This window comes from Piliocolobus tephrosceles, chromosome 15, assembly GCF_002776525.5.
Source record: "Piliocolobus tephrosceles isolate RC106 chromosome 15, ASM277652v3, whole genome shotgun sequence".
Classification (NCBI taxonomy): domain Eukaryota; kingdom Metazoa; phylum Chordata; class Mammalia; order Primates; family Cercopithecidae; genus Piliocolobus; species Piliocolobus tephrosceles.
Window position 1 is genome coordinate 28,660,649 of NC_045448.1, and position 72,089 is coordinate 28,732,737.

The following is a 72,089-nucleotide window of genomic DNA, read 5'->3' on the forward strand; positions in this document are numbered from 1 at the left end:
AATCCATGGCATAGAATCAGCTAAACCCCAGCTCCAGCCTCACACCCCTTATGGAGCCTTCCTGATTACAGCCTCCAACTCCCGTCCCCGTGTCTGCACCACACATTGGTGACTTGGCATATACTGTCTCATGCCATTATGGGTCTTTGAAGATTATGTCCTCAGCTAAACCCACAGCCCCCGGAGGGCCAGGGGTGGTTTTGGCTTGTGCTTCTCCTTGGGTTTTTCTCTCAGCATTTAGAGAAATGTTGCATATTGTACAACAGACCTTCATTAAAGTCATATTGGTTTTTTTTTTTTTTTTTTTTTGAGGCGGAGTCTCGCTCTGTCACCCGGGCTGGAGTGCAGTGGCCGGAGCTCAGCTCACTGCAAGCTCCGCCTCCCGGATTTACGCCATTCTCCTGCCTCAGCCCCCCCAGTAGCTGGGACTACAGGCGCCCGCCACCTTGCCCGGCTAGTTTTTGTATTTTTAGTGGAGACGAGGTTTCACCATGTTAGCCAGGATGGTCTCGATCTCCTGACCTCGTGATCCGCCCATCTCGGCCTCCCAAAGTGCTGGGATTACAGGCTTGAGCCACCGCGCCCGGCCCCAAAAGTCATATTGGGTTTTAAATAACCAACAGGGTGTACAGGTCAGAAGTTACCCTGCCCAGGGCCAGGTGCAGTGACTCATGCCTGTTATCCCAGCATTTTGGGAGGCCAAGGAGGGTGGAACACCTGAGGTCAGGAGTTCATGACCAGCCTGGCCAACATAGTAAAATCCCATCTCTACTAAAAATACAAAAAATTAGCCAGGCATGGTGGCACATGCCTGTAATCCCACCTCAGGAGGCTGAGGTGGGAGAATCACTTGAATACAGGAGGTGGAGGTTGCAGTGAGCTGAGATCGTGCCACTGCACTCCAACTTGGTAACAGAGAAAGACCCTGTCTCAAAAGAAAAAAAAAAAAAAAAGCAGCAGCAGCAGCAGCTCCCCTGCCTATGTTTTTATATCATTTGCATCTGTGCCAGATAACCAGGACATATCCTGTGACAGAGTTGGAAACTGCAGAGGCTTTGTACCCTTGTCACAGTCACAGGCATCTTCCCTGGATTCAAGGCCAGCAATGCTGCTTCTTGGATGTAATGTTTAATCTCATCTATAAAATAAGACTAGCAATCCCTACCTCTGAGTGTGGTTGCCAGGACTGAATAATGTTATATGTGTTTATGTATTTTACATCCTATAAAATGCTACATCAATATAAGGTCATGTAAATTCTCCAAGGCCCTGAGCTGTATTTGTCCATTTTCACACTACTATAAAGAACTGCCCAAGACTAGGTAATTTATAAAGAAAAGAGGCTTAATTGACTCACAGTTCCACATGACTGGGAAGGCCTCAGGAAACTTACAATCATGGAGGAAGGTGAAAGGAAAGCAAGACACGTCTTACATGGTGGCAGGAAAGAGAGAGAACAAAGAGGGAAGTGCCGTTTTTAAACCATCAGAGCTCAAAAGAACTCACTCACTATCATGAGAACAGCATGGAGAAAACCGCCCCCCATGATCCAATCATTTCCCACCAGATCCCTCCTTCAACAAGTGGGGATTTCAATTCAAGATGAGATTTGGGTGGGGACACAGAACCAAACCATATCATGAGCCAAGTTCAAGTTCTGACTCCAAATTGCATGGCTTTGGACTAGCCATTTAATCCCTAGTCTCTTCTACCGCATATGGATCATATCCCTTTAAAATTGTGCTCAAACTTTACATGCCCATTCCCACCCCTCCCCTACTTTCAGGCTCTGGGGATTAATTTATTTCTCAGCCTTCACAGCCTGGCTTAAAGCCCTGATGCCCACTCAAGTCAGAATTGATTCTCTCTCCTTCTGGGCCATCATTTTAAATGATCTCTACCTCTCCTCCAAATAGCTTCATCCTGATTATATAGCCATCTTCCAGGGTCAGCAAACTTTCTCTATAAAGGTCCAGATAACAAATATTTTGGCTTTGTGGGTCACATGGCCTCTGTTGCAACTACTCAATTCCACTGTTGTTGTGTGAAGGCAGCTGTAGACAATATGTAAATGAATAGACATGACTGTGTTCTAAAAAAACCTTTTTATTTTCAAAAACAGGGGGCAGACACGGTGGCTCATATCTGTCATCCCAGCATTTTGAGAAGCCAAGGTGGGAGGATCTCTTGAGATTAGAAGTTCAAGACCAGCCTGGGCAACATAGTGAGCCCTCATCTCTACATAAAAATTAAAAATTAGCTGGGTGCAGTGGCACACACCTGTAGTCCTAGCTACTCAAGAGGCTGAGGTGGGAGGATCACTTGAGCCCAGGAGGTCAAGGCTGCAGTGACCCATGATTGCACCATTCCAGCCAGAGCAACAGAGCAAGACTCTGTCTCAAAAATAAACAAATAAATAAAAATAATTAGCTGGGCGTGGTGGCATGTGCCTGTAGAACCAGTTTCTCAGGAGGCTGAGGCAGGAGGATCACTTGAGCCCAGGAGTTGAAGGTTGCAGTGAGCTATGATCACACCACTGCACTTTAGCTTAGGAAAAAGAACAAGACACAGTCTCAAAACAAAAAACAAAAAAATGAGTACTGGCCCTCAGGCAGTAGTCTGCCCACCCCTGCTCTAGACCGTCACTTCCCTAAAGTAATAACAGGACATTTATGTATTTTTTATTGGAGACATAGTCTCCCTCTGTTGCCCAGGCTGGAGTGCAGTGGCATTATCTCAGCTCACTAAATCTCTGCCTCCTAAGTTCAAGTGATTCTCCTGCCTCAGCCTCCTAGGTAGCTGGGACTACAGGCGCATGCCACCATGCCGAGCTAATTTTTTTTTTGTATTGTTAGTAGAGACAGGGTTTCACCATATTGGCCAGGCTGGTCTCGAACTCCTGACCTCAAGTGATCTGCCTGCCTTGGCCTCCCAAAGTGCTGTGATTAAAGGCATGAGTCACTGCATCTGGCCCTACCAGGATCTCGCCCAGGCTGGAGTGCAGTAGCACGATCTTGGCTCACTGCAACCTCTGCCTTCCAGGTTCAAGCAATTCTCCTGCCTCAGCCTCCCAAGTAGCTGGGATTACAGGCATGTGTCACCACACTTGGCTAATTTTTGTAGTTTTAGTAAAGACAGCGTTTCACCATGTTGACCAGGCTGGTCTTGAACTCCTGACCTCAGGAGTTCAAGGTCTGCCCGCCTCAGCCTCCCAAAGTGCTAGGATTACAGTCATGAACCACCGTGCCTGGCCTTTAACAGCATCTTACTCATCTCTGTATTCTCACTCATAGTAGGCCAAGCACAGAGTTTAACCCCAAGAGGTCTCAAAAAATAAATAAATAGCAGTAATAAAAATAGTGCCTTTTACTGAAGCCTTATAAGGTACAAAATACAGACAGTCCCCAACTTATGATGGTTAGACATACAATTTTTTGACTTAACATTAAGTTTATCAAAGAGCTTCTTATGATTTATAGTGGGATTACAGTTTGTACTGAAAACTTAATGCTTTTGCATCAGGATGAAGTACAGTTGAACCACCATAAGTCGGGGACCATCTGCTGTGTTACCAGCATCAAATGCATTTTCAACTTAGGATATCTTCCACTTCTGATGGATTTAGTGGGACACAGTCCCATCGTAAGTCAAGGAGCATCTGTACTTGGAACTCAGTAAGTTTAGGCTTTTTTTTTTTTTTTAGACAGAGTCTCTCTCTGTCGCCCAGGCTGGAGTGCAGTGGTGTAATCTTGGCTCACTGCAACCTCCACCTCCCTGGTTCAAGCCATTCTCCTGCCTCAGCCTCCTGAAGAGCTAGGACTACAGACATGCGCCTCCACGCCCCGCTAATTTTTGTATTTTTAGTAGAGATGGGGTTTTGCCATGTTGGCCAGGCTGGTCTTGAACTCCTGACCTCAGGTGATCCGCCCGCCTCAGCCTCCCAAAGTGCTGGGATTACAGGCATGAGCCACTGTGCCCAGCCAAGGTTGGTATTTATTATTCCATTGTACATATGAGGAAAATGAGATTAGGTAATTTGTCCAAGTCTGCACAGCTGGTAAGTAGCAGAGCAGGAGATCACACCCAGGTCTATGCAAAGCATAGCTGCCATGTCACACTACATGCATTTGCAAAGGCTCATTGGATTAACTATGAGGGATGAGATTGAGCCAGGGATCTTCTAGTCTCCCAGCAATCAGCAAAAGAATCATCAAGTCGGAGCCTGGCTTCCAGTGCAGTCACAGGCTGTCCCACTGGGCTGAGGAAGCACAATTTGGCATGCTCTTCTGTCTTCTCATCACTTGCCCAGAGCTAGTCCCCGCACCTGCTCTGATACACACAGCTCAGCAGCAGGCATGGTGACCTCTGAGTATAAGCACAGCCTGTCTTGGGGGGGGGGGGCTGAGCCATTGTGTGCCCAACAGCCCATTCTTTCTCAGAAGCCCAGAGAGTGAGAACAGCTGTGAGCGACCTCCAGGCTGCTGGAGTGGAGCCAGCATTCCACACTCAAGAGCCAAAAGGAATTTATGGGAAGAGGGAGAGCGGGAGGTGGGGTCAGGGGCCAGATCTGAGTTCAGTTACCCAACTTCCTGCTGCCCAGTGCTATCTCAAATCATGGTAGGATCCCAAGCCTTAAAGGGACAAAGATAGAAGCTAGGAAAGCAGTTTTAGGGAGCAAGACTGAGGGTATGTACCATGCCTTCAAAGTAAATCATCTCCTCCCCTCAACCCTAAAGACACATACACACACACACACACACACACACACACACACGTTCCAGGCATGGGGAATAATGTGGACTCCAGTTTTAAAAGCGTGCAGTATAAAACGAGGCTTGGAAGTACATAGTGGATTTTGATCACTACCTGCCTAGGGGCCACTAGAACATTTCGGCTCAAGCAACTGAGATGGTGATTTGGGATAAGTTCCTGAAGTGGTAGCCAAGAAACCAGTTAGCAGGCTGTTGTCACAGATGAGCCATTCGGAAGACCTGAGGCATGGTGACAGTAGTGGAGACAAAGTTCCACTTGATCTTTGTCAGTACTGCCCACAAATTCCATTCCACCTGTTCCTTCCACTGTCTCTAGTCTCTCATTCATTGAACCAGTCTCAGCTGAGCCAAACTGTATGCTAAACATGGGCACACCTGTTTCACTCTCTGCCCCTGTTTTTCCCTTTCCTTTCCTCCCTTCTTTATGCCACAGTCTCTCTTTTCACCAGCACCTTGCTTCCCCTGACATTCTCCTTTATGCTACTTTTCCAACATGAACTCAGGGACTGGGCCCGGAGCTCCCATATTCTCCCCTGAGGGAAAGGGATTGGGGGTCAGAGGTCAGGCAGAGTCTCTGAAACCTAGACGGCATGTCATTTATGAAGAACTTGCACAGTGGGCCCTTGGAGCTCAAAATGAGCAGAGGTGTGGCCTGGCAGACCAAACAAGTGTACCCAACTCTCCCCATCTAGTTTAAAACAGACACACCACACCACCGTATCACTCAATATCCTAGAAAAAGACAAAAATATGCCATCTCCTGCAACGTAACCATTAGTGATCCTATGAGGGAATTTCTAAACTAAACTGGTATAGTAGTTGGGGTCCAACCAGGAAAACAGAAACCACTCTAACTCTTTACAACAGGGAGGATGTAGTGCAGGGAACTGGTTACACAGGTCACAGAAGGCTGAGAAATCAACTAAGGGAAGAAGTGGCAGCCTAGAGTATCTGAAAGCAACAACCATCCCCAAGGGCTAGAGGGACAAAAGATGGCAGGCAGTGTTATCTGAGCCCAGGGACCAGATCACCTGCCAAATGCTGGAATAGTAGCAGGCCTCTCCAGCAATATCTGTAGACTCAGAGAAGGATAGTCACTGCCAGAAATGCCACCAAAGCCGAGAGGGACATGGAGGTATACCCTGGCTTCTCCCCTCCTCCCACCCTCCAACTTCCCCCCAGCACTTCCCATTGGTCAAACCCAGCCAGAAACCACTGATGCAGCACTTACAGGGGTTAGCCTCCCTAAGTCCAGACAAGAGATGGGCAAGAAATGAATCTGGGAGCAAATGGGCTCCAATGGCCTGGCTTTGCATTTTCTCTTACCAGGTACCTCTGCCAGGCCTCCAGAAGCCCACCTTTCTTTGCCTTTGATCCACAAGATTAGGGTCTGGAAGTCAAGAAGTCATTTTCATCCTGCTGGGCAGATATCACTGTGGGTGCCATCCTCCTACCCCCTTGGATGTTGGCTTCTGGATGTTCAGACATGTTTCCATCACACCATTTGTTCCTGCTTCCTTCTTTCCTTCCTGTATTTCTCACCCACTCACATGATCACCTGATCACACAGATCATTCTCTACGTGTCAGGCGCTGGACACACAGTGTCCAGTTGAAGAATGAGACTTCTCTGTGTGTCGTGTTGGAGAATGAAAAATACTCCCTGCCCTCGAGGAGTTCGCAGTCTAGTGACAATTTCACATTTGCAGCACAGGTCCATATGTGCCCCCCAAGAAGTAGGTCGTGGGTGGGTGGCAGCACCCAGGAAGGTGGTGGGCAGTTCTGCCTGGGTGGTGGGCAAGAAAGGAATGGGCAGTTCTGCCTGGGTGGTGGGCAAGAAAGGCCGCACAGAGGAATCTATGTTTCAGCTGAATCTTGAGGAACAGTTCATAGGTAAGTGAGCAGAAGTAGGGTGTTCCTGTTAGAAGGAACAGTAAATGCAAAGACATGAAGCAAGAAAGAGAAGAATTATAATCAGGGGAGCAGAGTGTGAAGGTGTGGAGAGAGATGGGGTGACAGCAGAGAGATAAGCAGAGCTGGGTGTTTGAGGGCCATACAAGAATATTTTTCCTGGGAGCTACCAAAGTATTTTAAGCAAGAGGGGAAGTAGTTTAGACTGTTAAAGCTGCTCTACCAAAATGCCCCAAACCAGGTGGCTTATAAACAACATACATTTATTTCCTACAGCTCCAGAGGCTGGAAAGTCCAAGATCAAGGTATTGGCAAATGTGGTGTCCGGTGAGGGCCACTTCCTGGCAGACTGCACCTTTTCACCATGTCCTCGCATGGCAGAAGGAGCAAACAAGCTCCCTTGGGCCTCTTTCATAAGGGTGCCAAGCCCATTCCTGAGGACAGAGCCCTCATGATCTAAGACTGTCCTAAACGCCTCACCTTCTACCACCATCACCTTGGGAGTTAGGGTTTCAACATGTGAATTTTGGAGGGACACAAACATTCAGACCATAGCAGGAAGCTTATCAGAAGTGAGTTTCAAAGATCACTCTGCGCAACACTTTGGGAGGCCAAGGCGGGTGGATCACGTGAGGTCGGGAGTTCGAGACCAGCCTGGGCAACATGGTGAAACACCGTCTCTACCAAAAATACAAAAATTAGCCAGGCGTGGTGGCGGGCGCCTGTAATCCCAGCTACTTGGAAGGCTGAGGTAGTAGAATCACTTGAACCTGGGAGGTAGAGGTTGCAGTGAGCCGAGATCGTGCCACCGCACTCCAGCCTATCTAGAGGGAGGGTCGGTCTCTAAATAAATAAATAAAATAAACAAAAGAAAGATCACTCTGGCTACAGTATGGAGGAGGGACCGGAGGTGGGACCCGAGGTTGCAAGATGGGGGAGAAAGCTGGTGTCCAGGCAGGAGTCCACACGACAGAGGTGCAATCAGCATTCCTTAGAGGAATTTGCAAGGACCTTATTACAGTCAAGGCTTGCTTATGTACCAAAAAGAAAAAGAAAAAAAAAAAAAAAAAAGAGGGAAGGGAGGGAGAAGGAAAGAGAGAAGGAAAGAGGGAGAGAGAAAAAGAAAGGAAACCTGCTTGGAGAAAGTTAAGCTTTTTTTCCAATAAATCAGTTGTCAGGGGCTCAGGTTGCTAAGCTACAGGGAAAGTGGAACAGCCTGTGCTCGCTAAAAGAAGCTTTGGGGGAGGTGAATGTAATCAGTCAAGTTGTTCCCTCCTCCAGGCCCAGAGCCCCAGACCTCGCCCTGTGCAGGGTGGGGGCAGAGAGCTGTTCCACCTCCAGGCAGGGCCCACAGGGTTCAAACCATGCAGCACCACAGCAGGAAGAGAAGTTTTAGGGCCCTGACTGTGGCAAGCTGAGACAGAAATTAGAACTCAAGGCAGAAATCACAAGGCAGCCTCCACATCCCCAGACTCATGGGTGAGCTGGGTGTGTGCCTGGTCTATTATTCACTGTGGCCACATGCCAGGCTGCCACGCATCCCTCTCCCAGAGCAATTAGCGCACCACTGTTCCGCCGCTATTGGGGGTCACAAGTTCCAGTCATTCTTTTAACATGTGTTTAGGCCATGGATTTTTCTGGAGTTCTATTATTCTGGATTTGCCCTGGGTAACCAAAGTGGCGTTTTGGGCTAGGCACAATGGCTCATGCCTGTAATCCAAACACTTTGGGAGACAGACGTGGGAGGATTGTTTGAACCCAGGAGTTTGAGACCAGCCTGGGCAAATAAATGAGACCCTGTCTGTACAAAAATTAAAAAACAACTATCTGGGCATTGCACTGTGGTGCGTGCCTGTGGTCCTAGCTACATGGTAGGCTGAGGTGGGAGGACTGCTTGCGCCCAGGAGGTCAAGGCTGCAGTGAGCCATGTTTGTACCACTATACTCCAGCCTAGGTGACACAGCAAGACCCTGTTTCAAAAATAGAAAAATATATAAAATAAAAATAACAAAGTGGCTTTTAAAAATCACCAAATGGCTTGACTACCAGCACCTATAGCTTCTTAAATAAATTCGGATAATGGGGATGGGGAGAGTTGCATTGCATCAAGAAGCCCAGAAGTCAGGGTTTAATTTACTCTCCAAGGTCTGGAATGGACAGTTTGACCCTGGAATTCAAATATGAAGCCCCACGGCCTGATGCTTCCAATACATGTGGGAGCAGGGACCTGCGTGTGACAAGGAGCCTCCAGGTGCACATTCCTTCAACCCTGTTTCCCTACCCTAGGCCTAGCTCACACAAGCTCTGTGTATTTGCTTTATAATAGTTGCTTGGAGACAGGGTAATCTTAAAGGTAACCACACCCAGCCTCCCACCTTCTATCTGACATGCAGATGTCCCTTCAATCTCTGTCAGGTCTCTTTAGGCCAAGTGCTCCTGGAGGTAAAAGTAGCAGGTAAAAGTTTGGGGAGCTGGGAGCCAGGCATGGTGGCTTATGTCTGTAATCCCAGCAATGGGAGGCTAAGGCAGGAGGATTGCTTGAGTCCTGGAGTTCGAGGCTACAGTGAGTTGTGATTGCTCCATGGCACTCCAGCCTGGGCAACAGAGCAAGACCCTGTCTAAAAATAAATAAATAAAGTTTGGGGAGCTGAAGACAGTACAAGTTGCCTCCCAGCATCAGACTCTGAGAAGTGAGGATAGTACAATAATGGGGCACTGAGAAACAAAGAAATCAGAGAAACAAAAGACAGGAAACTGGGATTCTATCCGTCAACACGTGGGATGGGGATTGTTGAGGGATGACGAAGTCAAGACCTGATCGAGATGGTGCAGCTGCTGTGGGAAACAGTATGGCGACTCCTCAAACAATTAAAGACAGAATTCACCTATGATCTCACAATTCCACTTTGGAGTACATACTCAAAATAATTGAAAACAGGATCCCAAAGAGATATTTGTACACCAACATTCATAGCAGCATTCTTCACAATAGCTAAAATGTGGGAACAACCTGAGGGTTCATCAATAGATGGATGAACAAACATGGTCTATACAGACAATGGAATATTCTTCATATTCTTCAGCCTTAAAAAGGAAGGAAACTCTGACACCCTCTATGACATGGATGATGAGCCTTGAGGACATTATGCTAAGTGAAATAAGCCAGTCACAAAAGGACAAATGCTATATGATTAGACTCACAGGAGGTACTTAGAGCAGCCAAAATCATAGAAAGTAGAATAGTGGTGGCCAGGGGTTGGGGAGAGGGGGAAATGGGGAGTTATTGCTTAATGGGCACAGAGTTTCAGTTGTACAAGATGATAAGAGTTCTGGATGAATGGTGGTGATAGTTGCATGACATTATGGATGTATTTAATACCACTAAACTGTGCACTTTAAAATGGTTAAGATGGTAAATTTTATGTTATGTGTATCTTGCCACAATTTAAAAAACAGAAAAAAAAATCTGATTGAGGAAAGTTTGACAAGAGAGATAAACTGAGTCACAAGAGCTGCAGCTCAAAAACAGCAATTAGTAAATCACAGCCAGATATAAAAAGAGAACCCTCCTGGGGAAAATGACCAATGCAGGGAGGATCTAGAAGAGGAAACTGATCACTGTCAACATTCCCTGCTGAGCTGCCACTCAGAGCAAAGACCACGCAAAGCACAGGGGCAGCACAAGGCCAGCTCTTCCTTAAACCTTGCGGGTCTCTCTACCCCCAATCAGACTCCTGGTCTTAGGGGTTTATCTGTAAGTCTCTTACTGAACATAACTTTCCCACTTAGTATCTATGGGATATAGTGCAACTTATTTAGCTTTCCTGTGCATTGCTTTCCTTTTTTCCTTTTTTAGAGATGCGGGCTTCACTATGTTGCCTAGGCTGCTCTTAAACTCCTGGGCTCAAACAATTCTCCTACCTCAGGCTCCCAAAGTGACGGTATTACAGGCATAAGCCACCATGCCCAGCCTATGCATGGGTTCCTTATCTGTAAAGTGGGAATAATCTCTATTTAACGGTTGTTTTGTGTGTGTGGGGGGGGGTTCCCTCCTCCTCTTCCTCCTCCTTCTCTTCCTTCTTCTTCTTTTTCTTCTTCTTCTTCTTTTTAAAAACAGGGTCTCACTCTGTCACCTGGAGTACAGTGGCACCATCATAGCTCACTGAAACCTTGAACTCCTGAGCTCAAACAATCCTCCTGCCTTTGCCTCCCATAATGCTGGGATTGGTATGAGCTGCCACTCCCAGCCAACTATTATAATTTTTTATCATCATCACCATCATCTGTTTATTTAATGCTCAAAGTGTGAAATAATAGCTTCAAACAAAATGTAAGAGATGGGAACTCTCACCCTATTCTATAACTAAGGAGAACGAGAATGAAGGGCTCAAACACTTGTGTAAGACACACAGCAATTCAGTGTTGGAGCCAAGAGTCAGACTTGGATGTGCTGGACCTAAAGCTCAGTTTCTTTCCACTGTGTCAAGTCCATCTCTCTTGGTACCTTGTGTCCTTGAAAACGATGGATGCGGGAAGCAGCCACAGGCAGGTGGGAAGAGCACAAACAGTGGAGTCGGAGCACCTGGATTCTAGGTCCTACTTGCTAACTGCATGACCTGGGACATATGCCTTCTGCTCCCTGGACCTCAGTTTTTCTGTGTAAGATGGATAATAATACCCACATCTGAGGGTTGTTGTGTCCTCACAACAGTAAAGCTATCGCAGAGCATATTCTGTGTCTTGTCGTGGACAATCTACTAGGTGGTTCTAAATCTGCTTCCTGGCTGGGCACGGTGGCTCATACCTGTAATCCCAGCACTTTGGGAGGCTGAGACAGGAGGATCACTTGAGCCCAGGAGTTCGAGATCAGCCTGGGCAACATAGTGAGAACCCGGTTCTACAAAAATAAAATAAAGAAAAATTAACTGGGCATGCTGGTGCACACTTGTAGTCCCAGCTACTTGGGAGGCTGAGATAGGAGGATCACTTGAGCCCAGTAGTTTGAGACTACAGTGAGCTATGACCATGCCACTGTACTCCAGGCTGGGCAACAAAGCAAGAACGTGTATCAAAAAAAAAAAAAAAAAAAAAAAAAAAATTGGGCTGAGCGCGGTGGCTCACGCCTGTAATCCTAGCACTTTGGGAGCCCAAGGCAGGCGGATTGCCTGAGCTCAGGAGTTTGAGACCAGCCTGGGTAACACGATAAAACTCCATCTCTACTATAATACAAAAAAGTAGCCAGGCATGGTGATGTGCACCTGTAATCCCAGCTACTAAGCTGAGAGATCACACCATTGCACTCCAGCCTGGGCAACAGAGCAAGACTCCATCTCAAAAAGAAAAAAAAAAAAGAAAAGAAAAAAGAAAAAAAAAAATCTATCAATCAATCATCTCCTTCCCACTACATGTGGAGCCCTTTCTTCTGGCTTCATCTTTACTTCCTGCCCAGGGAAATCATTTCTACCTGAATTTCTGAAATACTATTTCACCCTTTGCTCATTCTATGTGCTCCTATTTTCTTTCCTTAAAAGTTTCCATCCATTTCTGTGGCTCCAGTCCCTGCTTACAGTTAATACCTAGATCTACATCTGTACCTGGGCCTCTAACTGAAGAATTAAAACACTGTCTCATTCCAATGACCATCCCCAAGTAAAATGATGGTTTGAGTAGAGCTGGCCTACAGTCTTCAGCTTCTCCATGTTGTGCCCCCAGCCTGCTGCAGTCTTCCTCCTCCCAGCCCCTGGCACCTGAGATCTTGGGGTTTTCTCCCCTTCTAACCAAATTGATCTTTGGACAGAATTTGAAATTCCTTCCCACTCAGGTAAAAGTAACAGACAACCACCAATATCTCCCAAGAGTAGTTATCTTTTGATGAAGGCCAGGACCTTGAGCTCAAGCACTGAAACCACACTGCAGAGTTTTACTTTGGTGCCTCTCCAAGGGGAGGATGCTTGTTTCAATGCCTAGGGTCTTCCCTGGAGAAGCCTTGCCATGCAGGCCACTGGAACCCTCCTCTGCGTCAGCCAGACCCCAGTGGTGGATCTGGAATGCTACCTTGCTTTTGGGGGCAGTATTGTAGTCATCCTTGTCACACGTATGACATCTCTTATCTTTGTATCTCAAAGAGCTTTGAAAATGTTAATTCGAGACACTGTCTAAAAAAGCAGACTTGCAGGTGGCAACCTCCAACTACAACTGTAGTTTCTTTTATACTCACAAGCCTCCATTAAGAAAAAAATTCAAAATTTCCAAAGTCCATGTCACGTGAAATCCCAGCGCTTTGGGAGACTGAGGCGGGTGGATCACCTGCAGTCAGAAGTTCGAGACCAGCCTGGCCAACATGGTGAAACTTTGTCTCTACTAAAAATACAAAAATTAGCTGGGCGTAGTGGTGCATGCCTGTAGTCCCAGCTATACAGGAGGCTGAGGCAGAAGAATCACTTGAACCCAGGAGGCAGAGGTTGCAGTGAGCCAAGACCATGCCATTGCACTCCAGCCTCAGTGACAGAGCAAGATTCCATCTCTAAATTAATTAATTAATTAATTAAAGCCCATGTCAGCCCTTGTTCTAGCAAAGAGGTATTACGCCCCAGTGATTTGACTACAGTTTTAGTTACACTCCAGGTGATTTCTAAAACTCATTTCATTGTTATTATTCCATTTGTATTAGGCACCTACATCAGCATATGGGCTCAAGCCCCAGCTCCCAATTCCAGCTGTGTGATTCTGAGTAGGACTTATGAACTTTCTGTTTCAATTTCCACATCTATAAAATGAGATAATACTACCTAACTCTTGGAATTGTTGTGAGCCTTAAATGAGATATTATCTACGAAGTACCTACCGCTATGCCTGGTACTTAGAGACACTGGGTAAAAATTAGTTCCCTTCTCTTTTCCTCCCCCACATTCCCACCCTTTGCTACATAGCACTGTAGAGAAACAAACAGAAAGATACATTCACTGCTCTTCAGTTCTGTGTGTTCCAAAAGGAGATACATCTAATCATTAAAAATCACAAATGCAAATTCCTTTTGTCTAAAACTTTTCAAGGGTTCAATTTCACCCTTTTCTATTCTTTACTAGGAGAGAGAAGAAAGCGAAAAGATGAACTGAAGAGAAGCTGTGGAGAGCTGTGTGTGATGTGATGATCATTGTGTTAGACACATTAAAAATAAACAGAGTGCTTTGAATACAGAGTTTATTTACAATCTACAAAGTGGAATTATTAACCAGGCCTAAGCTGTAATGGGTAAGAAACAACCAGGGCCAGGCACAGTGGCTCGCACCTGCAATCCCAGCACTTTGGGAGGCTGAGGAAAAGCAAGCAGATCATCTGAGCTCAGAAGTTCGAGACCAGCTGGGCAACATGGCGAAACTGTGTCTCTACAAAAAAGACAAAAACTAGCTAGCCATGATGGTGTGCACCCGTAGTCCCAGCTACTTGAGAGGCTGAGGCGGGAGGATCGCCTGAGCCCAGGAGGTCGAGGCTGCAGTGAGCCGAGATCGCACCACTGCACTCCAGCCTGAGTGAAAGAGCAAGACCCTGTCTCAAAAAACAAACAAAAAGAATCAGCAAAGTTTCCCTGTTTAAGGAGGCACTGTGACAATTAAGAATTCAGAGTACCACAGAAATCTCATTCAGCTCATCAGAGCCTTCTTAAACCTGCTCTGGACAACCCTATTCTCCTAGAGCCAGGTAGGTGAGACAGGTCAGTAACTATAAATCACCAGCAGCCTTTCGAGCTCACATCAGAACCAGGAGAGCCAGAGCAGTGGTTAACTCCGTGAACAAATGTGAAACTATATTCAGAAGGTGAAGCAGGATGTCAGGAGCCCAGGTCAGGAGACAGAGTTGTAAATAGTGGATGAGGCCTGGGATGGGGTGCTGGCTGAATGGAGCAGTGTCAGCTGATCCAAAAGTGCCAGGCTGGGCCAGGCATGCAGCAGGAGCCAAGTGCTAACCCTGGAAAGGGAGGGGAACAGACGGGAGAGGAGCAGCAACCAGGAAAGAGCCAAAGCTGAAAACAAGTAGAACAAGAACAGGTCAAGGTCAGAACCTCCACTATTAAATCCAAGCGTGAATGACAGCAAGAACAGAGTCCGGAAGCCAGGCTGAGTGCTGGAACAGCTCCTCCAGACCTGACATGCTGTGAGGGCAGGGGTCCCAGCCGCCTTGCTAAGTGCCGTGTGCTCAAAGAGCCCAGAGCGGTGTTTGGCAGGAGACAACAAGGCCTACATAAATACTAGTTGTCCGTGCCGTTATCGAAATTGGCAGAAGCCAGTGAACGAACAACATGAGGGGAGCAGGGATGGACTAAATTGCGTGCACAACCTCTGAAAATGGGCCCTTCTCAGTGAGTGCCGTGACCTGTCTTAAAGTGCTGGGATCGATGCAACGGTCTTCATCTCATGCACCTCAGACCTTCCCTCTCTCCTTCCTGACAGCCTATATTAGTTTCCTGTGGTTGCTGTAACAAATGACCACAAACTTATGTTGTCTCTAGCTTAAAACAACAGAAATGGGCTGGGCGCCATGGCTCATGCCTGTTATCCCAGCATTTTGGGAGGCCGAGACAGATGGATCACTTGAGGTCAGGAGTTTGAGACCAGCCTGGCCAACATGGTGAAACCCTGTCTCTACTAAAAATACTAAAATTAGCCAAGTGTGGTGGCATACACCAGTAATCTCAGCTACTTGGGTCGCTGAGGCATGAGAATTGCTTGAACCCCGGAGGCAGAGGTGGCAGTGAGCTGAGTCACGCCACTGCACTCCAGCCTCAGGAACAGAGAGAAACCCTGTGTTAAAAAAAAAAAAAAAAATTAACTGTCTTGTGCTTCTTTACTTTAGGTTCCATGAGATGTTACATTTTCAGCAAAAATGTTAATGATGTAATGTGTTTCCTTTCTGTTTTATATCAGGTAATTCCTAGAGATGTAAGGCCTTGGTCAAGAAAACAGCTGTCTAGGGGCTAGGATTTCAGGCCCCACTTGGGCCTCTGAAGAGGCTAGCTTGGAGAAGAGGTTTTTTTTTTCTCAGCATCAACCCTTCCATCAGCTCCCAGTTTGCACAGGGTTCGCCTCTGTCATCTGGTCACTGGAAATCATGGAAGAGTTGGAAGTACTGTTGGAGCATTCCATCTCCTTCTGGCTTTCTAAATAACTTTTGCATCTTTTTAGTCCTAATCCTTCCCTTTAAAACTAGCTAATAGAAGCTCTGTACTGTGCTAAGTAATTTACAAGCATCTTATTTAACACTCCCTATGAAGTGGTTACCATCATTTTTGTACTTTGTAGAGAAAGAAACAGGCTTAGATATGAAATGGTAGAGCCAGGACTTGAACCCAGGTTCTCTCACTCCAAAAACCACTCTACTGATGTACTTACTATGGATCTTTGGATGGCATTTTTCTCAAAACTGGGCTGTCGGAAGCATGATGGGCGTGGCCAAGGGAGGATGACACAAGCTAGTGTGCTGCGATGGAGAGCCACTGGTTCTGCTCCCAGAAAGTCAAGGATTATGGAGTGTGATGGTTGCTGCCTAGGGTGGAGAGTGGGCATGTATATTGATTAGTACCTACAATACTAAGAAATTCCCTTCTTTTTAGAAGTGAACAGTCTCAAATTGGCAAAATACAGAAGGACAAAGGTGTAAAAGGACTGAGCAGAATCTGAAGTTTTCCTGTGAGCATGGAGGAGGGGCAGGGAGAATGAAGAAGAAAATACAACTGAGAAAATAAGTTTAGTTTTTGGTAAGGTGAGACGTCTTTGACATTCATGAAGGTGTTATGTAACACAACTGTTCCTTCCTAGCAGGAAGAACATTTGCCTGGCGATGGTCTGTCAGACTAAACTGCCTTCCCTATAGAGAAGGCAGGAAACTAACATTTGAGCATGTAGATTTTCAGACTATTTCCCTTGGATTATTTCACTTCATCCTCAGAAGAAGATGTTCCTCTCTTCATTTTACAGATAGGGCAGTGGGGCTCAGAGGGCTGGAGTAGTTTGCCCAACATCACTCAACTAGTAATGGCAAAGCTGAGATTTGAGTTTGTCTTCTAACTCCAATCTCAGGGCTCTAATTTAGATTGCAGTTCCTCATTTATTGTAAAACCCTGGCAATGCTCAATTGCCTGTTTCAGTGTGAGGAAGAGTGTGCCTGTTTCACAGCAAGGTGAAATCAGGAAACGTGCAAGGTCACTAGCCTCCCCAACCCTGCCTGCCTTCTTGTCTCTCAACTCCAGCTTTGTCCACCTCTGACTAGAAAACTCCTTCTCCAACTTTAAAATCCACCTCAAGTGCCTCCTCTCTTTGAAACTTTAGATCCACTACCTTCTGGCTCCAGGTAGAATAGCTATTCTTTTACATGTTCTTTCAGACCCATATGCATATGTGCATTAGTAATAAAACACTTTTAATATGCCTGTCTCCCCAACTAGGATGTGAACTGCTCAAAGACAGGGACTATGTCCTATTCCTTGTGGTCCAGCCAGGCCCAGCTAGGGAGGTTAGGCAAGAGTTGTAGGGTCTAAGGCTGTCAGTGCAGTCTACCTTGGCTCTGAACTTCACCAGTGCAATCAGGTAAACCTTGGTCTCTTCCTTCTCCTAGCCAGATGTCCAACTGACTCACACCTTTTCCTAGAGGCCATAAACATGTCCCTGCTCAGATGCTAGTGCTGAGTTCCACTCTGCTACATGGCTTTGCTGGTGTCCCCTTGTCTATCTCCATGTGGTCTCCATATGTCCCCTATATCCCTGGTCTACCCGGCTGTGTCCCTAACCATACAGATTGGACTTGGCTTGACTTTGCCACTGCTCTGGTGACATCTCTCCTCTCCTCATCACACTCCTGTCCCTGCCACATCACTCCAGGGAAAAGCAGACTGGAATCCTCTCCCAACCACTGGTGCAGTAGGCCCTAAGACAGGCATGATAATGACCCTTAAAGACATCATGCCCTAATCCCTGGAACCTATAAATGTACCTAACAAGAAAAAGAGGCCTTTGCAGATGTGATTCAATTAAGGATACTAAGGCCAGGTATGGAGGCTGAGGCAGGTGGATCGCTTGAGCTCAAGCGTTTGAGACCAGCCTGGGCAATGTGGCAAAACCCTGTCTCTACAAAAAAAGAAAAATAAAAAAATGTGCTGGGTGTGGTGGTGTACACCTTTAGTCCCAGCTACTCAGGAGGCTGAGGTGAGATGGACTGTGTGAGCTTGGGAAGTCGAGGCTGCAGTGAACTGTGTTCTCGCCACTGCACTCCAGCCTGGGTGACACAGTGAGACCCTGTCTCCAAAAAATTAATTAATTGATTAAGGATTCTGAGATGGAGAGATTATCCTGGATTATCCAGGTGGGCCCTAAATGAAATCACAAGTGTCTTATAAGTTAGAGAATGAAGAGCATTTTACACACAGAGAGAGAGAGAGAGAAAGGGGTGGGGAGAGAGAGAGAGAGAGAAAGGGGTGGGGAGAGAGAGAGAGAGAGAGCCACGTGAAGCTACAGGCAAAGACTGGATGCAGCCATGAGCCAAGGAATGCCAGTAGCCACCAGGAACCACAAAAGGCAAGGAGGAGTCTCTCCCCCAGAGACTCTGTGGGGGGTGTAGCCCTGCTACCACCTTGCTTTTGACCCAGTGATACTGATTTTGAACCTCTGGCCTGCAGAACTGTGGGAAAATAAATCTCTGTAGTTTTGAGCCACCCAGTTTGTGCTAATTTGTTACACCAGCCAGAGGAAACTAATACAGGCCCCAAAGGGATTGACCTCGCTCTCCTAGTTTTTTTTTTTTTTTTTAACCCCGCTAGTTTTACAACTGGCTCAACTGCCTCACTCCTCTGGCTTCTTACAGTTCCTTTCTCTAAGGACCTGGACCAGTGACCAGTTATTGAGCACCTACTACATGCCAGGTACTGAGGCTTCACATGGGCTACATCACTAATCCATGCACTAACCCTGTGGGATGGGTATTGAGGCCAAAAGAAGTCAGGTGACTTGCCCATGATCACACAGCTAGAAAATGCCAGAGCTGGGATCTAAAAGCAAGTCTAACTCCAAAGCCTATGGCTGTGATCCTGCTGCCTCACTACTCAAGTAGGGGCCATCTCTAGTTGACTGGCTGCCAGTTCTCATGTGTTTTTCTCCCAAAGCCTATTGGCATCTCATACAAATAATAAGTGCTATTTTATGCCAGGCATTGTGCTCAGGACTTTACATACATTATTTTATTTTTCTCGTCAGTGCAACTCCATGAGGTAAGAGCTATTACCATCCCTTTTTACTGACAAGGAAATTGCTGCTAAGTGGTAGACCAGGCACCAGGCCCTGGGTTTCTGGGGTCCTGGACCAGTATCATTTCCTCTGATCTGCTCAGCCTCTCATTTGCACCAGTGTCCTGGGCTGTAATTTGACTTGGACTTGGTTCAGACTTCTGAAAGGCCTCTGTGTTGTCCAAAGTTTGGAGGACTTCCATCAAGTTTATGCGTGGAGCTTGCTTGTTAGTTTCTAGAGGGTTCAAAACACCCACAGCACTGCATAAATATTCCACTGCCCAGACGTTCACAAACACCCTACCCACATCTTTAAAAGTCTCTCTATCTAGTCCTATCTGTAGTCTCCTCCTCTCCTCATTAGAAGCCTTGAGATCGTTACATTGCAAAATTCACGTATTAAAACAAATTTGCAAAATATAAATTATTGTAATGCAGTATGACAATGACAATATAAAAATTGGGAAAGAAGAAAAATGTTAAGGATTTCATCAAAATATGTGTCCTAAGTAAAGTCTTTTATAAAAATGCATTTCAATGGAGGTGGATAGAGGGAAGAATGCCAGGGAAGACAGAAAGAATGAGGCAGAAAGCAAGATTCTCTATATTTATAAACCCTGAATACCTAAATGGGTTTATTTAGAATCAGTGGTCATTTGCATGCCTTCATATGAAATGTTGAAAAACTTAATTGAAACAGCAATTCATACAGCACAGCCAACAGACAACAAGCTGCCTTTGGAAGTGAATGAGGACTCCCTGAATTTCCTGGATCATCTTGGTTCTTTTTAGACTTTGCAAAGGAACAAGAACCCAACAAAAGGGAAAAAGAACTCTCCATGATTGTCGACAGCTGTATAACAATGAAAAGCAACCAGGACCTGGCCAGGGGCGATGGCTCACACCTGTATTCCCAAGGCTTTGGGAGGCCAAGGTGGGTGGATTGTTTGAGCTCCAGAGTTCAAGAAAAGACTGGACCACATGGTGAAACCCTATCTCTACCAAAAATAAACATTAGCCAGGCGTCTCAGCTACTAAGGAGGCTGAGGTGGGAGGGTCTCTTGAGCCTAAGAGTTGGAGGTTGTAGTGAGCCGAGATTGCACCATTGCACTCCAACCTGGGAGACAGAGTGAGACCCTATCTCAAAAAAAAGAAAAGAGAACACAGGACCAGTAACAGAGAAATCTGGTTATCAGTCCTACTTCTTCTCTTATATGCTGTGTGATCTTGGACAAGGCACTTCCCATCTCTGAGCTTCAGTTTTTTCCATCTGTAGGTAACCTCTATGGTACCTTCAAATTCTACAAGAATATTTGTAACTAAAATAGCATCATAGCTATGCTTCTCATTTTTGCTTTTGCTTTTCTTCTCACAGTCACATAATCAACTAAGAGAGTGAGGCAAGGAGTTGTGGTTGCTGCTGAACACACACATTTATCCAGAGGGCAAATGTAGACTTTGGTTTAAATTCTTCTGATGAAACTGTGTCTCACACCCAAATCCCAAGTTCAATGGACTGTTCTTGAGATGCCAGCCGTGGCGGCCTTGCTAGGGAGGAGGTCCATGATGGCCTCTGTCTGAGTCTGTTTCATTGCAACACTCCCAGAAAGGCAGCCCTGTCATTAAGCTCACAAAGTAAACACTGTCCTCAGCAAAAGCCGGAGTTAGCAGTCACCTAAAGGCAATTGTGCTCCTTTAAGGGCAGAGCTTTCAGCATTCATTGCTCCACCAGTGCTGGCCTTAAAGCTTGAAATCAAACGCAGGGCTACCGAGGCGCTGGCCTTTCATCCAAAACCACCAAAGCCTGTGGGCAGGATTCAGAATTATGTTTCACCAGCCGGTCCAGGCCACAGTTTGTCTGGGGAGAGAAACAGACACAGGGAACAAGGAGATGGAGGTGGGAAGGTAGTAAGAAAAGGAACTTTCTGCTGTTATTGCACAGAGCTAAGGGTGGTATTAACATAATCAGAATATTTCACCCAGAAGTTCAGAATGTAGATGTATTAATAAGCATTTCTTGCCCTAAACATTTATCGTAGGCATGTTAAGTTTTTACCACGTCATTTTTGTTCTTTCTTTCTTTTCTTTTTTTTTTTTTTTTTTTTGAGACAGGGTCTTGCTCTGTCACCCGGGCTGGAGTGCAATGGCACAATCGCAGCTCACTGCAAACTTCGCCTCCCAGGTTCAAGCGATTCTCCTGCCTCAGCCTCCTGAGTAGCTGGGATTACAGGCATGCACCACCACACTTGGCTAATTTTTGTTTTGTTTTGTTCTTTTTTAGTAGAGACAGGGGTTTCACCATGTTGGCCAGTCTGGTCTCAAACTCCTGACCTCAGATGATCCGCCTCCTCAGGCTCCCAAAGTGCTGGGATTACAGGCATGAGCCACTGGGCCCTGCCTGTTTTTGTTAATTAATATGCTTCTTCCTCATTATATTAAAGCTGCATCTTGTGTGCATGTCATGAACCCCCACCCAGCCGACAAATTCTTCAAAGGCAGGGAAAGTTCCCATTGTTTAGTTTCCAAGCCCAACGAAGTGATTGGTGCTGAACTGAGTTGAGACAGGCAGACTGCCTTCACCAGGGAGTCAAGAGCAGCACCTTGGTGCATGCCCAAAGCCCTTCTCCAGGGGTATCCAGTCTGTCCCGTTCTTTTTGTGGCCCACAAAGCAGTACCTCCTCCCCCAGGTCTCAGAAGACTGAGGAGGGTGTTACTAGGTTTCTACGTGGCCTAGACTAGTTGATACCCCACCTGGGACTTGCTGAATAAGGATAATAATAATAGCTAACATTTATTGAGCACTTACTATGTGCAGGCTCTGCTAAATACTTTACCTTGCAATGCAATCCTCATGCCAGCCCTCTGAGATAGCACTTTTATCATCCCCACTTTACAAATGTAAAAACTGAGACTCAAAATACACAGCTAGGAGATGGTAGACCTGAGATTCTGGTCAGGGCTGACTGACTTGAATCCTGTGTTTGAACTCCTAGCATACGCTGCTTCCCAAACTAGTTTGTAAATTCTTTCGAGAGCAGAGATTCTATCTTTTTCTTTTCTGTACTCACGCAGCCTAGAGGAATCCTGAGCAACAGTGGACCCTTAGCATCTACCTGTTTCCTGACTGACTGATGAGCGATCCCTGCCCATGGCAGTCAGAGATAAGAGTGACACGAGGTTAGAGAGGGATCTGGCAAAGAAAGTTTGGAGAGCTGCTTATAGCCAGGTCGATTTAGGGTGAGGGAGTGTAGGCACAGAGGCCACTCTCAGCAGTACTCAGAAGCTTCCAGAGCATCCTGAGCAGGAAGGTGTCCTTCCCTTCTCAAGGAGGACTCTCTAAGGAATAAGGAGGCATCCAGACATAGCAAGGGCACAGGAGTGGCTATGGAGCCAAACCTCATTCAATGTCTCTCTGTCTTGGTGATCACTAAGAAGCCAGTGTTGCTCTTTGCAACAAGCTGCTCATCTGTTGTCCTGATTGACCTCCAGTTTAGAAAAATGCACAGTCCAACTGTTCCTACACTTCGACTGCCCTGCACGGCTTTTTCCCTCTTCCTATATTGAACGTGTGAAGGGTTGCAGCCCTTTGTTTTCTAATGGCTTATGTTTTGATGTTTTACCTGTAAATCAATTATTTGGAACTGATAACACATTTCCCATAGGAAATCATGTTACTTAAAGAGGTTAGGATCTCAGGTTATGTCCTAGTAGTCTTATTTTACCAATTGTTTATTCATTTATTTTTAAAATTTTCTTATTGTTAGAGATAGAGTCTCGCTATATTGCCTCCTACCTCAGTCTTCTGAAGTGCTGGCATTACAGAAGTGAGCCACTGTGCCCAGCCTTTACCCATTATTAATAGCAGTGAGCCTGATGTACATATCACCTCCAAATAATCATGTTCATAACAGGAAAAAATATATTAGGTTGGTGCAAAGGTAATTGCGATTTTTGCCATTACGAAACCGTAATTACTTTTGCACCAACCTAATACATTCCTAATTCTAACTCAACACCCCAGGACAGGGTTTCCCCTACCTGAGGAAATAGAGATTCCTGGGGATGAAGTTAGCAGCACTCTGCTACCTCATAACTTTCTAACTGGGTTTGGAGGAGACATCAGAACTTGAGGATATAAGATCATGCCAGCCTTAGCAAGGAAGTCATGTGTGCAGAAACAACAGGTTTGCAACACAATCATTGCAGCAATGATCCAGATACACACTGATATCTGTTGATTCAGGATGACACATATAAGGGTATGAGTCACACTCCTGACCTCCTCAAGACATCTTAAAAGTTCAAAGGGAGGCCGAGGCGGGCGGATCACGAGGTCAGGAGATTGAGACCATGCTCGCCAACACGGCGGAACCCCGTATCTACTAAAAATACAAAAAATTAGCTGGGCGTGGTGGCGGGCGCCTGTAGTCCCATCTACTCAGGAGGCTGAGGCAGAAGAATGGCGTGAACCCGGGAGGTGGAGCTTGCAGTGAGCCGAGATCACACCACGGCACTCTAGCCTGGGCGACAGAGTGAGACGCCCTCTCAAAAATAAATAAATAAATAAATAAATAAATAAATAAATAAATAAATAAATAAATGTCAAAGGGATTTCCACCATACTCAGCTTGTTAGATCTCTGAACTGGAAAGATCAATACTCCTCCAGCCCAACTCCATCCCAAGACTCCTTCCTATGCCTACTACTCTGTGCTGAGAGACAGGGAGTTGCAGAAGGAACTCCTTCAAGAAGCTTCTTATTCATTTAAAAAAAAAATCATTATGATAGCTACTTCTTTTTTTTTAGTACTAACTTGAGGCCAAAGGCTTTGTATGTTTTAATTGATTAAATTCTCACAAAAACCCTATGTTTAGATTTAGCTTCACTTAGAATATAAGGAAACTGAGGTTGAGCATGACTAAGTAACTTGCCTTACCTCACACAGCTAATACACAGAAAAATCAGGATTCAAAACCCAGTCTGTTGGGTGGGCACAGTGGCTCATACCTGTAATCCCAGCACTTTGCGGGGGCCGAGGCAAGCAGATCACTTGAGGTCAGGAGTTCAAGACCAGCATGGCCAACATGGTGAAACCCCATCTCCACTAAAACATGCAAAAATTAGCCAGGTGGGGTGGTGTGTGACTGTAGTCCCAGCTACTTGAGAGGCTGAGGTGGGAGAACTGCTTGAACCCAGGAGGCAGAGGCTGCAGTGAGCTGAGATGGTGCTACTGCACTCCAGCCTAGGGAACAGAGCAAAACTCCATCTCAAAAAAAAAACCCAAAAAAACAACAAACAAACAAACAAAAAACCCAGTCTGTGACATCACACTGTACCCCATAAATATGTATAATTATTATGTGTCAACTAAAAACAAAATTTTAAAAATAAAAATTAAAAATAAGTAACATTTTAAAAAACCCAGTCTGTTTGCAACTCCAGAGTCCAGGCTATTAACTGCTATGGTATACTTGTTTTTCCAGAGGTATGGAGGAAACATTAAAAGATTACAAAACATACTCACTGTTAAGTATGTCAAACTTACGTATTTTTATTTAAATAATAGTCTTGAAATTGATACAGTATATACTGGATCATCAGGCAGTGCAACTATAACTAAGTCCTGTCACACAATTTAAAGGCTCCCTTTTCTGTTGATTTCTAGCCAAGAGGAGGCCAAATACCATGATGGCTCACTGAAAGAATGAGGGTTTTAGGCCGGCACAGTGGCTCATGCCTATAATCTCAGTGCTTTGGGAGGCCAAAGCAGGAGGAGCACCTGAGGTCAGGAGTTCAAGACCAGCCTGGCCAACATGGTGAAACTCCATCTTTACTAAAAATATAAAAATTAGCTAGGCGTGTTGGCAAGCACCTGTAATCCCAGCTACTCGGGAGGCTAAGGCAGGAGAATTGCTTGAAACAACCGGGAGGCGGAGGTTGCAGTAAGCCGAGATCATACCATTGCATTCCAGCCTAGGTGACAGGAATGAAACTCCATCTCAAAAAAAAAAAAAAAAAGAATGAGGGTTTTACAGTAAGCTGAACAGAGGCAAGTCATGGGAACTTCCCCATGAAGGCATGTCGCACACAGCAGTACAGGCATGCTGAGCACAGAAAGACCTTCCCTTAGGTGCCGTCCTCACACTGGGAGCAGAAATATTACACAGATCTCATTATCCTGTAACCAGCATTGCATGCCATGTTGACTCATCATTTTGAGAATGAGTTACTTGGTTGTTAAAATGCCTCAGTCTCTAGTGAGAATTGTTAAAAAGTAAAATTTTTTCCCGGGTCTCTCCTTAGCTATTTTTCTTTCTTTGTCTTTTCTCTCTCTCTCTTTTTTTTTTTTTTTTTTTTGGTTAGTAGAGACAGGGTTTCACCACGTTGGCCACACTGGTCTCGAACTCTCGGCCTCAAGCCATGCGCCGCCTCAGCCTCCCAAAGTGCTGGGACTACAGCGTTTTTCTTTCTTGATGATGCAATACTTAGTCATAAATATCTTCTGAAATAGTCTCATTGTCCTAATTAAAAGAAGAAACTTTTAAGAAACCAGAAGATAGAAGCCGCTAGACCAATCCTCCCATATGAATAGAACATCAAAGTCGTTTATGAAAAAGGAAGAATCACAAAGTTTCAGTTTGTTACAACATTAGAAAGAGTAGGAGAGAAAGAAGCATAGAAAATGCAGTACAAATAGGAAGCACAAAATAAGGTTATAGAAATGAATCCAAATTTCAGTAATCGTAATAAATGTAAGTGGATCAAACTGGCCTTTCAAAGTACAAAAAGAGTTAGAGTTTTAAATATTAGAAATCCAGATATATACTTTTTATAAGAGGCTTGCTAAACTGTAAGGATCCAGGATGACAGAAAGTATAAGTATGTAAAAAACAGAGGCTGAGCACAGTGGCTCACATCTGTAATCCCAGTGCTTTGTGGTGCTGGGAGTTGAAGACTAGTCCTGGCAACATAGTAAGACCCATCTCTAAATAACAAAAAATACAAAAATTAGCCAGGCGTGGTGGTATGTGTCTATGGTCCCAGCTACTGGGGAGGCTGAGATGGTAGACTTGCCTGAGCCCAGAAGTTTGAGGCTTCAATGAACTGTGATTGCACCACTGCACTCCAGCCTGGGTGACAGAGCAAGACCCTGTCTCAAAAAAGTAATAATAATAATAATACATTTTTTAAAATTAGCTGGTCACAGTGGCATGCACCTGTAGTCCCAGCTCCTTGGGAGTCTGAGGCAAAAGGAGTGCCTAAGCCCAAGGAGTTCAAGGCTTCTGTGAGCCAAATGCCACTGTACTCCAGCCTGGGTAACAGAGCAAGACTCTGTCTCTAAAAGAAATTAAAAATAAAAGTAAAAATAAAATATATCTGGCAAATATACACGCCTTCAAAAAAGCTGAGGTAGTTGTTATTAATATGAGACAAATGAGTTTAAGACAAAAAGCATTTATTTATTTATTTATTTTTTGTTTTGAGATGGAGTCTCACTCTGTCGCCCAGGCTGGAGTGCAGTGGCACGATCTCGGCTCACTGCAAGCTCCGCCTCCCAGGTTCAAGCTATTCTCCTGCCTCAGCCTCCCAAGTAGCTGGGACTACAGGTGCCTGCCACCACACCCGGTTAATTTTTATTTTTATTTTTAGTAGAGACGTGGTTTCACAGTGCTAGCCAGGATGGTCTCAATCTCCTGACCTCATGATCTGCCCGTCTCAGCCTCCCAAAGTGCTGGGATTACAGGCGTGAGCCAGCATGTTTGGCTGACAAAAAGCATTTTTAGGGATGAAATGAGTCACTAAATTTGATGAAAATTTCATTGGAGAGCTATAACAACTCTAAAATTATATGTCCTTAATAACATATACTCAAAGTATGTAATCTAAAAATTGATAAAACTTTGTTTAAAATTGAAAACATACATGGTGATGAGGATAAAAAATTGAGGAAGGAAAGATAAAATAAACATATGTTGAGGGCTTACTATTTGCCAAGACTGTGCCAAATGCTAGGGAAACAAGGATGTGGAGACATAGTTTCTCCCTCCATAATGGAAATAATGTATAATGTGATAAAGGTTCTAACAGTGGGATATACACTTTTTGTTTTTGTTTTTTTTTTTTTGAGAGACAGAGTCTTGTTCTGTCACCAGGCTGGAGTGCAGTGGCACAATCTCGGCATCTCGGCTCACTGCAACCTTTTCCTCCCTGCTTCAGCCTCCCGAGTTGCTGGGATTACAGGCACGTGCCACCGCGCCCGGCTAATTTTTTGTATTTCTTAGTAGAGACGGGGTTTCACCATGTTGGTCAAGGTGGTCTTGATCTCCTGACCTCGTGATCCACCCGCCTCGGCCTCCCAAAGTGCCGGGATTACAGGAGTGAGCCACCACGCCGGGCCCAAGGGATATACACTCTTATAATGAATGATGGAAGACAGGATGAAGTTACCATCTGAATCAGAAGAGGAGGAGGTAAAGGAAAACTCACATAGAAATATTTTGAAATGGTCTTAAAGGATGAGTAGGAATTCACCAGATAGACAAGGGGCAGAGGGGAGAGGACCAGGGAAAAGAGCATGTCAAACAGAGGAAACAACACACACCACCAGCCAGAGAGGTAAGAAAGCATAGCATGTACAGTGGTCTAAAGCATTGGATAAGTACATCGAGGAAGAAAAAACATTTTTACTGGTAATGATTTCACATGCATGAAGCCTTAGTTTCAGCAATATTTACACACACCAGAAAGAAGAACTGGACAAGGTTCCTCTTCAGCATAAAAGTCACTAGAAAAATATTACTAATCACATGGGAGATGGGGGAGTTTAGAAAGCTACCAGTTTAATTTTCCTTGGCAAATCCTGCAGTGCAGATTTGCTAAGTTCCAGTGTAATGCACTCTGGTGATGTCATTTTGGCCTCGGATGATTGCACATCCCAAACAACCATGTGACTAATACCCTTTGGCTGTCACCAAAAGGTCTAAACAATATGAGCAGCAGTGCTCAGCCTCAGCGTGTTAGCAAGCTGCCTTAGTTCCTCACTTTCAAATTACAATCTGACTTGTTATATGTAACAAACAGGAGGTCAGAAAGGAGAAAGAAAAACAAGTGTGGAAACTATCCCATAGTTGTGCTATGACCTAACACACCCATTTGATTTCAGTTGGCAAGGGAAGCAGAAGATCCAGTTTGACACAAGAAATCAAGAACGGTTGCACAATAGGCTGAGTTGGGAACATCCTTTATATATTGTCAGTCTCTACCATGGCTGGTAATTCACTCAATTGTGAACAAAACATCTTACAGAGTAGCTAAAAAGTTTTAGAAAATAATGTATACTTTTTTTTTCTTTTTTTCCCCTTTCATACCTAGTCCGGCAGAATAATCTGCACTTTAGAAGGGACTGCTTTTCTTTCTTTCTTTTAGACAAAACTGTGCCCCTTGATTTTGGATCCCATTTGTGCTGATACTTTTAATTAAGCAATTTTCTCATGTGCAGTGGGAATTGATACCTATCTAACCAATTTTTATTTTGTTGATGAAAACTGAAAGCAGAAGCTAGAAGAATGGGGGGATTGTCCTCTTTTCTATATATTTTTTTCTTTTTGATATCCTTTACTTCAAGTTAAGCCTGGTTTTTGCTTTAATCACAGCAGAAAGCATTTTCCAATTCAGGGAAAGGAGAGAACAGGCCATAAACCCTGTCCCCCGTTTGCTCTCCAACTACCCATTTCTGTCCTTTGCCCTGCCATGTCTTTTCCCCTCTTGTTTGCTTCTCCTTTCTTTGTTGATTTCTCAGTCCTTTTCTGGCCTCACTCAAAATGGCAGAAATTATGCAACCTAGTACTTTTTTTACAGAAGCTCCTTTAGTGTCAAGGATTCATCAAGTGCCTGCCATGTGCCGGCAACTGTTCTAGATGTTCTAGAAGAATACTACCATGAATGAAACAGATAGAAACCCCGGCTGTCATTGGGCTTTGTCTGAGGGCCATTGGGGAAGGCCTCTCAAAGGAAGTGATAGCTGAGCTGGGATCTGAGTCATGAAGAGGAGTGAGCCCAGGGGACAACAGTTGCAAGAGTGTTCCAACGGGAGAGACCAGCCCAGCAAAAAGAAGCATCAGCCTGGTTCATTCCAGGGACAGGAAGGAATGGGGCATGGTGCCTTTAAGGGAAAAGCGTCAGTTTGGATGAGGAGGGATGTAGGGTCGGGAATACAAAATAAAGAGTAATTATGGCTGGACACAATAGCTCACACCTGTAATCCCAGGACTTTGGGAGGCCAAGGTGGGCGGATCACTTGAGGTCAGGAGTTCAAGACCAGCCTGGCCAACATGGCAAAACCCCGTCTCTACCAAAAATATAAAAATTAGCTAGCCCTTGTGGTACATGCCTGTAATCCCAGTTACTTGGGAGTCTGAGGCAGGAGGCAGAGTTTTCAGTAAACCGAGATCTTGCCACTGCACTCCAGCCTGGGCAAAAGAGTGAAACTGTGTCGCAAAAAAAAAAAAAAAAAAGAGAGAGAGAGAAAGAAATTAGCTTAGGGTGAAAGATGTTTTGCCCACATCAAAGGTGGGAGTCCTCTAGATCCACCAGATGGAGGAAGGTTTGAGAGAACAAAGATGATGGTTGGGTTCCAGGGTCTAAGTAGAAGCAGGAGAAGGAATCCTCTTTCTTTTCTTTTCTTTTCTTTTCATTTTTTTTTTTTTTTTTTTTGAGATGGAGTCTTGCTCTGTCGCCCAGGCTGGAGTGCAGTGCAATGGCTCAATCTCAGCTCACTGCAAGCTCCACTTCCTGGGTTCACTCCATTCTCCTGCCTCAGCCTCCTGAGTAGCTGGGACTACAGGCGCCCGCCACCACACCCGGCTAATTTTTTGTATTTTTAATAGAGATGGGGGTTTCACGTGTTAGCCAGGATGGTCTCGATCCCCTGACCTCTTGATCCGCCCGCTTCGACCTCCCAAAGTGCTGGCAGGTGTGAGCCACCGCGCTCGGCCGGAATCCTCCCTTTCTTTAGAGGTGTAAAGAGTGGGAACGGGGCACCAATAACTCGGAGAGGCAAGGCCATGTTCATGGAAGACTGGGGGGACAAATTGACTGATGGCAACACGCAGAGACACACACTTATGCAGTCACATGTGCACGAAGCGACAGTAGGCACCTTTTCAAAGTATGCCAGGTTGAGTGAAAAGACATAAATGTATCTTTTATACAGTAAGCAGGAGAGCAGAGACCCTGTTTTTATAGACTACATTCTCAACATTTTTAAAAACATTTGTTCCTGGCCGAACACGGTAGCTCACATCTGTAATCCCAGCACTTTGGCAGGCTGAGATGGGAGGATCACTTGAGGTCAGGAGTTCAAAACCAGCCTGGCCAACATAGTGAAACCCCATTTCTACTTAAAAAATAAAATACAAAAATTAGCTGGGCATGGTGGTGCAGGCCTGTAGCCCCAGCTACTCGAGAGGCTAAGGCAGGAGAATTGCTTGAACCTGGCAGAGGGAAGTTGCAGTGAGCTGAGATCACACCACTGCACTCCAGCCTGGGGGACAGAGTAAGACTCTGTCTCAAAAAAAAAAAAAAAAAATTGTTCCTTTTCAGTAAACATAAAAACCACATACCCTTGTTTAAAATGGTTTGAAATTTCAAAATACAGTGACTGGAAAAAAACATGCGGGCAACTTCAGAGTATGTTTCTCCAAGTTACTTAAGCCTCCTCCGCCCAGACTTTGGTCTGGAACCTTCTGATCTACTCGCTTTCCAGGTGAATCCCAGCTGAGCTGCTACCGCCTGGTAAATGTGGCCAGATCTGCATAGCAGCCTCAAGCTGGGCTCATTAACTGAACAGGAAAAAGAAAAAGGCAACAACTTAGTGGGCTGCCAAAACTGTTTTTTGTTTGCTTGCTTGTTTTTGCTTTTAGGCAAGATCTCACTATATCATCCAGACCGGAGTGCAATGGCGTGATGTCACTCACTGCAACCTCCACCTCCTGGGTTTAAGCCATTCTCCTGCCTCAGCCTCCTGAGAAGCTGAGATTACAGGCACCCACTACCACACCTGACTAATTTTTGTATTTTTTAGTAGAGACAGAGTTTCCCCATGTTGGTCATGCCGGTCTCAAACTCCTGACCTCAAGTGATTGGCCCACCTTAGCCTCCCAAAGTATTGGGATTATAGGGATGAGCTACCGCACCCAGCCCAAAGCTGTCTTTAAAAATATATCTGTGGATCTAGCCGAATGAAGGAGAGGAATGTTGAGTTCTGAAGAGAGAGGTTTGCCTTGCTTCAGAGAGCAAAGCTTGGCTTAGTGACTAAAAGTTTCTGGAAAAAAGTTTCAGAAAAAGATGTTATTAAAAAAAAAAGTCAGCCAGGCACAGTGGCTCACGCCTATAATCCCAGCATTTTGCTAGGCCAAGGCGGGCAGATCACCTGAGGTCGGGAGTTTGACACAAGCCTGGCCAACATGGTGAAACCCTGTTTCTACTAAAAATACAAAAATTAGCTGGGCGTGGAGGCACCTGTAATCCCAGCTACTCAGGAGGCTGAGGCAAGAGAATCGCTTGAACCCAGAAGGCAGAGGTTGCGATGAACTGAGATCATGCCCCTCCACTCCAGCCTGGATGACAAGAGCAAGACTCCGTCTCAAAAAATAAAAATGAAACTCACCAAAGATGAGAACTTTCTGACAAGTGAAAGTAGTTGACACCCAGCACTGCAGGTGAGCTATGGTAAAAGCAGGTACCTGACCTGGATCTAAGGTCCCTTCTAATGTTTACATTCTATGAATTAATCTATATCTAAAGACTATGAGCACAGTATTGAATGAAGATGTTCACAAACATTGTCATTCTTTCTCTCTCTTCAGAAATAGCTAGATAAAAAGAACTAACAACATCACTAGCCATCAGAGTAATGTAAATCAAAACAATGATGAGATACCACTTCCCACTCACCAGGATGGCTATAATAAAAAAGACAGAAAATAACAAGTGTTGGTGAGGATATGGAGAAACCAGAATGTTCATACATGGCTGCCAGGAATGCAAAATGGTATAACCAGTTTGAAAAATAATCTAGCAATTCCTCAAAAAGTTAAATGTTTCCCAGCACTTTGGGAGGCCGAGGCGGGCAGATCACAAGGTCAGGAGTTCAAAACTAGCCTGACCAACATGACAAAACTCCATCTCCACTAAAAATATAAAACTTAGCCAGGTGTGGTGGTGCGTGCCTGTAATCCCAGCTACTCAGGAGGCTGAGGCAGGAGAATCGCTTGAACACGGGAGGTGGAGGTTGCAGTGAGCTGAGATCGTGCCATTGCACTCTAGCCTATGTGACAGAGGGAGACTCCATCTCAAAAACAAACAAACAAAAAACAAGAAAACTACTGTCATAGAAAAATGAGAAGCAAAATTTCAGCACGACTTCTGTTTGTAATTTGCTAATTAAAGTGGGCATTCTACCATGTAAATACCTGTGCCTGAATTCTGACACAGCCTTTTTTTAAAGAATGATTTCTCCTAAACTTCCAGATAGTAGCACCGTGAAATGCAAACAGCAGAGACCTCTGACCTGTATTCCACGTTTAACAAACACACACAAAGCTAATTAAAAGACATGGAGGTGGCCAGGTGCGGTCGCTCATGCCTGTAATCCCAGCACCTTGGGAGGCCAAGGCAGGTGGATCACCTGAGGTCAGGAGTTCAAGACCAGCCTAGGCAACATGGTGAAACCCCGTCTCTACTAAAAATAAAAAAATTAGCTGGGTGCAGTGGCACATGCCTGTAATCCCAGCTACTCAGGAGGCTGAGCCAGGAGAATCACCTGAGCCTGGGAGGTGGAGGTTGCAGTGAGCCGAAATTGCACCATTGCACTCCAGCCTGGGTGACAAAGCAAGACTCCCTCTCAGAAAAAAATAATAAAATTAAAAAAAAAAAGACACAGTGGTGCCTTTGACCCTGGGATCCAGCCCTCCATGCTGGTCCAGTGCAACTCATGACCCTAAACATTTCTTCTTGAGATAACACCGTTCAGGATTCACAGAAACACTTCTGTATCTCTCCTGCCCTATGTCTTCAAAACAAAAAGCTTTGTGGGTTTTGTTGCTGCTGACATTAGGGGAAAAAATGGCTTTGGAAAGATTTGAGTGGCAGAAACTCTTACATAAAAAAGGACAAATTAATTAAGTTGTCAAATTCCTCCTCTCAGAGAATATGAATGCAATAGATTCTTGCATTACCAAGTATCATTGGCTAGGAATGCTGAGGATCCCTTTTCCAGCTTCTCTGTTTTCCAACTCCAAGTTCTGGAGGTACTTGGGAATTAAGTGGCATTTGCAACAGTTGCACATTGTGCATTGTGACTGAGAATATTTTGCAATAGCAAACAATTCTTAATACTTTTTTTTTTTTCCTGAGACAAGGTCAGGCTCTGTCATCCATGCTGGAGTGCACTGGCACAATCTCAGCTCACTGCAACCTCCACCTCCTAGTCTCAACCATCCTCCCACCTCAGCCTCCCAAGTTGCTGGGATTACAGGTGTGCACCACCATGCCTGGCTAATTTTTGTATTTTTTGTAGAGATGGAGTTTCGCCATATTGCCAAGGCTGGTGGCTCATGCCTGTAATTCAGCACTTTGGGGGGCCTAGGTGAGAGAACAGCTTGAGCCAAGGACTTTGAGATCAGCCTGGGAAATACAGTAAGACCTCTTAAAAAGAAAAAAAGTTCAGTTTTATTTAAATGATTTTTATTTAAAATGTTTGTATTCATATATTATTTTTTATTTTGCCTTCTAAATTTAATAGATAAATATTTTAAAACAATAATTTTCTTGAAGATATACAAAGTAATTATGATCTTAAAATTTACAATCACTTTAACTTACATTTTGTAAAATTTACAATGATTGCAAAATTTACAATCACTTTAACTTACATTTTGATGAAAATATACTCAAATTTTAAACACAATTACTTTCATTTTTAACTTGTCACATTATCACTATCAATTGAACACAAATTACATGAAAATCTTTATTGTAACAACATAGTGGTTTTCCTGAAATGGAGAAAATAAAATAAATGTTGTGGAATACATAAATAAAGACATAAACAATGTCTTCTATTAATCACACAAAATGTCACTAGCTCCTCTAAACATGTGGAATAATAACTAAAAATTGGCCATCTTTTTTGCTATCTTTCATACTACTTTATCAATACCATAGCTTTACAAATGTTTTTAATGGACCAGGCGCAGTGGCTCATGCCTGTAATCCCAGCACTTTGGGAGGCCGAGGCAGTCAGATCACTTGAGGTCAGGCGTTCGAGACCAGCCTGGCCAACATGGTGAAACCCTGTTGGCTGGGTGAGGTGGTGGGTGCCTGTAATCCCAGCTACTCAGGAGGCTGAGGCAAAAGAATCGCTTGAACCCAGGAGGCAGAAGTTGCAGTGAGCTGAGATCACACCACTGCACTCCAGCCTAGGTGACAGAGCAAGACTCTGTCTCAGAAAAAAAGAAAGGCCAGGTGCGATGGCTCACGTCTGTAATCCCAGCACTTTGAGAGGCCGAGATGGGCGGATCAAGAGGTCAGGAGATCGAGACCATCCTGGCTAATATGGTGAAACCTTGCCTCTACTAAAAATACAAAAAATTAGCCGGGTGTGGTGGTGGACGCCTGTAGTCCCAGCTCCTCAGGAGGCTGAGACGGGAGAATGGCGTGAATCTGGGAGGCAGAGCTTGCAGTGAGCCAAGATCTTGCCACCGTACTCCAGCCTGGGCGACAGAGTAAGACTGTCTCAGAAAAAAAAAAAGAAAAAGAAAACCACATTCCCTCCAGGCAGACATAACACAAAGGAGGCCCTTTCCTCCCTGCAGAATCAGCTCTGCACTAGGGAGCCAGGCTCAGCAAGAGAAGCCAGGGCCAGATTTTTATCCCTAATGGCCCTCTTGGTTGGGCACCTGGCACAGGGCACAACCTGCACTCCCATATATGTGGCTCTGGCCTAGGCAATGGCATCACACTAGAGTAAGGAAAGTGACCCAACTTCTAGTGGCAGGCATATTAGAGCAGAGATTCCAAAATTTCATTTCATATATTCCTAAGTTCCACTGAGGTGCCTCTGACTCCCACCCCCAAACCACAGATAAACCACAGGAGGTCCTTTTCACCTGCTGTGTAATAGAGGGTTTTTGTTTATGTTTTTGTTTTAGTGGAAGGGATTGTACAACTTTTAAAATATGTGTATATATGTTTAACCCCTGATCTACTCCAGCCACACAGCCACATCATGGTCCCTGGAGGCAATGGAATAGGAGGGACAGCAGTAGGGGCTGGGAGGGCAGGGGTAGGGAGACTTTTCAGGGACATCCACAGCCACTGGCTTTTGTCCCCTACTCCAGTGGGTGTGCTCCTCTCCTTGACCCCACCAGGCACCATACTTTATCATTACTTAGAATTTTTCAAGACCTTGGCTGGGGGTCTCTCTGATAAATCCAAATTACCATGCTTTTGTTAAATCTTTTACATGCCAAAGCAGGCAAATAACACATATTTTTTAACATCCACATTTGAAAACTATTCTGGGTATACTTCACTGTAATATACAGCCAGCAAAGCAACCATAACATTTCCTCATTTTCCTGAGTTTAGAAGCAAACATTTTCAGAATATGAAATTAAATAACAAAGGTCATAGGACAGTGAATAATATGCTGTGTGTGTGGTTAATTACACTTCTAAAAAAAGTCATCCTAGCCTCTCTATAAAAATTGTGTGTGTGTAGCTATTTCACTTTGAAATGTCATAGGGTTACTGTGTTTCAAAAAGAAAATGGAAAAGCATAAAGATATTTATGTAACCCTGAAAGAAAATATTTCTTAAGAGAATGTAATGTTTAATTCCATATTGTTTCCCTTTGTCCTGTGGCTGGTTTATAAATATGGAAGGCACAATTCTTTGTGCTGTTGAAATTAAGGGTTCACAGTATTTTTTTGTCCTTTCAGGGAAAAGAATCAAACAATTTAGATACAGAAAAGAGATGATTCTTTCCCAACAGCTACTAAAATCTGACAAGCCATTTTAATCATAAGGTAGATAGCATTATAATTTAATCTTTTCCATGATGAGATAATCTGTATTTTTAACTTCAAACAAAGCTTAACACTTAATACTTCAGATTTTAAAAGTGAAACATGTCTGAGAAACTTGAATGAAAGTCACTTGTCTACCTATTTTTTATTTCTGCTTTAATTAAAGCAGGGAACTTAATTGCAAGTGAACTCATTCTAATACTCAAATAAGACAGAATAAGCAAGCCGTGTTATTAATAGCCATGATGGAAGTGATGAAGTGATCGCTCTGGGCAGTCTGGCAAATGCTTACCTGTGACTGGGATGTTCACCTAAAAAAAGCCACACTGAGGTCAAGTTCACTTTTGCTTTTTTGGGTAATTTCACCCTACCATGCTCTGAGAGATCAGAGAAGGATTTTTTCTCTAAATTTTTTCTCTTATTGCCCTAGGATTTATACTCTTGCTTCTTCTGATTGGTGTATTAAACATTACTAGACACCTACTAAGTGCCAGACACTTTTCTAGCTTTTAGGAATAGAAAGAGAAAGAATATGGTCTGCAGTCCAGGAGCTCAGGCTAGAGCATTCTATGCTACGTGCTGTGCTAGAGGCACACACAAGGCTCCTGGTCCAGCCCAGCACTCAGATTCTGAGTCCAGAGCAGAGACTCAGTTTCTTCACCTGCAAAATGTCTCTAGGGTCGATCCAAACTCTAAAATGTATATGATTCTAGTTAGCAGCTCATATTATTTCAAATAAGGTGTTTAATAGCTACACTGTATGTGGCTATAGTTACTTCTTTTTTTGTTTGTTTTGTTTTTTGTTTGTTTGATTTTTGGGACAGGCTCTTATTCTGTTGCCCAGGCTGGAGTGCAGGGGCACGATCTCATCTCACTGCAGCCTCCACCTCCCGGGTTCAAGAGATTCTCGTGCCTCAGCCTCCTGAGTATCTGGGATTACAGGCACGTACAACCACGCCTAGCTAATTTTTGTATTTTTAGTACAGATGGGTTTTCACCATGTTGCCCAGGCTGGTCTGGAACTCTTGAGCTCAAACAAACTGCCTGCCTCTGCCTCCCAAAGTGCTGGGATTACAGGTGTGAGCCACCGCGCCTGGTCAGCCATAGTACTTCTATAACGTCGATGCCAGAGTCTCTTCCTGGCTCCTCTGAGTGTTTTCTTTATGTTATTAACCTACTTGAAATCTCACATTTACATGTTATTTGTTGAGGGGAGGTGTTGTTGCGGGTATTTTGAGAGTGTGTTACCCCTTCAATCCACCTTCCTTTGATGGAGAATGATTTTATCTTATTTGAGTTATCTATTTGCCACAGATTCATATTCTAAAAGAATTTACTTGTCTTTGATCCTTTTGAAATGAACACAATGAGTAGGAGACACACTCCTCTCTTCTATTTTAGAAAAGAGAGGACTTAAAGTGGTTCTATCTTGCGATTTATTGGGCGGGTTCTTGCCAGTGAATGAGGCTGATCCCGGCCGCAGCTTGGTTTGAATCATCCAAGCTCATGGGGTTTGCTGATTCAGGAATCACTCTGTTCTCTATAGCTCTTCTGCTGGCCACTTCTGAATAAGTAGAACCATTCTCCAGCTTGAGTGTTATTTTTTCATTTTGTTTTGTTTGAAGAGGTTTCAAGAAGACCAAGGCAAAATCAGATGAATTGTAGATTAGTGAATTTCAACTGGAAATTAAGAGGGATGAAATCTTTTTCAAACTACACAGAGCTCCCCACCCATCCCTATCCATAGCAGCATTCAAGAATCACTGCAATAAAGAGTGAAAATAGGCCGGGCGCGGTGGCTCACATCTGTAATCCTAGCACTTTGGGAGGCCGAGGTGGGCAGATTGCCTTAGCTCAGGAGTTCGAGACCAGCCTGGGCAACATGGTGAAACCCCGTCTCTACTAAAATATTAAAAAAAAAAAAAAATTAGCCAGGCATGGTGGCAGGTGCCTGTAGTCCCAGCTACTTGGGAGGCTGAGGCAGGAGAATTGCTTGAACCCGGGAGGCAGAGGTTGCAGTGAGCCGAGATTGTGTCACTGTACTCCAGCCTGGTGACAGAGCAAGACTCCATCTCAAAAGAAAAAAAAAACAAAACAAAACAACAACAAAAAAAGAGTGAGTGAAAAGGAGTTAGAATCCAGAGCCCAGGGTTCCATTGACGGTTCTGTCACCACCTCTCCGGTTGCTCTGAGATCCTGGTTTACCTTCTGGTCATACATGAATCTGCTTATCTGCATATTTTGAGTTAAAATAAATAAAAATTTAAATGATTTAAATTCCAAAGAATAAAATATGTAATGAAAAAGCTGTAATAGGAATGATATATTTAGACTGCCTACTAAACTTACCCGTAAAAACAAACAGCAAAGTTGGTTCAATTCCTTTCTTTCAGTAAGTCTTGTTCCCCACTCAAGAAAATAATTTATTTAACTATAGCTGGGTTCCAGAAGATCCTGTTTCCAGCAATCCCCATTCATTGAGGTGCAATTTGGGCATGTTCTCCAAACTCCTAGGACAGCTCCCTTTACCTGGATGAATGGGAGAGAGCTGATAGGGCCCCACAGAGCCAGGCATTTACAAGCCCACAGAAGGGTAAGTGTGTAGCTGAGAGGCCCTTAGGAAATATCTCAGAGATCTTTGAGATTCCTGACCAAGAGCATTTTCTCCTTAGCTTTATCTAGGAAGTCTTATCTTTAGTCAAGACTTTATTTAGACAATGCTTGTTCTCCAAAGTGTTCTCAAAGACAGCAGCTCTTGTCCGGCCCCTCTTGGGGTCACATGTCTCCTTGGCTAGCCACGCCGCACCATGCCAGTACAAGACACTCTCAGCCCCCAGCTTCTACAGCTCGACCCACCCAGTTTTCATATTTGGTTATCTGGCCTCACAGACTGGCGAAGTTAGTGGTCACACACCTGGAGTGGAATAAGGCAAATGATGAATGTTCTGTTTGTTTATGAATAAAGTAATTAAAATAGCTTGTCTGTGGTCTCCCCATAAATGAGTGGCCAGCTCAGGACTACAGCAGGGGTCAGTAAACTGCACCTCCTCAGGTCAAATGTGGCCAGGAGCCTGTTTTTGTACCGGGAGCAAAAAATGGTTTTTATATTTTCAAAGAGTTGTATAAAAAATAAATAACAGGCTGGGCACAGTGGCTCATGCCTGTAATCCCAGCACTTTGGGAGGCCAAGGGGGAAGATTATTGAGGCCAGGACTTCGAGACCAGCTTGACTAACATGGCAAAAACCTGTCTCTACTAAAAATACAAAAATTAGCCAGGCGTGGTGGTGCATGCCTGTAGTCCCAGCTTCTCTGGAGGCTGAGCCAGGAGAATCGCTTAAATCTGGGTGGCAGACATTGCAGTGAGATGAGATCACACCACTGCACTCCAGTCTGGGTGACAGAGCAAGAATTTGTCTCAAAATAATAATAACAACAATAATAATAATAAGGCTGGGTGCAGTGGCTCATGCCTATAATCCCAACATTTTGGGAGGCAGAGGTGGGCGAATCACTTGAGGTCAAGAGTTAGAGACGAGCCTGGCCAACATGGTGGAACACCATCTCTACTACAAATACAAAAAATTAGCTGGGCGTGGTGGTGCACGCCTGTAATCCCAGCTACTCAGAGGCTGAGGCAGGAGGATCCCATGAACCTGGGAGGCGGAAGTTGCAGTGAGCAGAGATCACACCACTGCACTCCAGCCTGGGCGACAGAGCAAGATTCTGACCCCAAAAACAACAACAACAACAACAACAACTACTACTACAACAAGATAACAGATAGGTAACAGAGGCTGTGTGTGGTCCACAAGCCTAATAGATTTGTTTTCTGGCCCTTTACAGAAAAAGTTTGCTGACCCATCGACTACAGTATCCACATCTTATCCATTGGGGTCTTTTGGGTTCTTGAAGAAGGTGAGTCCAGTTGGTATCACACTCCCGGCCTTTAGTCTTCCCCTCATTCAATGTCATGTGAGTCATACAATTGGTGAACTTGAAAGGGAACTAAGCTTAGATCAGTCCTTAGTGGCAGTGTCTTCTCAGAGCCAACCTGGATTTGTGGTATAAATTCTGGTCCACTGCCTGCCACGTAGTATGGACCCAACACAAGTCACAAGTCACTCTGCTCTGGAACTTTATCTCACAGGTAAACTCATACTAATCCAAGCTCACAGAGACTGCTGTATAGCCAGAATTCAAATTCATTCCATTTAACCATAAATGCAACCAGCTAACAGGTGAGCCTTCACATCAGCAGACCAGAGTCTTTGCTTCCTATAATCAGGCTTGAGCACACAGGGAGCCATGTGGAGCATGAAATCTGAGTAAGGAGAGGTGGGTAGATGATTTATCCAAACATACATTTGCCACAGAGACCTGAGAGCTCAGATCTTTAGGCCAAGGCTCCTTCTCTCTTGAACAGTACTTGGGAGTGTGCTACCCACTTCTTGCTTCTTAGGTTGAGGTTTTCCAGGCTACAGGCTGACAGCTCTCTGCCTTCCTCCTCTGTTCATCCAGACTTTCTCCATATGACAGATTAAATTAACAAACAGGGCCGGGCGCGGTGGCTCATGCCTGTAATCCCAGCACTTTGGGAGGCCGAGACGGGCGGATCACGAGGTCAGGAGATCGAGACCATCCTGGCTAACACGGTGAAACCCCGTCTCTACTAAAAAATACAAAAAAACTAGCCGGGTGAGGTGGCGGGTGCCTGTAGTCCCAGCTACTCCGGAGGCTGAGGCAGGAGAATGGCATGAACCTGGGAGGCGGAGCTTGCAGTGAGCTGAGATCCGGCACTGCACTCCAGCCCGGGCAACAGAGCGAGACTCCGTCTCAAAAAAAAAAAAAAAAAAAAAAAAACACATTCTGGTGATTGCCTTCCTGGATTACCCCCAGGTCACTGAAGTTAGGGGTGTTCCCAAAGTCTTCAGGTATACACTGGTTATCTCTCAGTTGACTCCCTCATTGGGTTTAGCCTAATCTCTGTGTGATTCTGTGCATGTCCACATGTGTGTGTGTGTGCATGTGTGTGCGTGTATCTGACTGGTTTAACTTTCAGAAGGCAAATTTATTTCCTATTTTCAGGTTTTTGAGAAGATATTTTATTATTACTCCCTTTGCTGCCAACAGGGTATTTTTGAGCTATTTTGAAAGAAAATCTGTAGTGCAACTGTTTTTATTATATTTTGAGACTTAGCTACTTGAATTCAAACACATAAGCAGTTTTTCCTGATTTCTTATTGTAATAACTTGTGAGACTGAGCTCATGATGACAAATATCTAGTAAAGCCTCTCAGGATAACTCATCTGTTTTCATAACCACTGTTAAATAGTCTTATGTAATCAACTCAAAACATCTTTAAGATCTCGTTTCCAAAGGAGGTGGATAAAAATATTTTGCTGTTAAGCAAAATAATAACCCGTTGGATGCCTCCAACAGTCAGCCTCAGATCAGAAACATCCTTCCCAATTGTCTTCCTTTCTTTCCTTTCTTCCCACCTTCCTTCCTTCTTCCCTCTCTTCCTCCCTCCCTTCCTTCCTCCCTCCTCCCCAAACATGTATAGAGCATCTCCCCTGTGTTAGGGATAGTTTTTGGCACTGTAGATATAATAGTGAAAATATAGTGTAATAAAAGAGTCCTGCCCTATCAGGGCTTACATTCTAGTTGACAGGAGATAGATTATTAAAAAAAAAAAAAAAAAAAAAGATAAATAAGAAAAATCTCAGCAATGGGTAAATGCTATGCAGAGAATAAAATGAATGGGGTAAAAGAGAGTGATTACTTTAGATGGGATCATCAGTGAAGGCCTTTCTGCAACATAACATTTTAGCTGAGACTCAGGGACAAGAAGGAGCCAATCATGGGAATCTAGGGGTAAAGAACATTACAGCTAGAGCAAGGCCCCAGACAAAGACCCAAAAGGAAGAACAGGCTTCGGGAGTGCTGGGAATAGAAAGAAAGCTAATGCAGTCAGAGTATGACTGACAGGCAAGGAGGAGAGTAGCAGTAATAATAAGTTGTCCATCGAGAACACAGAAGAAACTGGGCATAGTGGCTCAAACCTATAATTTCAGCACTTTGGGAGGCTGAGGTGGAAAGATCGCTGGAGGCCAGGGGTTTGAGACCAGCCTGGGCAATACAAGGAGATCTCGGTATCTACAAAAAAAATTTTTAAAATTAGCCTGGCACGCACCTGTGGTCCCAGCTACTTAGGAGACAAGAGGATCACTTGAGCCCAGACAGTCGAGGCTGCACTGAACTGTGATCAAGCCACTGCACTCTAATCTGGGCAATGGAGCAAGGCTCCTGTCTCAAAAAAAAAAAAAAAAAAAAAAAGTACAGGATGTGGAGTGTATCAGTGGCAAATACCTTTGACAATGTCCTCATTTACAGAGACCATGGAAATTGTCATTGCTTTACCCTGCCTCATTTTTTTTTTCTTTTTGCCCTTGCAGAAAAATACATAATGAGGAAAGTTAGGTGTGTAATATGGATTGGTTTAGTCTCCACAGCTTTGTTTCTGGCAAAGTTCATTTGTGTGTCTTTTCCAGATTTTCTAGGTTATACCTAATACCAAATCAGATGAGTAGCATGTTTTATTTTATTTATTTTATTTATTTATTTATTTTTTTAGGCAGGGTCTTACTCTGTCACCCAGGATAGAGTGTAATGGTGTGATCTTGGCTCACTGCAACCTCTGCCTTCTGGGTTCAAGCAATTCTCCGGCCTCAGTCACCCAAGTAGCATGGATTGCAGGCATGCGCCACCACACCCAGCTAATTTTTGTATTTTCAGTAGAGACGGGGTTTTGCCATGTTGGCCAGGCTGGTTTTGAACTCCTGGCCTCATGTTATCTCCCTGCCTTGGCCTCCCAAAGTGTTGGGATTACAGGCATGAGTCACTACACTCAGCCACAAGTGGCATTTGAAAAGAGCAAAAGGGCAAAGATGTTAAAAATGTATCACCATGCCCCTCAATATCTCAGAGGTCACAGGTGTTTGAAAGTCACAGGCAGAGGAGGACCTAGGCAAGTGATGTTTCATGAATTGTTTTATTAAACTTGATAAACTTACCCTTTTGAAGGCATGGAGGTGTCAGGATTCTGGGTCTCAAAATGTGCCTCCCAGCTTAGTGATGTGTGTATACTAAGGAAAGCATAAATAAGGCCTCAAAATGTGTGCTGGGCCCAAAGATTGCAAATTCATAAAACTCATTGTTCTCCATTTATTTAAAAGAGAGCTGGCTCTGAGGAATTGATTTACATTAATCAGAGTTATAATAAACTGATTAATAAAATACAATGCCATTTATTCATTCTTGTGAATGTTATAACTATCAGGCTGAAATTCATGTCTGTTGGTTAGCACATGCTCTTCCTGGTAGGAAAAAATCTATTTAAGAAACCATATTAAAATCAGAAGGTTAAATGTCATATATGGAAGCTGAACAAATCAAGTTGGATGTTTTGAAAGGTTATTTTCAGCCGAGCGCAGTGGCTCATGCCTGTAATCCCAGCACTTTGGGAGGCTGAGGCGGGTGGATCACCTGAGGTCAGGAGTTTGAGACCAGCCTCACCTACATAGTGAAACCCCATCTGTACTAAATACACAAAAAATTAGCTGGGCACGGCGGCAGGTGCCTGTAATCCCAGCTACTAGGCAAACTGAGGCAGGAGAATACTTGAACCTGGGAGGCAGAGGGTGCAATGAGCTGAGACTGCTCCATTGCACTCCAGCCTGGGCAACAAGAGTGAAACTCTGTCTCAAAAAAAAAAAAAAAAGAAAAAAAGAAAAGAAAGATTATTTTCATTAAGCATTGGAAGCCTGATACAGCCTTTTTTCACTACAAGGACATACAGTCCCAGCTAGGCCAATGACCTGCTATTTGGCTGGACAGGGAAGGCCAATAAATGCTGGAGAAACACTGGAAAATTTCAACTCCCAGCCTCTCCTTTTCCTAGGTCTAGGCCACTACTTCCCAATGAGTGGTCTAATGGCCTCCTACAGTTGATTTGCCTTGGGGATTTATTTTTATTTTTGTTTATTGTTTTTTCTTAAAGAATGGGTCTTGTTTTATCACCCAGACTGGAGTGCAGTGGTACAATCACAGCTCACCGCCACCTCAAACTCGTGGACTCAAGCAATCCTCCCACTTCAGCCTCCCAAGGAACTGGGACTACAGACATGTGCCACTGCATCCGGCTAATTTTTAAACTTTTTGTAGACACAAGGTCTCACCATTTTGCCCAGGCTGGGTTCAAATTCCTGGCCTCAAGTGATCCTCCTACCTCAGCCTCCCAAAGTTCTGGGATTATAGGCGTGAGCCACGACACCTGGTCCCAGGGATTTATTTTTATTTTTATTTTTTGGAGACAGGATCTCACTCTGTCTCCCAGGCTGGAGTGCAGTGGCATGATCAAAGCTCACTGCAGCCTCAGCCTCCCAGGCTCAAGTGACCCTCCTGCTTCACCCTCCTGAGTAGCTGAGACCACAGGCATGTGCCACCATGCTCAGCCAATCTTTTAACTTTTTGCTAGAGACAGGGTTTCCCTATGCTGACCAGGCTTCCAGGGATATATTAAAAATGCATGCATTCTTCTTATTCTTTCTTTCTTTCTTTTTTTTTTTTTGAGACAGTCTCGCTGTGTCACCAGGCTGGAGTCCAGTGGCACGATCTTGGCTTACTGCAACCTCCAACTCCCTGGTTCAAGCGATTCTCCTGCCTCAGCCTCCTAAGTAGCTGGGACTACAGGCACACACCACCACACCCAGCTAATTTTTGTATTTTTAGTAGAGACAGGGTTTTGCCATGTTGGTCAGGATGGTCTCAATCTCCCGACCTCGTGATCTGCCTGCCCCGGCCTCCCAAAGTGCTGGGATTACAGGCGTGAGCCATCGCGCCCAGCCAAAATGCACTTTTCTAGGCCCCATCTCACACTTCTAATCAGAATTTCTGGTCCTGAGCTAAGATACGAATTTTAACTAGCTTTTTGGAGAAGTGTAATGCACACTAGTGTTTTGAAAACCACTGCTAGCTGGTAAGCTGTATAACCGTAAGCAAGTTAGTTAGTTAACTTCTCTAAGTCTCAGTTTCTTTGTCCATAAAATAAGGATAATAGTAGGTTCTATCTTCTAGGGTTATTGGTGGGATCAGACGAGTCAAGACATATAAAGCTCTCAGAACAGTGTCTAGCACCTAGTAAGCTCTCAATACCTGACGGCTATTAGATTTTCATCATTAGCATCATCTTTTTTTTTTTTTTTTGAGATGAAGTCTCATTCTGTTGGCCAAGCTGGAGTGTAGTGGCACCATCTCAGCTCCCTGCAATCTCTGCTTTCCTGGTTCAAGCGATTCTCCTGCTTCAGCCTCCTAAGTAGCTGGGACTAGAGGCACATGCCACCATGCCTGGTTAATTTTTGTATTTTTAGTAGAGATGGGGTTTCACGATCAGGCTGGTCTCGAAGTCCTGGCCTCAGGTGATTCACCCGCTTTGGCCTCCCAAAGTGGTGGGATTACAGGCGTGAGCCACTCAACCGGCCCAACATTTTCATTTTCATTATTCAGCCCACCACATTTCTGTTTGCTCGCAGATTTGCTTTTTTTTTTTTATCAAGCAAAACCTAACGCATTGGTTACTACATAAAGGGAGACTACATCCTTGACAGAGTCTTAGTGCCATCTCCCAGATAGGTTTTTATTGACAATATTTGAGGGTTTCTCCTTCTCAAGAATGGAAAAGACAGTATCCTAAGCCATCTCCAAATGATGAAGCAGGATGGATTTATTTTAGAAAGGTTTCTAGTCCACACATTGCGGTTCATACTTGTAATCCCAGTGCTTTGAAGGGCTGAGGCAGGAGAACCAGTTAAAGCCAGGGGTTTGAGACCAGCCTGGGCAACATAGAAAGACCTCATCTGTCCAAAATATTTTTAAAAGTCAGGTGTGGTGCATGTGCCTGAGCCCAGGAATTCAAGCCTGGAGTGAGCTATGATCACATCACTGTACTCCAGCCTGGGCAACAAAGCGAGAACCCGTCTCTAAAGAAAGAAAAAAAATGTTTCTAATGGTATTCATAGTGTTTGGCTTAAAGTCTACATTTGATCTCAGAGTTTGGCACATTTTTTCCCTAACTTGAAAGTTGTTTTGCATCTTAATTGTGGGCTAAAAGTTCTCTATTTGCTGACAGTGGTGACATACCAACTTGTTTAGTGTCATTCCTCCAAATGCCACTTGTTATAAATCACCTCATATTTATACCTTCCTTTTAAAAATGAACAAAATGACTGGACACAGTGGTTTATGCCTATAATCCCAGCACTTTGAGAGGCCAAGGTGGGTGAATCACCTGAGGTCAGGAGTTTGAGACTACCCTGGGCAACATGGTGAAACCCCGTCTCTGCTAAAAATACAAAAAAATTAGCCAGGCATGGTGGTGCATGCCTGTAATCCTGGCTACTCGGGAAGCTGAGGTGGGAGAATCACTTGAACCCAGAAGGCAGAGGTTGTAGCAAGCCGAGCTCATGCCACTGCACTCCAGCCTGGGCCACAGAGCAAGACTGCGTCTCAAAAACAAAACAAAACAAATAAATAAATAAATAAATATTTAAATATTTAAAAATTAAAAAATTTTTTAAAATTAAAGTGAACAAAATGTAGAAATAGAGTCCTCTAAATTGTCTGAGTCACAGTGACTCTAACTAAATCAGGGGGGATCTTGGAGTTGCCATGCTAGTATATTTGGAAGTAGAGTACCAAAAAATAACTTCAAAATTTGCTTTGCAACTTGCCACAGTTTATGAGTAGAACTTAGAACACCACCATTTCTATCAACTGTCTCTTCATCTGAATACTTCAAAGTGGGTTATGAACATTAATTAAGCCTCAAAGCATCCCTGTGACATGGATAATTATACTAGCCATCCCTGCCTTTTGGATGATCACAGTAGAGGAGGAGGAGGTTACCTGAAGTGAATTCCCCAGGTTAAGCTGATTTGGCAGCAAAACCACCCAGGGAACTTTTCATGATTGCAATCTAAGTAATTCTGCACCTGCTTTCCCCAAACATAAACATAACTCTTTTTTCTTTCTTTCTTTCTTTTTTTTTTTTTAGTCTTGCTTTGTTGCCCAGGCCAGAGTGCAATGGCAGGATCTGTGCTCACTGCAACCTCTGCCTCCCAGGTCTAATCGATTCTCCTCCCTCAGCCTCCTGAGTAGCTAGAATTACAAGCATGTGCCACCACAGCTGGCTAATTTTTGTATTTTTAGTAGAGACAGTGTTGGCCATGTTGGCCAGGTTGGTCTTGAACTCCTGACCTCAAACAATCTGCCCGTCTCGGCCTCCCAAAGTGCTGAGATTACAGGCATGAACCACAGTACCCGGCCTCCCCAAACATAAACATAACATTTTTATATGAGTTGTTGAAAAAGGAATCCAAATTTATCAAATCAAACATTAAAAGTCTAACCTGGTGAAGAGAAAAGGCAGGTATACCCTGGGATTAGCCAGAGTTTAGCTGCTCAGAGTTCCTTTCTGTCCAGTTTGCTTCCCAGTGGACTTTTATCCTTCCCTTTTATTTCCATTTCCCAATAAACTGAGAGCCCACAGTGCTGGCCTGTAGTGTGGGAAACAGCCTGAGTTACTGATGCCAGGCATGGCCTAAACAGTCTCCTGTGGGAGAGCTATGCCTACCGTATCCAAAGTGTCTACTTGACTCCACCCCGTTTCACTCGTGTGCCAGTTCCTGCTAAACATAGCCCAGCTCCCAGCTGGCAAGGCTCTGAACTATTTTTAGCTGGGTCCAGGGCTCAGGCCAAGAGATCTAGATAGGTAGCTGAGATTCAGCTCTAGTGTTTTAAAAATAATAACCTTTATTGTTTTTCTTTTCATTATAATTTATGTCTTCAGTTTAGACTTTTGGAAATATAGCTGAGAAAAAGGTGTGACCACTTAGAAAACAGCAAAAAGAAGAAAATTAAAATTTTCTGTAATAGTCTTTATCAAGGTATAATATATATAGCAATGTGTACCAATCTTAAATATACATTTTGGTACACTTTTACGTAAGTATATTCTTGTTTAACTGCCACTTTGATCAATATAAAGAAGACTCCACATAGTGGGACACCATCTCTACAAAAAATTTTAAAATTAGCTGGGCATGGTGGCATACACCTATGGTCCCAGCTACTTAGGAGGCTGAGGTGGGAAGATCACTTGAGTCCAGGAGGTGGAGGTTGCAGTGAGCCATGTTCATGCCACTTCCCTTCAGCCTGAGTGACAGAGGAAGATCATATCTTAAAAAAAAAAGAAAGAAAAGAAGAAAAAGAAAAAGAAAAAAAGGACATTCCAGCACTCCAAAAAGGTCTCATTCGTCCCTTCCCAGCCAATATCCCTATGACCCAGAGATAAATCCCTTTCTGACTTATATCACTTTTGATTAGTTTTACCTATTTTGAATTTCATAAAAATGAAATCATACATACTTTTTTTTTGAAAAAGCGTCTCATTCTATTGTCCAGGCTGGAATGCAGTGGCATGATCAACAGCTCACTGCAGCTTCGACCTCCCTGGTTTGAGTAGCTGGGACCATAGGTACATGCCGACATGTCTGGCTAAATTTTTTATTTTATTTTTTGTGTAGATGGGGTCTCACAATGCTGTCCAGGCTGGTCTGGAACTCCTGGGCTTAAGCAAACCATCTCCCACCTTGGCCTCCCAAAGTACAGGATTACAGGTGCAAGCCACCGTACCCAGCCCATATATACTTTTTAAGTCTGTCTTTGTTCACTCATACTGTCTGTGGGGTTTATCCATGTTGTTACATGTAGTAGTAGATAGTTTTCTGTCTGTTTTTACTGTGAAAAATTCTACCACAGGAATACACTGTAATTTATTTATCAGTTCCCCACTGAGTTATTTGGCTTATTTCCAAATTTTGGTTATTAAAAATAAAACTGTCAAGAACATTTTGTCCACATCTTTTGATGGTCATATGCATTCATTTTGGAGGGTATATACCTAGGAGTGAAAGTGCTAAGCCATAAAGAAGGCTTAGATCTAGCTTTCAGAGATGTGCCAGTTTTCCAAAGTTGTTGGAAGTCCATTTTACAGTCCCACCAGCAATGTGTGGAAGTTCTAATTGCTCTATATCCTCACCAACACTTGATATCATCAGTCTTTTCAATTTTAGCCATTCTGGAGAGTGTGGGTTGGTATCCCATTGTGATTTGCATTTGTATTTGCCTGGTGACTAATGATGTCTTAAGTACTTTTTTCACACACTTACTAGATATTTGGACATCCTCTTCTGTGAAATGCTTGTTCAAGTGTTTTGCCCATTTTATAATCGGGTTGTCTGTCTTTTCCTTATTGGTTTATAGAATTTGAATTCTTCATTGGACAGAGAAAGAAAGAGGTGGATTGCAAATACCTTCTCTCAGTCTGTGACTTGCCCTTTCACAAAAGTTCTTAATTTTAATGAATCCAATTATCAATCTTTCCTTTTATGGTTAGTTTTTTGTTGTTGTTGTTGTTTTGTTTTGGATCTTGTTTAAGAAATCTGGCTGGTTGCAGTGGCTCATGCCTGTAATCCTAGCACTCTGGGAGGCCGAGGCAGGCAGATCACTTGAGGTCAGGCGTTCAAAACTAGCCTGGCAAACATGGTGAAACCCTGTCTCTACTAAAGATAAAAAATTAGCCAGGTGTGGTGGCAAGCGCCTGTAATCCCAACTGCCCAGGAGGCTGAGACAGGAGAATTGCTTGAACCTGGGAGGTGGAGGTTGCAGTGAGCAGAGATCACACCACTGCACTCCATCCTGGGCAATAGAGACTCCATCTCAAAAAAAAAAAGAAAAAAGAAATCTTTGACTGCCATAAAGTCATGAAGAAATTCTTCTGTGTATTCTTTTGAAGCTTTATTGTTTTGCCATTTAGGTCTACGATCCATCTCAAGTTAATTTTTCACATATAGTATGAAAAAAGGCCAAAGTTCATTTTTTTATAAGACCATTCAATTACTCCAGAATCATTTATTGAAAAGACCATCTCTTCCCCACCATATATATATAAATATAAATATATATAAAATTATAGTGTATTCATGTGGTAGACTTTTATACAGTAAAAACAGGCAACTCTATACTGTCTTCTATTTATTTGTCTGTTCTTGTACTAACATCACACTGTCTTAATTACTATAATTTCATATTAAATTTTAAAATCTGGTAGTATAATCCACCAACTTTGTTCTTTCTCTTCAAGATGGTCTTGTCTATTTTAGATCTTTTGCAGTTCTATATACATTTAAGAGTCAACTTGTCAATTTGGGGGTTTTGGGAGGTTGTTTTGTTTTCATTTTTGTTGTTGTTGGTTTTTTTTTTTTTTTTGATATGGAGTCTCACTCTGTTGCTCAGGCTGGAGGGCAGTGGTGTGACTTCGGCTCACTGTAACCTCTGCCTTCTGGATTCAAACGATTCTCCTGCCTCAGCCTCCCCAGTAGCTGGGATTACAGGCACCTGGCACTGGCTAATTTTTGTATTTTTAGTAGAGATGAGGTTTCACCATGTTGGCCGGGCTTGTCTCAAACTCCTGACCTTAGGTGATCTACCCATCTCTGCCTCCCAAAGTGCTGGGATTACAGGTGCAAGCCGCCACGCCTGGTCTGGGGCCTTCTCCATTTTAGTAGGAAAGAGTAGATCACATTCATTTATTCCATGAAGTTTGGATTGTGAAAATTGAAGGAGAATCTCAAACTTGAAAAACTAACAAGGAAAGATATCTTGGAATCATCTTAGACTCATCATTCTCCTTTGTCCCCGTGAATCCTGGGCCACCAACTTCTGGCAATCCCAGCTCCAAGGCAACTCTAGATGCTTCCTCTTCTCCATTCCCATCACTGTGGAGTAGCCTGGGTTAGCCCATTCCTGCCAAACCTGGTCTGATACCAGGTGAAGAATGTACTGTTCTTTGCTCATTCTGCTGTTTCTCTGATGAAGCATTTTGAGAAGGGATTCTTTAGGATTTTCTAAGGCAATGGCTTCCTAAGTGGTCTTGCTGCTTCCACTCATGTCCATCACCTTCTGCTCTCAACCTTCTTGGCTCCCAACACACTCTGAATGTAATCCAGTGTCCTTGACATAGCTCACTCCATCTGGACCTTCTCTACTTCTGACCTCTTCTTCTATTCCTCCAACCTTTCTACCTAATTGCTGTTCTTCATCTATGTCAAGCATGTTTCCAGCTGGGGGTCTTTACAAGGTAATTATTTTTGCTGGTAATAATCACTCCCTCCCCAACCCACTCTCAGATATTTACATGGCCTGAATTCTCATTTTTTTGCAGACTGCTGCTTATTTATTTACTTATTTATTTATTTTGAAATGGAGTCTTGCTCTATTGCCCAGGCTGGAGTGCCATGGCGTGATCTGGCTCACTGCAACCTCCACCTCCCAGGTTCCAGCGATTCTCCTGCCTCAGCCTCCTGAGTAGCTGGGACTAAAGGTGCCCACCACCTTACCCCACCAATTTTTGTATTTTTAGTAGAGACAGGGTTTAACCATGTTGGCCAGGCTTGTCTTGAACTCCTGACCTCAAGTGATCCACCCGCCTTGCCTCCTGAAGTGCTGGGATTACAGGCGTGAGCCACTGTGCCCAGCCAGATTGCCAGATTGCTGCTCATGTGTCACTTCCTCAGAGAGATCTTCCATGACAACTCTGTCTAAAGCATCATTCTTCTTTATCCCAACCTCTTACCCCGCTTCATTTTTCTTCCTAGCCTTTAGCACTACACACACACACACACACACACACACAGTGTTATCTCCTAGAGAACCAACCATTCTGGTTTATCCACGGGGTTCCTGGGCAGAATTTGAGTGCTAAAAGCAGGAATGTCCCAGGCAAACTGGGATGGATTGGTAATTTCTCCCCTCCTACCAGAATATAAGTTTTATGAGGGAAAGAGCTTTATTTCATTCTCCACTGTCTCCCCAGTCCACGACACAGTGCCTGGCACAGAGTCGGTGCTCATAAATATTTATTGAACAAATGAATGCATGAATAACTTCTTATTTCAAACAACATCTGGTTTAAACTCTCTAACCTAGCATTCCAATTTCTTCTTGGCTTCCCCATCTTAATTACCCCAACCTATTTCCTACTACTTCCTCTGATGCACCCTCTGCTCCAGGCACCCCAGTCTCCTCTCTTTCACAATCCCTTCACATGAAGAGCCCTCCCCTATCTCTTCTAGCTGAATCAGTCTCTTTCACATCTTTTATTTTTTGAAACCTTTATCAGTGAAAAGGCCTGAGGGATGAATGGGTCCCTATCAGAATTCCCTTGAATATTGTTACAAAATATATGCTCCTCCACTCCCAATGCTGAGAAATAGTTAAGATGTTCTTGGGGGAGGAGGCTAAATTAAACATTGCTATTTTGAAAAAGCTCCCTAGGTGATTCTGATAACAAACATGCAGCTACTTCAATAAAAAAATCACTTATCTAGTCCAACAATGGATGAATGGAAAAAGAAAATGTGGTATATATTCTACAAAGGAATACTATTCAGCTATAAAAAAGAATGAAATATGGTCATTTGCAGAAACATGGATGCAACTATAGGTCATTATGTTAAGTGAACTAAGCCAGAAGACAGAAAGACAAATATTGAATGTTCTCACTCTCATATGTGGGAGCTAAAAAAGTTCATCTCAGGGAGGCAGAGAGTAGAATTATGGTAGCTAGAGGCTAGAATGGGTTGGGGGAATGGTGGTGAAGAGAGTTTGGTTAATGGGTACAAATGCACAGTTAGAAGGAATAAGTTGTAGTGTTCAATAGCACAGTAAATGACTATAGTTAACAACAATATACTGTACACTTCAAAGTAGCTAGAGGAGAAGATTTGAAATGTTCCCAACACAAAGAAATGATAAGGCTTCAGGTGATATATATCCTAAACACCCTGCCTTGATCATCACACATCGTATTCATGTATCAAAATATCACACATACCCCATAAACATACAAGTATTATGTATCAAGAAAGCCACCAATCCAAATCCCATAATATTTCACAACCCAGTTCAAATCCTTTAGTGGAATCACTGCTATTAAGGCTTTGCCTGACTTCATTGCCTCCCCCTCTTTGGGATTCTAAAAAACTTATGATCTGAACCACACCTCTGAGCACTGGTCATACAGGTCTGGCATAGGAATGTGAACAAAATTCCTCCAGCTTTATTTTTTGCTTAGGATTGCCTTAGCTATTCTTTTTTCATTCCATATAAATTTTTAAATAATTTTTTCTAGTCCTGTGAAGAATATTGTTGGTAGTTTGATAGAAATATGTTGAATCTGTACATTGCTTTGGGCAGTATAGCCATTTCAATGACATTGGTTCTTCCTATACATGAGCATGGGATGTTTTTCCACTTGTTTGTGTCTTCTCTGATTTCTTTGAGCAGTGTTTTGTAATTTTCTTTGTAGAGATTTTTCACCTCCCTGGTTGGCTGCATTCTTCGGTATTTTATTTTTGTGTGTGGCAATTGTGAATGGGATTACCTTTCTGATTTGGCTTTCAGTTTGGTTGTTGTTGGTGTATAGGAATGCTATAATTTTTGCACATTGATTTTGTATCCTGCAACTTTGCTGAAGTTGTTTATCAGCTGAAGGAGCTTTTGGGCTGAGATTATGGGACTTCGTAGATACAGAATCATGTTGTGTACAGAGATAGTTTGACTTCCTCTCTTCCTATTTGGATACCCTTTATTTCTTTCTCTCATCTGATTGCTCTGGCGAGGACTTCTAATACTATGTTGAATAGAAGTGGTGAGAGGCCATCCTTGTCTTGTGCCGGCTTTCAGGGGGAATGCTTCCAGTTTTTCTCTATGCAGTATAATGTTGGCTGTGGGTTTGTCATAGATGGCTCTTATTATTTTGAGGTATGATGTTCCTTCAATACCTAGTTTACTGAGAGTTTTTAACATGAAGTGAGGTTAAATTTTATCAAAAGCCTTTTCTGCATCTATTGAGAGAATCATGTGGTTTTGTCTTTAGTTCTGTTTATGTGATGAATCACATTTATTGATTTTTGTATGTTGAACCAAACTTGTTTCCTGGAGATGAAGCCTACTTGATCATGGTGAATTAGCTTTTTGATGTGCTGTTTCAAACTACACTACAAGGCTACAGTGACCAAAACAGCATGGTACTGGTACAAAAACAGGCACATAGACCAATGGAACAGAATAGAGGCCAGGTGTGGTGGCTCATGCCTGTAATCCCAGCACTTTGGGAGGCCAAGGCAGGCAGATCACGAGGTCAGGAGTTTGAGACTGAGTTTTGAGTTTCAGCCTGATCAATGTGGTGAAACCTCATCTCTACCAAAAATACAAAAAGAATTAGCCGGGTGTGGTGGTGTGTGCCTGTAATCCCAGCTACTCAGGAGGCTGAGGCAGGAGAATTGCTTGAACCCAGGAGGCGGAGGTTGCAGTGAGCAGAGATTGCACCACTGCACTCCAGGCTGGGCGACAATATTATCCTGGACATAGGAATGGGCAAATATTTCATGACAAAGGCACGAAAGCAATTGCAACAAAAGCAAAAGTTGACAAATGAGAGCTAATTAAACTTAAGTGCTTCTGCACAGCAAAAGAAACTATTAACAGAGCAAACAGACAACCTACACAATGGGAGAAAATATTTGCAAACTATGCATCTGATAAAGGTCTAATATCCAGCATCTATAAGGAACTTAAATTTACAAGAGAAAAACAACCCCATTAAAAAGTGTGCAAAGGACATGAACATCTAGACACTTCTCAAAAGAAGACATACATGTGGCCAAGAAGCATAAGAGAAAAAGCTCAATATGACTGATCATTGGGGAAATGCAAATCAAAACCACAATGAGATACCACCACACCCCCGTCAGAATGGCTACTACTAAAAAGTCAAAAAATAACAGATGATGGTGAGGTTGCGCAGAAAAGGGGACCCTTATACACTGTCGGTGGGAGTGTAAATTTATTCAACCATTGTGGAAAGCAGTATTGTGATTCTTCAAAGAGTTAAAAGCAGAACTACCATTTGACCCAGCAATCCCATTACTGAGTATGTACCAAGAGGAATATAAACCATTCTAAGATAAAGACACATGCATGTGAATGTTTATTGCAGCACTGTTCACAATAGCAAAGACATGGAATCAACCTAAATGCCCATCGATGACAGACTGGATAAAGAAAATGTGGTACATATACACCATGGAATATTATGCAGCCATAAAAGAAGAACAAAATCAAGCCAGGTGTGGTGGTTCATGACTGTAATCCCAGCACTTTGGGAGGCCAAGGCAGGTGGATTATCTTAAATCTGGAGTTCGAGACCAGCCTGGCCAACATGGCGAAACCTTGTCTCTACTAAAAACACAAAAATTAGCCGGGCATGGTGGCAGATGCCTGTAATCCCAGCTACTCAGGAGGCTGAGGCAGGAGAATCACTTGAACCCAGGAGGCGGGTGGTTGAAGTGAGCTGAGATCGTGGCACTGCACTCCAGCCTAAACAACAGAGTGGGACTCTGTCTCAAAAACAAACTAACAACTACAACAAAAAAACAAGATCATGTCTTTTGAAGGAACATGGATGTAAGGACAGAGCTGGAGGCTATCATACTTAGCAAACTAATTCAGGAACAGAAAACCAAATATCACATGTTCTCACTTATAAGTGGAAGCTAAATGATAAGAATTTATGAACACAAAAAAGAAAGCAACAAGCACTAGGGTCTACTTGAGGTGGGAGGGTGGGAGGAGGGAGAGCAGCAGAAAAGAGGACCATTGGGTAATGAGCTTAATACCTGGGTGATGTAATACATGTACAACAAACCCTGATGACATGTGTTTATCTATGTAACAAACCTTTGCGTGTACCACCAAACCGAAAATAAAAATTTTAAAAAAAGGAATGTGGACAAAAGAGAGTTGCTTATTGTGAATGTTTGTCTGGCCAAGAAGCCTCCTCAGATGTGCAGAGAAGGCATTCCCTACTTTTCTCCTGAGGTAGCTGGGGATGACCTCTCCTTCTCATTTCTGAAGACTCTGTCCCACTGCCAGAACCACCCATATTCTGCTCCACCTTACCAATTTTCCTGCTATAAGTTAACAATCCTTGCCATCAAGTTACATCCGCTGCCCCATCCCACCGCCACTCACTTTTTCTCACAAGAGAGTCCCAGTTCTACTCCCTGCCACTCACTGTTTCTCGTAACAGAGTCCCAGAGCTAGTCCACCTAACTAGCCCAGCATCTCTAAATCACACTGTGTGGGTATTCCAGACAGGGCTTTAGAATTGGACTGACCTGGTGCCTAAAGACAAGTCAAAGCCTCTGAGCCTTGATTCATTACCACATCTATAAAAGGGAAACTACTTACTTCGCAGGATTTTCTGAGGGATTAATTGTGATCATGTCAGTAAAAATTCCCAGCACATGGTACACTTACAAACCTCCAGCCAGGAACCGTTCTGACAAAGGAGCAATGCCTGTCACCTGGGCATTGGGACACAGGATCTCCCAGCCAGGTTGGGCTCTGTCTTAATAGGAATGGCACTACTAGAAGTACCCAAATGTTCCTAGAGCTTGGGATCACTCAATCACATTCTCTGGGTGGTTTGTTAAAACCTGGACTGGAATATTAGGGGCGAGAGCAACCTCTTTTTAACAACAATAAAGTCATTCTTTGAGCTGATGGCACCATTAAAACACACAGGGGCAAAACAGAAAAATGCTGTGCTAATCACTGACCAGGTTGGCCTGAAAAGCACAGAATGAAAAATAGAGGCAGGGCGCGGTGGCTCACGCCTGTAATCCCAGCACTTTGGGAGGCCGAGGCGGGCGGATCACAAGGTCAGGAGATGGAGACCACGGTGAAACCCCGTCTCTACTAAAAATACAAAAAATTAGCCGGGCGCAGTGGCGGGCGCCTGTAGTCCCAGCTACTTGGGAGGCTGAGGCAGGAGAATGGTGTGAACCTGGGAGGTGAAGCTTGCATTGAGCTGAGATCGCGCCACTGCACTCCAGCCTGGGTGACAGAGTGAGACTCTGTCTCAAAAAAAAAAAAAAAAAAAAATAGGAATAAGGATGGGCACGGGGACCCGAGGTTCTAGGGTGTTCTTGTGCAGGAAGGAGAGGGGACAAAAAGAGTAGGCTCTTGCACAGTATGAAAGCTTTCGAGTAAAATCTTGAGATGGAGAGATTGAGATTCAAGTCCTAGTTTTGCCAGCAAATCAATGCAATTTAACTTTCTTTTTGTTTTCTAGAGACAGGTATTGCTGTCACCCAGGCTGGAGTACAGCGGCATGATCATTGCTCACTGCATTCTCAACCTCATATGCTCAAGGGATCCTCCTGCTTCAGTCTCCAGAGTATCTAGGACTACAGGTGCATGCCACAGGGCCTGGCCAAGTTTGAAATTTTTTAGTAGAGATGAAGTCTTGCTATATTGCCCAGACTGGTCTCGAACTCCCGGGCTCACATGAGCCTTCTGCCTAGGATTCCCAAAGTGCCTGGATTACACACATAAGCCACCACGCCCAGCCATAATTTAACCTTTCTAGATCACAACTTCCTCAACTGCAAAGTGAGTGAGATTAAAAGTAATTGTATATATTTTTTAAAAAGTTCCCAGCACAATATGTTCACTGCCTTTCTTCCTTCTGCCTTCACATTCCCTATCCTTTGGTTTGGGAGCCAGTTCCTTCCTGGCAACCAAACCCCAAGACGTCAAAAACTGTGCTCAGCCCACCACGCCCTGCCCCCCCCCCCCCCCCCCCCCCCCTGCCCTCCCCCCCCCCCCGCCCCCCAAGGATTCAAAGGTATCAGAGCATCCCTTGCCCTCCATGCTGCCAGCCCAGCCTTTGTCTCCCATATAGGGTCCAGGTCTGTCTGTAAATTGGAACTAGAATTGTCTTCACGCCTATTGCTCAAGGTAGTAGAAAACACTGAGAGGTTTTCTGCCATGCCCAATAGGAATCCTCAATAGATTTTCCCCATCAAGTCTGTTATAATTGGTGGCTAGAGTTCATATTGCCATGGACACTCTTCTATAGTTACATTAAGGACTAAATTGATTTTGCAGACTGATCTGAGAGTTTAACCACCATTTGTACCACAGTCTCTGTGGGAAAATATATTCCATGTTCCAAACAATTGACCCTTTGGAGTTGATCCAGTTCCTGAGCTGGGGACGGCATGTACAATATTATGTTACATTTTGGGTTTTATTTGTATGTCTTAGAATCATAGACTTGTTTGAGCTGGAAGAAGCTTTGGAGATCATTTATTAATGGGCACATTTTGTAGGTAATGAATCTAAGGTTCAGAAAAATAGAATTGTCTAAGGTTATTCAGCTGCTTTGGTCTCCCACCTCCAAGCCAATGCTTTTCCCAAAAATCAAGTCATTTTGGGGTCATTTTCCCACATAGTCATTAAACAACTTGAAAGTTGGGAAGTCATTTCTTCTTCAACATAGACTCAGACTCACTAAGTGTTTCATAAATATCTAATTGGTTCATTATTCTTTTTGCTTCAGAGTTATATTCACTGTAAGGTTTTCTTAAATAACAAGTACCATAGGGCATTTCAATTAAGAATTTATTATGATAGACTGGATCTGGTTTAACTCAGGATTTAAATAATAATTAATAAATATTCTATTTAACCAGTGTTTCCTATATAAAAGACCTATTGATGTTGGATGTAACCCTGCTGAATATATTTCACAGCTCACAAATAGTCTGGCTTTAGTTTTAACAGACATATGCTATTAATTTTAATGTGGTCTCATATATTATGAGAAGCTACTCATTTTATAACTACATAAAAAAATTAATGCCTTCCTTGTCTTATCTACCAAAATCCAATTGAAACAGAGACTTACAAAAACCATTTAGGGCCAGGTACGGTGCCTTACGCCTGTAATCCCAGCACTTTGGGAGGCCAAGGTGGGAGGATTGCTTTAGCCCGTGAGTTTGAGACCAACCTGGGCAACACAGCGAGACCCTGTCTCTACTAAAAACAAAAAAATAGCCGGGTGTGGTGGCACGTGCCTATGGTCTCAGCTACTAGGGAGGCTGAGGCAGAAGGATTGCTTGAACCTGTGAGGTCAAAGCTGCAGTTAGCTGTGAATGAGCCACTGTATTCCAGCCTGGGTGACAGAGTGAGGCTCTATCTCGAAAAAAAAAAAATTTAAGCCATTTAGCAGTAAACCTCCAACTGAAAAGGTGAATTATATGTGATTTGGATATACTACAGGAGAAACAGAGCAACAAGAAACAAAATATTGGCCGGGCGCGGTGGCTCAAGCCTGTAATCCCAGCACTTTGGGAGGCCGAGACGGGCGGATCACCAGGTCAGGAGATCGAGACCATCCTGGCTAACACCGTGAAACCCCATCTCTACTAAAAAATGCAAAAAACTAGCCGGGCGAGGTGGCGGGCGCCTACAGTCCCAGCTACTTGGGAGGCTGAGGCAGAAGAATGGTGTAAACCCAGGAGGTGGAGCTTGCAGTGAGCTGAGATCTGGCCACTGCGCTCCAGCCTGGGGGACAGATCGAGACTCCGTCTCAAAAAAAAAAAAAAAAGAAACAAAATATTTACAGTACATTGTTTTATTTGTAACAAATATTCACGTATTGTACACTTTCCTTCACCAAACAGTTATTTCCTGGTATCCCTTTCAATGAGCATATTGAGGGGGCGGGGGAGGCAATAAAAGAGAAACATTCTTACCTGTGTAGATGACTTGCTTTTATTGTAACAAAGGCAACTGGCCCTGTAATCTAATTAGGAGAAAAAAAGGCCACAGATCAACTCTTCAACAATTAAATAGTCATTACTTGTGGTAGCTGTTCATCTAGCTTTAATTGCCTTACAGTTAACAGTTCTAAATAGTCAGTTAACTCCTTCAATTACTAGACATTTATTTTTCAACCAGTTTATCTTGAAAGATACAGATATACTATGGGGTTAGCTTAAGACAAACAGAGAGAGAAGAGAGAGTGGTTTGGGGCCACAGGGGAGGTTATTGACCAAGGACAGGGAAGGAAGCATTTATTTATATTTGCCTTATAATTCTGGGGGGCTAAACTGGCTGAGGACATGCCTTATGGCTTAGCTGATAACTTTGGCACCCTGACTGTTCTCATATGTATAATGAAATGAAACCAAAACTAAATTTTAAGAACAAATCCTGGCCCTGCCTGGCTGTACCACCTAGGCCTGGCTCTGTATTGAGAGGGGTGGCCTCCTACTGATGCATATATGTCCCTGTCTGGTTTTTCAATTTTGTTGAATTGCGCTGACTATAAAAGCTTAAGGCATGTACTATAAAGAATGGCTGCCCTCCAGATACAACTAGTAAAATTTAAACTTACTGCTACTTAAGACTTATTAAACACTTGATTGAGAAGAATCATATTTATGGAAGGACAGCCCAATGAATGTTGATTCATTCATTTAAAAGTCATCTTGGATTAAGCCAGAGCAGCAAGAAACTATATATCACCACCTCCACGTTTTGCTACCTGAACTTACTTTCACACCAGATTGGCTACTGGCTAATACTGAGAAGCATATGAGAAAAACATCCCTATGAAAGTCTTTGCTGTGTTTACTAACCAGAGTCACCAGGCTGCTGCTTACTGTGTTCCAAAATGCCTTCTCTGAGGACTATCCAGAGACAGTTCTCTGGTCTCAATACAGAGATGGTTGGGTTTCTCTGAGCACTGGTTTGCCTTTATCTGATAGGTAGAGACATTAGCTATTAGTAAAAATAAAATAATAATTTTTTTAAGACCCCAAAGTCATGATGCCCAAACCCCTTACAATCAGGAAGTCTAGATAAAGAACAGGAGTTTCCCTTCATAGACATTTCTGGAATTACCCAAGTATATTAACATGCATGACCCAGATGCCTCCCTAAGCCTAATAGTGTGCTGGTAAATGTTTAACAACCATTGTTCAGAAATAAGACAGGAAAACTGCTATCTATGCCTGGTAAGATTACAGGTGATTTTTATATTTTTTTCTTCATTTTCCCAACTTCCTTCAGTAAAGACATTTTACTTTGAAGGGGGTTAGGGTGGCAGATAATGTTTGGGATTATGGTGAGCTGCCCCAGAAACTACTGGGTTATTAAGTACCATTTAATTTATGTACCAGTTTCACTTCAAAATCTGAAGCATTCCGAACTCTTAGATAATTATTTTGGAGGAAGATCCCACATAAAAGTTGGCTGAGCCCCTAGGGATAAAGCTCTTTCACACAGTGACCCATTCCTGCCCAAGACTCCAGGCACTGGAAAACCTGGTGGGGGTGGAGAAGGTAGTATCAGCAGGCAAGTACTCAGAACCACTCTCCTATGTCTTCAGAACCACTCTCCTATCTCTTCTTCTCAGGACCTCCAAAACTCTGCTGAGACCGGCCTCCCTCTGCCTCACTTGTGATCTTCTCTCGGACGCTTGCTTTCTCAATGTGCAATCGTTTCCTTTGGGTGTCCCTTGTCCTTTAAACATGTCTGCATACACTTGAACTCTAATTGTGGACAGGGTTCAAAGTTCTTTTTCATGGGATTCATTGGCCCCATGAAAATTACAGGCCAAGGAGGCATCTATTTACATGCTCCCAGGCATTCTGTTACACTTAAAGAGGCTCATAGAAGAGATGTGGGCAAGTGGCATAACTCCACAAGCTGCTATATTCAAGTCCTAGTTCCAGCTTAGCCAAAACACCTACTCTACTTGCAACTGATCTTTTTCGTGGTTGCTAGAAAACTGGGAGTCATATGTGTGGCCTATCTCCAGCAAACCAATAGGACCTTACGCCATGCATTTTGCATATGAAACTGCTGGCTTAATCTTATATTTCCCACTCAGTTTTCTTTTGTCCTATTTTTCTCTGTACTCATTTTTAATTTACCCTGCTGTACACATTTATGTAAACTATGTTAAATCCTTTCCTCTGGAATAAAGTAGGGTGTAATAAATTTAATAAAACAACAAAGAACGATGATGAGCCAGGTCTTCACTCCTGAAGGCCTCAAAATGAACTGGCAGTGATCTGTGAAAACTACAGAGAACTGCCAGTTCATCTCCACAGATTACTGCAGTGTCTGTGAAAACTACTCCAGTGAGGACCACCATTATAGCTTGCTGCCAGTTGTGTTCACAATCGATGCACAAACTCAGTCCTGAAATGGAGAGAAAACTAGGGGGAAAAAAGCATTAGGAAATCCTAGCTCTGTGTCATCTGGACATTAGAAAGCACTTGGTTGGACAAAGCTGCTTCTCCCCCACAGCACATGCCTGTTTCAGCATCTCAGCCCACATTCACGGAGAGGGAGAATATCGCAATTGTTAAGAATGCAGACTCTAGCACTACATGCCTGGGTTTGAATCCCAGCTCTGCTTCTTATTTGTGTGATTTGGGCTAGGTTTTTTAACCATCTGTGCCTCGGTAAATCCCATCTACAAAGCAGAGATAATAATAGTACCTACCTCACAGGGCTGTTATAAGGATTAAATGAGGTAACGCGGGTGTACCATTTAAAACAGTGGCACAGCACATACAGGGATATGAACAAATGTTCGCTACTATTAGTGATATGTGAGTGGGGGAAGTACTGCCTTGGACTTGGAGCAATATCAGATCTGACTTTCTGGAAAAACACCTGTGGAATAAGTAAGGGTTGGCCACCTCCTAAAACAGGACAAAAGATCTGGCTTGCCTACTAGATCCTTAGCATGACTGCCTCTCCTCCTGCCTTTCTAGAGGCAGTATTACGTGATGGAAATATTTGGTGGGTGCTGTGGGCACAAAGATAAGTTAGTGTGTTTTTATCCCCTAGGAGCTGAGTCGAGAGTGGGAGAAAAATGCATAAATAATCACCAGGTAGGATGATTAAGCAATATACTGGAAGCAGCAACAGAAACACACTGTGGAAAAAAGATACCCACGGCGTGGATGGAGATACAAGATGTGTGAAAGCGCTGGGCACAGGCAGCCATATGCACCCATGTAAAATTGTATTATTGCTGACTCCTACAGGGCCCACTTTAACGCTTCTTTCAACTAGAATCCCTGCGGAACTAATTTTGTAGAACCACCGGGGGTAAAGACCTTTATTTGCAATGTCGAACTCCAGCAGAGTTAACCCCTTCTTGCTTTTCAAAAGCGCAAACTCGGATTCCAAACGCTGCAGTTCGCGTTTCCCGGCTAACGGAAGAAACACGAGGAACTGCTTGCAGATCTAGGGTATGAAGCCACGAAAAGGAAAGCGAGGCCGAAAGGGTGCAACCATCACGTCTGGAGAACACCAGGGAAGCAGAGGAGAAGGAAGGTGAGCCCTGCCCCAGCGCGCTCTGCGTAACCGGGGCTTCCTACGAGCGGCAAAGCCGGGAACCTCCTTGGCGCCTGCGCCGCGGCGGCGAAACTCGGCGCCGTGGACGTGGAGAGAGAGAAGGCGACGCACCTGCGCGAAGACGGCGGCGGCAGAAGCCGCTCCAGTGCGGCTGCGCAGAGGCCCAGGCGTCGAGGGGCGCCGCGGCGGGGAGCGCGCCGCGCGCCTGCGCGGAGAGGTGCGTGACGCGGCGGCGCGCAAGGGACGTGCGGAGTGAGTGGCGCTGCGGGTGGGGCCGTCGGCGGCGCTGGTGAGCTTTGCGGAGCTGGGCGGTGCCGAGGACGAGGAGGTGGCGGCCTTGGTCTGACGCGGCCCTGTTTGTGGGGGCACTTCTTGTTTATTTATTTTCCGTGGGTGCCTCCGAGTGTGCGCGCGCTCTCGCTGCCCGGCGGGGAGGGGGTGGGGGGAGGGCCCGGGAAAAGGGGGAGTTGGAGCCGGGGTCGAAACGCCGCGTGACTTGTAGGTGAGAGAACGCCTAGCCGTCGCCGCAGCCTCCGCCGAGAAGCCCTTGTTCCCGCTGCTGGGAAGGAGAGTCTGTGCCGACAAGATGGCGGATGGGGAGCTGAACGTGGACAGCCTCATCACCCGGCTGCTGGAGGGTGAGTGCGCGCCGGGCCGCGGGACGGAGGGAGGTCGGGCGCCGCCGCCGACCCCTGCGTCCACCTCCGCCGCCGAAACGCGAGGGGACCTCTTTCCCACCCAGAGACAGTCTCTGGGAGCGCGGCGCGGCAGACCAGCCGAGGAGGGGGCGAGGAGGCTGCTGGGCGCCGGGGAGCGGCCTCCGGGAGCGCGGTCAGGGGAGATCGGGGGAGAGGGGGCCGTCCCCGCGGACCCTTGGTGGCCAGGCCCGCCGGCCGGCGGCTGTGCGGAGCGGGTCTGCGGGAGACAGCCTTTCGGAAAGGCTGCCGGGCTCCGCGCGCCGTCGTGCTCGCCTCCGGTGACCCCTCCGAGGAGGGGGAGAGGATGCCTGCCACCGGGCTTTGTGTGTCCGTGGAATCAATGTTTTCTCTCTGTTCTCTTTGTGCATTGCCCTTGGCTGCTTTCGATTGTCGTTCCGAGAGTGAATTTTATGTATATATATATAAAAACCTGTCCTTAACAGGAATGCTTCGTCTGCTCTGCATTTTTACGCGATGCCATAGAATGGATGATTCTTAAAGAGAGGATAAAATTAGCGGGAATTTATCTACCATTTGTTACTTGGCCTAAAAAAATTGTAAGACAAAATCTTTGATCAGGTTGAAGATGCACGTAAGAAATGTGATGTATGTAGATGATAGCTTTTGCGTTTGATTTGAGCAGAGCTTAATTTCTGCACAACTTAGTGAAGATCTATTTTTAAAGCCTGTCTTGTGTTCGAAAGGTATTTGCAAGTCTACGCAGCATTTGAACTTTCCGGGCCCTGGTGTTCTTATTGAATAGTTTTATGTTCGTGGGACAAGGAGGGAAAGCGAAGAGTTGGACTAGCCAGGAGTTAAATGTATTGATTCATTGTAGGATATTGTTCAAAGTTAAATGCCAAACAGCCCCTCTACCCTAAAGTTTTCGTCATCACTAATTGTTTTATGAGTGTGTAGAAAAGCCTTTAATCCCTTTTAAACGATTTAGAGGCCTCTTCGTTAGCTGCTATCGAAGGATTGCATATGTACTGTTTGATTTCAAATTACCTTAAGATAATTGTTTGCTACAGTAAAGCAACATGTACTTATATTTGGAAAATCATCAAAGATATTTTAATGGGGGAAGGGTAACTCGTTTTTTTCAACGAATGTGTCGGTATCTAAAACCCAAGTTCTGTGTGTAGCTGTTCTGTAACTAAATACTGTATATTTGCTCCAGATGTGAAAGCCATCTAGCAGTCTTAAGACTGAATAGGAAGCAAAAGTTTTACCAGGAACTCTTATTTACCTTTTCCTTTACTATCAAGTTATTCCTGGGAGGCCCCCTGGTGCCTGCAGTCAGTGTTCACTACCTAAGACTTTGTTTCAGATGTGAACGTCTTGCTGGGTCTTTGAGAAATTTGCTTTGAAAAAAAATTGTATTTTGTAACTGTTCTATGAGAGAAATACAGTTAATTTAAAAATGTATATGTCTTGTTTACATTTGGGAAAGTAGAGGCCTACTCCCCGCCCCCCGACGGAGTCTCACTGTGTCTCCCAGGCTGGAGTGCAATGGCAGGTCTCACTGCAACCTCCGCCTCCCGGGTTCGAACGATTCTTCCGCCTCAGCCTCCCGAGTAGCTGGGATTACAGGCACTCCGCCATCATGCCAGGCTAATTTTTTTTTGTATTTTTGTAGAGACGGAGGTTTCACCATCTTGGCCAGGCTGGTCTTGAACTCTTGACCTTGTGATCCACCCGCCTCAGCCTCCCAAAGTGCTGGGATTACCGGCGTGAGCCATCGCGCCGGACCCAATTTTATGTATTTTAAACTTTCCTTGTAAATTTAAATATTTTAAAAATATGTTTGTATCTCAGCTTCTTTATATTTTTTTCATTTTCCATATATTTTATAGGCATAAAACATTTATATTTTAAAATGTTTGTATCCTTTTAAATTAGACGCACCTTTTTATGATTACAGGTACTTAAACTTCACCAGTGGGTTGTGCAAGGTCACTGGAAAAGACATTGGGGGAAAAATAGTCAAGTGATTCCATTTGTTTTTGTGAATTCAAATTAAATATTTGGTTTTGTACGATCTTTTTTCCTTTTTTTGGGGGGGGGGGTAAGAATTGTAGTCCAGACACATTTCTCTCAATTTAGCAAGCGTTAACATGTTGACCTCCTCCTTGCCAGGCACCAGCAATCCTAAGACAAGACACAATCTCTTCACTCAAGGAGCTCGCAGTCTAAACAAGTGACTTTCAGGCTTTTTCAGCCTTCTCTCTGTCCTGTGTTCAGCACACATTCTATCAGTAGGTTTCAGTACTTCTTCATCCTACAGAAGCATATTTAGTTTGACAGTGCCACCCAGGGATTCTTAAATATTCTAGGTTTTTCACCTCCTTCCCTTTCGAGACCTGTTGAAAGACTTGTCCAGAGCAGACTTGAATTTTCTAGTAAATAATTATTTTTAATCTTCAAAGAAAATTTTGTCCACTTGGATTTCAATGATATTACATTCTAGTTCATGATATTTCATAAAGCTGCCTAGCAAGAATAACTGTGGTTAGTGTTTTTAGTGTCAAATGAACGTGTAAGTAAAAATTTGGCAAGAATTTCTCTGTGTTGGGGAGAACATTCAGCAGGATCTGATCTCATTTTAAAATGCTGATTGTAGCCCCACAACGTATTCCTGATTGTTTTTTCTTTTTTACTATATTAATTCACCGATCAGCTGTACATACTTCTGGTGACTACATTTTATGAGTTGCTTTTTCTTTTTCTTTTTTAGGTGGGCATATTATTGATACGGTTTTGTTTTGTTTTGTTTTTTTGAGACAGAGTTTTGCTCTTGTCAGCTAGGCTGGAGTGCGGTGGGGTGATCTCAGCTCACTGCAACCTCCGCCCCCCCAGGTCCAAGTAATTCTTCTGCCTCAGCCTCCCCAGTAACTGGGACTACAATCGCATGCCACCACACCGCGGCTCATTTTGTATTTTTAGTAGAGTTTCACCATGCTGGCCTGGCTGGTCTCAAACTTCTGTCCTCAAGTGATCCACCCGCCTCGGCCTCCTAAAGTGCTGGGATTACAGGCGTGTGCCACTATGCCCGATCTTGATATTTTTGAAGAGTCCTTTAGGTCATTTTAATACATACATGCCATTTAATGTAAAACAAATATTGATTTTATTATTTGGATGGTGCATATTCTTTCAGTATGTTTTCTTGGATTAAGTTTTGCTTGGAACTAAAAACCAAAGACTTCTACTTTATCCTCTGTAGTGACCCTGTTGGCCACATTCTTGTGGCTTATCATAGTGTTTTTGATCATTTAAATTCAAGCTAGTTTGTAGACTATTCTGGAAAATCCTGTAAAATCTTCTTTCTTAGATGAGTGGTTCTCAGAGAGGGGTGGGAAATGAGAGTATAGCAGAATCATCTGGGGGAGCTTCATTCAAACTATAAGTGCTAAGTTTATTTTGGAGGAATTGAGTAGAATCTAATGCATTTGGGAGGAGGTTAGTATGGAAAACTGCTGCTGGGTGAATAAGATAGTGCCAGCTCTGTTCCCAACCACAGTCTTGATCCAGGTATTTAAAAACTGGAATGTGCTAGTTGATATAATATGTCTAATATGTATCATATATGTTATGAAACTGTTTAGAATTTGCTTTTTTCTGATTATGAAAGGGCAGCATTCTTTCAAGAAGTCCCCTGTAATTCCACAATCAAGAGATAACTTGTTGAAATTTTGATATATTTTTGTTTAAAGTATACTTAACTTTGTAAAATTCACATGCTTTACATCATTAGAATATTCCTTACATAGCTTTATGAGTTAATTTTTCATGTAGTGTTACATCATAAACATTTTCCCTTGTCATTAAATTGTCTTCAGAAATACCCAAAAGTGATCTGCTGTGTGATAGAATAGTTTTTCTTAAAGTGTTTTTTAACATATTACCACAAAGCCGAACTTGACTATTACAATATGAGTTGTAGAATATTAGCACTGTGTAAAGTTCCATAGCAAAATGTGATTGTGTTACATTTTTGGCCCACTTACAGTTTTATGAAAATCTTGGGATATGTGTGTACCTGTTTTTTTTTTTTAATTCATTTTTCATTTAACTTTGACCTGTCAGATGTCTGAATTTGTGACACTGCTTGTGATCTTTTAGTGTCTTTTCTTTTCTTTCTTGTGAAACATGTATAGTACTCTTAAGATTTAGTTAGGCTGACAGGCTACACTTTTAACTTTTCCTTTTCAAGACAGGCTGGAGTGCAGTGGCTTGATCATGGCTCACTGCGGCCTCGACCTCCTGGTCTCAATCAGTCCTCCTGCCTCAACCTCCTTAGTGGGTGGGACCACAGGCACATGACACCTTGCCTGGCTAGTTTTTTTTATTTTGGTAGAGACAGGGTCTCCCTATGTTGGTTACCCAGTCTGGTCTTGAACCTCTGTGCTCAAGCAATCCTCCAGCCTTGGCTTCCCGAAGTGTTGGGATTACAGGTGCGAGCTGCTGCACCCAGCTTTTAGTGTCCTTTTGAAGGTTAAAAAAAGAAATGAATGGATTTGAAAAGTGAAATAGTTTTTTGTTTTTTGTTTTTTTTTTTGAGACGGAGTCTCGCTCTGTGGCCCAGGCTGGAGTGCAGTGGCACGATCTCGGCTCACTGCAAGCTCTACCTCCCGGGTTCAGGCCATTCTCCTGCCTCAGTCTCCCTAGTAGCTGGGACTACAGGTGCCCGCCACCACGCCCAGTTAATTTTTTGTATTTTTAGTAGAGACGGGGTTTCACCGTGTTAGCCAGAATGGTCTTGATCTCCTGACCTCGTGATCCGCCCGCTTTGGCCTCCCAAAGTGCTGGGATTACAGGCGTGAGCCACCGCACCTGGCCGAAAAGTGAAATAGATTAATGAAAGTGTATTAAAGCTCTCTGTTTTAAGATAACAGCTTTATCCAGATATAATTCACATACCATACAGTTTGCCTATTTAGAGTATACGATTTTTAGTATAATACAGAGTTGTGCAGCCATCAACCACAGTAAACTTTATAACATTTTCATACCCAAATACCCCCCAAAAAAACCCTGTTTCCAGTAGCAGACACTTCCCATTTCTCTCCATTCCCTCCCGGCCCCCACTAATCTACTTTTTTTGTCTCTTAGGTTTGCCTATTCTGGATGTTTCATACAAATGAAATCATACAATATGTTGTCTTTTGTGACTAGTTGCTTTTAATGTTGTTAACATTCATCTTTGTTGTAGTATGTATCAGTACTTTATTCTTTTGTGACTGAATAATATTCCATTGTATGTATGTATCATATTTTTAATTCATTCATCAGTTGATGCACATTTTGTTTTCTTCTTTTGGCTATCGTGAATACTTGTAGTGCTGCTGTCAACATTTGTGTACAAGTTTTTTTTGTGGGCATATACTTTCAATTCACTTGGTATATAGCTGGGAGTGAAATTTCTAGGTCATATGGTAACCCTATGTTTAACTTTTTGAGGAACTGCCAGATTGTTTAAGGCCACTTTACTGATTAAATTGTTTAATTCCGACCAGCAGTCTAAAGGTTAGCAGTTTGAAAGAAGTGTCAGTTATTCCTGACAACCTCGACTTCTGTAGGGAAAGTGTTTTGTGTGGATGTACAGCTAGACTCGTTAGAAAAAAAGAGCACGTTGGGGAGTGGAAGAGATCACCCGAGGAATATTTTATCTCCTTGATTCTTCTGGATGAGATACTAGAGGAGACATAAAGGTCGTGGCTTATTTTTTAACTGATTCAGAGATTAGGTATTTGTTTTCTCTGAATTAGTTCAGCAAGTAAGGGAAACTGACAGTTTGAAGAAGTAGCCCAGAGGTGTTTTTATTTTGCTATCTGAAGGCAGACCTGGAGCTTTTCTGGTAAATATCTAAATCCAAGATGAAAATTCGTTGGAATTTATGAATTATTTAAATTGAGTCTAGAGAGAGCTATATTAAGATTCAGGATTCATGGGGAAGATAGTTGCATCTAGTAGGTTCTTTTTCTTTCTTACTCTCCACGTTTATTACTTTTAAAAGAGTATACATTCCAGTGCCATGCTTTATTTATTTATTTATTTATGTATTTATTTATTTATTTATTGGCGGCCAGGTCTGGCTCTGTCACCAGGTTGGAGTGCAGTGGCATGAACACGGCTTACCTGCAGCCTCAACCTCCTGGGCTCAAGTGATCCTTCTACCTCAGCCTCAGAAGTAGCTGGGACCACAGGCATGCACCACTAATTAAAAAAAATTGGTAGACACAGAATCTCACTTTGTTGCCCAGGCTGGTCTCAAACTCCTGGGCTCAAGCAGTCCTCCCACCTTGGCCTCCCAAAGTTCTGGGATTACAGGCACCCAGCCCCATTTTCAAACATTTCTAACAGAGGTAAAATAATACAGGTATGAAGGAATGTTACGATATTTAGAAATACTAAAATTCTGTTATGTATTTCTGAAAGGTTATTCTGGAATCTTGGTGGCATATAGGGAGGGAAGGGGAAGAAATAGTTCATAAATGTTAGTAAGTTTAGCAGTGGTGTGGTGGATGGGGATTCCCAGTCGAGTCTTCTAGGATTTGTGATTGGATACAAATTTATACCCTTAGGCAGCAACCACTGCTTCTAACAGCTTTAAATAGCCATTTCAAGACTTATTCAAGTATAAATAACCAGTAGCCATTTTTTTCCTGGTTTGATAGAGGAAGTCAGTCCTTGGTGTAGATGGGTACTTGTCATACAGTAGGGAAAAGGGCGGGGGCTGTTGTCCTTTATTCTGCCTCTGAACTATTCACGTAGAGCACAGTGATTTATGAGAGTATGTATAACCCTCATTGAATATCACTGGCCTCAGAACCCTCCCTTGCCAAATTTACCTGCATCTGTGCAAAGACAAATGGAGATGTTGATGATACGTGCATATCCTAGAGGGAATAGCCTTTGTTTTTTGATGCATACCCACACTTGCATAATTGGGAGGTTTTAACATAGCATATTTCACCATAAAGGAATTTTGTTCTAGGAATGTTAATCAGAATATCCCTAAGTAACAGAAGTTCCCGTCTGGTCAGTTGCAAGGTGACCAAAACACTTTCTTGCTTTGAGTATAGTCATATGCTCCATCAAATGATGTTTTGGTCAATAGTGGACTTCATGTAAGATAGTTAGTGGTCCTGTAAGATTAGAATGGAACTGAAAAATTCCTGTCACTTAGTGACATCATAGGTATAATGTCATAGTGCAACGCATTACTCACGTTTGTGATAGTGCTGGTATAAACCTATTGCACTGCCAGTTGTGTAAAAGAATAACACAGGCCAGGCGTGGTGGCTCATGCCTATAATCCCAGCACTTCGGGAGGCCCAGGCAGGTGAACCACTTGAGGTCAGGAGTTCGAGACCAGCCTGGCCAACATGGTGACACTCTGTGTCTACTAAAAATACAAAAATTAGCTGGGCTTGGTGGCATGCATATGCCTGTAATCCCAGTTACTCAGGAGCCTGAGGCAGGAGAATCGCTTGAATCTGGGAGGTGGAGGTTGCCAAGAGCAAAGATTGCACCACTGCTCTCTGGCCTGAGTGAAAGAGTGAGACTGCATTTCCAAAAAAAAAAAAAGTATAACACAATTATATAGAGTACATAATGCTTGATAGTGGTAGTAAACAGCTATGTTATATATTTACTTTTTTTTTTTTTTTTTTGAGACGGAGTCTCGCTCTGTCACCCAGGCTGGAGTGCAGTGGCCGGATCTCAGCTCACTGCAGGCTCCACCTCCCGGGTTCACGCCATTCTCCTGCCTCAGCCTCCCGAGTAGTTGGGACTACAGGCGCCGCCACCTCGCCCGGCTAGTTTTTTGTATTTTTTAGTAGAGACGGGGTTTCACCGTGTTAGCCAGGATGGTCTCGATCTCCTGACCTGGTGATCCGCCCGTCTCGGCCTCCCAACGTGCTGGGATTA

The 72,089-nt window shown here is 43.8% G+C and overlaps 1 protein-coding gene and 1 long non-coding RNA gene across 4 annotated transcripts in view; one reads left to right on the plus strand and one right to left on the minus strand.

The window, feature by feature from the left end:
* Window positions 1-20,358: 20,358 nt before the first annotated feature.
* LOC111546018 lies at window positions 20,359-47,686 on the minus strand. Its single transcript, XR_002732619.1, has 2 exons — window positions 47,508-47,686; window positions 20,359-20,808 (listed from the first exon to the last, which is right to left on the minus strand). It is a non-coding gene; the product is annotated as an uncharacterized LOC111546018 (long non-coding RNA).
* Window positions 47,687-63,600: 15,914 nt separating this feature from the next.
* Window positions 63,601-72,089, plus strand: part of PPP1CB (protein phosphatase 1 catalytic subunit beta) — a 52,515-nt gene continuing 44,026 nt past the window's right edge. Inside the window, exons 1-2 of one of the 3 annotated variants that reach the window (XM_023217272.2) lie at window positions 63,601-63,708; window positions 63,959-64,094. In XM_023217272.2, the coding sequence (XP_023073040.1) occupies window positions 64,043-64,094 (52 nt within the window). In that variant the 5' untranslated portion in view covers window positions 63,601-63,708; window positions 63,959-64,042. Of the gene's footprint in view, window positions 63,846-63,958; window positions 64,095-72,089 lie in introns of all 3 variants that reach the window. The other 2 variants (XM_023217270.2, XM_023217271.2) reach the window with 2 other exon arrangements.